The sequence below is a fragment of the Bos javanicus genome, chromosome 5 (genome assembly GCF_032452875.1).
Source record: "Bos javanicus breed banteng chromosome 5, ARS-OSU_banteng_1.0, whole genome shotgun sequence".
NCBI lineage: Eukaryota > Metazoa > Chordata > Mammalia > Artiodactyla > Bovidae > Bos > Bos javanicus.
Genome location: NC_083872.1, coordinates 119124134 through 119194315, shown reverse-complemented (window position 1 = coordinate 119194315; position 70182 = coordinate 119124134). Strand labels below are relative to the sequence as shown.

Genomic DNA, 70182 nt, shown 5'->3' with positions numbered 1-70182 from the left:
CCGCTCCGGGAACAGCGCGGTGGGGCGGTGGGCGCACACCCTGCGCTGGTCTCCGCAGCTCACGTGCGTGCCCGAGTGCTCTCGCTTTCAAGTTTAAAGGTAAAACGGTTAAGAATTCCTGGCCGACAGCAGAGCTCTGAACCAATGGGGGCCCTCTCGAGCGTGGCTCAAGTCCGCCTTTTGAAGATGGGCTGCAGGTTTGTGGTGCTGGGGACACTCTGCGCTGCCTCACCTCCTGAGCCGCCCGGGGAGGAGGGGTCAGGAGGGGTCAGGAGCCCTGCTTCCCACCGACGTCTCTGGTGCGGTCTGTTCAGTCTCCCCGCCCACCAGGCGCCAGATCTGGTGTGAGGCGGCCGCCTGGTGCACAGAGACGGGCTCCACCCTGGGCCAGCCCGGGGACGCAAAGTGCAGCACGGTCTCCTTCAGAAGCTTAGAGCCAAACCCAGTTCTGGCTGGAGGCGGAGGTCAGGGCTGGGGTGCCCTGCGTGTGGTGCAAGCTTCCCAGGGCAGGAAGGCTCAGCGTTGGGGCGCATGGGCTTAGGGGTCAGCCTGCCTGGGCCGAGACCTTGGTCCAGCCCCTCTGGCCGGGATGTCTTAGCCACCTGCCTCAGTGTCCCCAGCAGTGCCTGCCTCATGGATGGGGGCGTTCAGGACAGCACCAGGCACGCCAGGCAGGTGCGGGCCACGTGGACGGCCACAGTGATCCTGCTGACCATCCCACTTAAAGGGCCGCCGACCTGCCAACAGGCTCGGCGCCTTTGGCCACAAAGCTGGTCATCAGTTAAAGAGGTGTGATCTCCAGGCTCATCCTCCCAGACCCACAGAATAAGCAGAACCAGTGGAGACCCCCACCCTCGAACCAGGGAATCCGAGGCTGCCTTCGCGTCCCAGCCCCTCCACTTCAGTGGGGAGGACTGGCCTCCTGGACAGGCAGGTTGCCAGCTGGGTCCCACCTTCTCCCAGAGCTGCGCCTCCTGAAGACGAGATGAGACCTCCCTCCCGGGGGCTGGTAGGCATCAATACGGCCCCACCGATGGAGCTGCCCAAGAAGCAGAAATGGGCGAAACCCATCTTCCAGCCATGTGGCGCTTCCTCGGCCCAGTTTCTCGGCTCTGGGGACACCAGTGCCCATTACGATGAGGCTGGAGTGGGACGCGGGGCTGCTGGGCGGCGGGGCAGCCTCTCCGCTCCCCGGTGGGAGGCGGGCTCCATCAGTGACGTCCCCCTCCACAGAGCTGCACTTCCCAAGCTGGGCTGATGGCCTCACGCTCTGATTATCTAGGATTCCATTTAAAACGGGACTGGAGGAGGGAAGGGGGGAATTGGAGAGAGGCTGCCCAGGAGGGAGCCCCGTCTGAAAGCGAGGAAGGCACTTCCACTGGCATCCTTGCTGACCTCCAGCGAGGGTGCGGCAGTGTCCCCGGGGCCCTGGCAGAGCCCAGGCCCCGAGCAGCCTGGGGGTGGGCCCCGTAGGGTGAGCTTGGATGGCGCGGGGAGAGCTGCCCACGGCCACCCTCGAACGATCCAACACGCAGCAGCTCCCGCAGCGTACTTCCATCCTCTCCCATCCTGGAGGCCGGAGCCGGAGACGGATGGGCCGGCGGGGCCGGTCCCTGGAGGTGCGGAGGGGACTCTGCCCCAGGCCAGCCTCCCTGCCTGTCGGCCACCCGTGGAGCCCTGGCCAGCACAAGGACCCCTCCAAGCCCTGCCTGCGTTGATCCTGTCTTCCTTCCCCGAGCCCGTGTCCTCTCCCCTGTCTTGTGAGGACCCCATCACACCCGCCTGCCCCGTCCGTGGAAACCGTCTAAATGGTACATCTGCCACGACCCCGTTTCAAATGGGCTCCCAGGTGGGGTTCTGGGAGGTGGGACCTCAGCACAGGCTTCGCACGATTCCTCCCACGCAGGCACCTCCCCCGGGGCCACAAGGGTGGGGCCGCAGAGCTGGGCAAGCTGGAGCCCAGGGGGCGTGCTGCCCTCTGGGCAGCTGCGGGAAGGGGTGTTGGGGACACCTCCCTCCGCCCGGGGAATCAGGACTTGAGAGCTTGGATATCAGGCCCTCAGTGCTGGGTGGCCTGTTCACCCCACCGGTGCTGCCTCGCCTTCTCCAGGGGTGGACACGCCGAGGGCCTCGTCCGGCCGGACCCAGACGCCTTCCCCCTCGCTTACCGGCTTGGTGACTAGGAGGCTGTGCCTTGTTCTGGAGCTCGCCCTGCTCTCAGTGCCTGGTAACCCTGGTCCCACAGACAGCTGCGTTTTTAGGGTAGATTTTCCCAGTCATGGTGTTTTCAGACGCAAGTGACCACAGAGGAGGGACACATTCTGGAGCGTGTGGCCTTACTGGTACCTCTGAAATCACACCTCGTTTGACCGGTGAGAAATAGCAGAGGTCAGATGCCCAGGTCTGGTTTGGTGAGATTAGAACCTCTGGCTGTTGACAGGGCTGCCCTGGTGGCTCAGTAGGTAAAGCGTCTGCCTGCAATGCAGGAGACCTGGGTTCGATCCCTGGGTTGGGAAGATTCCCTGGAGAAGGAAATGGCAACTTACTCCAGTACTCTTGCCTGGAGAATCTGATGGACAGAGGAGCCTGGCGGGCCACAGTTCATGGGGTCGCAGAGTCGGACAAGACTGAGCAACTAGGACTTTCACTTTCACCTGTTGATCGGGACTGTTACTGGGCGTGGCCTCGTCAACCCCTGGTTCAGCTACTCATCCATCCATCCATCTGCTCACTCTTCCTTTTGTTCAAGCAGAAGTACTGACCACAGCTGACCGCACGCTGGCCCCAGGCTAGGCACAGTGATTCCTCCGCGCCTAAGCCACAGAGCCCCAACCCCAGGTGCTATGGCCTCCCGGATGATGGGCTCTGGTGTCTTCCTGCCCAGAAGTCAGTGTCAGGTGACCAGCAGGGGCTCTCCTGAGCCCCTGGCTCCTCCTGGATCCATGGAGACACAGGGCTGGGGCAGGGCTGTGCTGGGTGTTTATCTTCACATCTCTCATCATCACGTATCACCAAGCAGTTTGAGTGTCCTGAAAAGTATGAGAAAAGCAATTAATTAATTAACCAGGGATGACAGAGGAGACAAGAGATGGCATTAGGAGGGCTGAAGACAGTCCCTGTGATGGAGGTGGGGGTGGAAAGGAGCAGGGGAGAGAGAGAGAGATGGGGGAGAGGGCAGGGCTCAGAGCGCGAGGGCAGCACCCAAGCGGCAGGACTGAACCCCGGCCAGTACTGGCACCAGCTCGCTCGTTCGTCCCAAACCTGGGTGACCATTCCACCCACACAGGCTTCAAGGAGGCCTAGGGGGTGCCTGAGGGAGCCCCGCACGGGTGGGGGGACTGCTGTGTCCAGGAAGCGGAGCCACAGAGAGAGGAGGGAGGGGCAGGGGGACCCTGCTTGGATTCTGCATGTCCAGAGTTTCTGGGGCCCAGACCTCCTGTCTGCAGCCAGGCCTGGCTTGTCCGCAAACCTCAGGGAGGAAGAGAAGCTAAGCAGGGGTCAACCTACCTGTGATCCTGGATCAGAGAGGCCTGGGGAGCTGGGGGAGGGGCCTGGGGAGTTGGGGGAGGGGCCTGGGAGATGTGGGAGGGGCCTGGGGACCTGAAGGAGGAGCCTGGGAGATGTGGGAGGGGCCTGGGGAGCTGGGGGCCTGAGATCCAGGCAGGACTCTGAGTCTCCCGACCCAAGAGAGGCCCGACTGAGTCTCCCTAAATGACTCCCTGGCTTCCCTGGACGACTGCAGGGCTGTCTCTCTCATCCCTTAGGTGCAAACCAGAATCCCCCGCCGCCTGCAGGGCCCTGGTGTTGCTGCTGCCCCAGTACCTGGGTGCCCTAGGACTCTGAGTCCTTCCTGCTCTGAGAGCTGCTGTGTGACCTTGGACAAGCTCCTCAGCCTCTCTGAGCCTCGGTTTCCCCACCAGTGAAAGGATAGCCTGACATCCTCCTGTCAGGCTCTGCCCAGGGGTCACAGTGGCTGCACCCGATGGTGAGCTGCGGTGGGGACACCCCAGGGTGGGTGGGCATCCCCGCCTGGTCCTCGACCTTGGATGCGGGCCTGCTGCACAGCAGGGGGGCGGGCCCAGGGTGCAGGGGCCTGGCATCTGGAGGAGGGCGGGCTGCTCCCCAGCCAGGACTCCCGGGGTGTGTGTGTGCGCTTGTGTGTGGGTGCGTGGGTGTGTGGCCGGGGCTGGCCAGCTGGGAGCCTCCTGCCCTAGGACTCTCTGGATGCTGGGGGGTGGAAGAGCTGGTCCCCCTCCCAGGCAGGCATGGGATAAGACCCAGAGAGCACACCCCTGCTCAGGGCACCCCTCACCCCTCCAGGCTGGGATCAGACTGGAAGGCACTGCAGGGGCCACCGAGACCCCCTCGCAGGGCCCCCTAGTGCAGGGACTCCAGTGTTCCAGGACCCCAGGGCAGCCTCGGCCCAGCCAGGGAAGAGCGCCTCACCCTAAGAGGCTCCTCCTCCTTCAGCTTTGTGTCCTGGCTTCCAGCAGGGGGGTGGAGGTGGGTGGGGGGTGCTGATTTGGCTAAAAGGTCCTGCAGTTTGAAGGAAGCATCAGAAATTTACCATCCTGATGGCCCCCTCTGATCAGTGGCCAGGCCGTGTCCACCCTCTGACCTCTACAGGCCTGGCTGCTGCCTCCCTGCTCTCCACAGCTCATCCCTGGAGGGCCTCGTCCCCAGCTAAGCTGCCACCTCCTCCAGGCAGGCTTCCCTGACCTCCCTCCCACAGGCTGGGTTTCTTTCACTGGATCAGGGCCACACTGACCAGGTTTTCCTGATCAGGGCCCAGCAGTGAGCAGGGTGCTGTGTCTGTAGGAAGCACTGGAGAATTGGGAGGGGATGAATGAATGAATGAACAGCTGCCAGGAGAGACAGCAGAGCGTTGGAGGGGAGATCTAGAATCGGGGGGTGTCCGGGGAGGCCCTCTGACCCTGGTGTGGGAATGAGAGCCCCTTCCTCAGGACGGGCAGTGCATCTACCTGGGCCGAGGGCCAGAGCTGGGGTGGGGTGGGCCCTGGGCCCTTCCCAAGCTGAACACTCTCTTCCTCTCTCTGTCCAACAAGCAAGATATTTGCTTTGCACCTGGAATGCTGCATCCTGGCATGATTCATGGCCTTATTACAGAGCCCTCCCAGAGGGATGGATATTTTTAATACAATTTGCATTTGGGAAAAATTCATGACCGTCTGCCCTGAATCTGAATTAGAGCTGCCCGCTGGTTACCAGGGATCTCCAAGTCACCCCCAGCAATGGTCAGTCTTAGCTGGGCACCTGGGCTAACAGGGCAGGTGGCCCGTTGGCTGGACACCAGGGCCATCGTGGCTACCCAACTCCTGCCCTGTGGACAAAGCCAGCCCCAGCTCCCCTGGCCACCGGCCCTTGACCTGACTTGGGCTGGACTTCCTCCCTCAGGCGGGACAGGAACCAGGAGCCGCCTGGGGCCTGATTTCCCCGCTGGAGTCCCGTCAGTCCTGGGCCGTGAACCTCATCACCGCCCAAGAGATGCCGGGCAGTACTGATCCCGACTGGCTGATAGAAGATGCTGCTCAGAGGTGCCAGGTTATTTGCCAAGGCCCCGGGCTCCTAGGCGCAGCATCACCAAGGCCCAGAGAAGGAAGCTGGCACGAGGTCCTGGGGCGAAGTGGCCACACAACCCAAAGTCCCTCACCGGTATTTGCTTTTTATTATTTGTATGAATATACAAGATCCTGAAATAAGACCTTTGTAAATGAAGTGCTTAATTTCAGGGTTACCTATAAATATCCCTGATAATAAGCGGAACCCCGAGGGGCTGTAAGCACAGCAACGCCGGGGCAGGCCTTGGGCACTAGGGCCCGAGTCCCTCCGGGGCCGTCCCCAGCTCCTGTCCTGGCCCTGGGCCCTGGCTGGGCTGCATGCTCCAGCTCCCCTTCAGTTCTTGGCCGGTGAGTGAGGACAAAGGGGGACGCCGCCAGACTGGCCCTGAGCCCCCCAGGTGGGCAGCTCTGGCCTCTCCCTGCCCCCAGCTGAGTGTAGGGAGCCCCTGGGCCCAGGAGGGCAGGTGGTACCGCGCCCGTGCGAGGAGGGACCACCTGTCCACGTCAGCATCTCCACTGGCACTTTGTCCCAGTTTTTAACAAAGCCCAGGTTTCCTTTCTGTCCTGGGCCCAGCTGGGGAGGCGTCTGGTGAGGACATTACCAGGAGTTTTCAGGGTGTCACTAACCCCAAATCAGGGGGGAGCTGGAGAGGCCAGGAGGGGTCATGGACATCAGCGGTGCTGGCCGGTCTTGCGAGTCACAAACGTGAAGGAAGAAGGGAGGGCCGGTCGGCCCAGAAAGGAAAGAGTGAGGTCACCAAGGATGGGGGAGCAGACTGGCTCTGGACTCAGAAGAAGCGGAGAAGGGAACGCCTGGAGGGAAAAGACCAGGGAAGCGTTCCGTGGATGGAATGATTCAGGTGCAGTGAGGGGGCTTTCCCGGCTTCCCAGAGGAGGCAACGGAGACAGGAGGGCATGGATGCGGAGGAGGGTGAGGGAGACCAGGGCGGAGGCAGAGCCTCGAGAGCCAGTCTGGGTAGGATCTCAGGTGGCCCTGGGTTCCTGGGACCGAAGCGAAGCAGGTGAGTGGGTGCTCCCTGGTTTCTAAAAGGCGTCGGTGGCTGAAGCCCCCACAGGGCTGATCAAAAGCCTCCTGTCTGATAGGATTGAAAGTACCCAGGGCTCCCAAACTTGCACAGAGATGGGGGTGAATGCATAGCCACTCAGCCCGAGTGAGCAAGTGGCGGGGATAAGGGGGGATCTGCTGAGGGTGAGTCTGGACCCAGAAGATGTCCAGCAGGCGGCTCCCTCCCGAGGGTCGGCCGGGCTGTTCTCATTACCCAGTCCAAGCTCCCTGCGCTCGCCGCACCATAGACCAACGAATCCAAGAGACAGGTGTTGGGGCAAGGAAGAGACTTTGATCGCGGAGCCGGCAGGGCCCCAGATCGTGCTAAAGAACCTGCCTGCTAATGCTGCAGATGCAAGAAACATAGGTTCGGTCCCTGGGTTGGGAGGATCCCGGGGAGGAGGGCACAGCAACCCACTCTGGTATTCTTGCCTGGAGAATCCCATGGACGGGGAGCCTAGTGGGCTACAGCCCATAGGGCCGCTAAGAGTCGAACACAACTGAAGCGACTTTGCACGCATGGCAGACGAAGAAGATGGCAGGTAACCGTCTTGCTGGGGCCTGGACGCCAGGTTCTTTCATGGATCAGAGGGAAAGAAGCGATGAGGAACTACAGTCGCCAGGCAGAGCAGAGAGGGAGGGACAGTGGGGAAGAAAGCGTCTCCACGGGGATGGCCAGCCTTGGGAAGGGGTGTGTTAATCTCTCCTATTCACAGGTGGGCAGGGACAAGCTACCTCTCCAGGAGCTAAACAAAGGCACTTTCCTTCACAGTGAAGCAGGGGGCAGGGTCCTCCAGGCAAGCCATTGAGGATGATTATAACAACGAAAGCAAGTCAAAGGAACAGTTTCCAGCGTGGAGTCGGAATTGGCTTCCTCCCTGCAACAATCCCAGAACTCCCTTCCCCCCACCCCCCGGACCTTCTGGACTCGTCTGGCAGGTTCTGGAGCGGCTCTGGGCCACTGTCCGCTTTCTCACCGCCCCTCCCCCAGTCAGCGGTGCCCGTTCCTGTGTGTTTTGATCGGTCATACCTAGGTGTTTCTGTTGCTGCCGAAAGTGATGTGCGTGCTTCATCAAGACCCCCATTCACAGCACGCTACTGGGGGCTCAAGTTTGTTTTCCCATTTAAAATAGAGACTTTTTAATCCTTACTGTCTTGGACTTGAAAACCAAGAGTGAAAAATGCCCAGTGCACGGTCCCCGAGAGCCAGGGGAGAAGGGAGGCGCTCTGAGAGTCAGGGGAGAAGGGGGAGGCGCTCCGAGAGCCAGGGGAGAAGGGAGGAGAGCCAGGGGAGAAGGGGGGCGCTCCGAGAGTCAGGGGAGAAGGGGGAGGCGCTCCGAGAGCCAGGGGAGAAGGGGGGCGCTCCGAGAGCCAGGGGAGAAGGGGGGCGCTCCGAGAGCCAGGGGAGAAGGGGGAGGCGCTCCGAGAGCCAGGGGAGAAGGGAGGAGAGCCAGGGGAGAAGGGGGGCGCTCAGCCTCCCCATCTCAGACCAAGCCTGTCTCCTCTGCCCTGCCCCTCCCCTCCTCACACCACAACACTATTGCCTTGAAAAATTCCTCTTCCTCTTTGTAAAGACAGATGAGAGTGTACTTGAGCTGTAACACAATGGAACAGAGAGTTTCCATTCAACTGCTAATGAAAGCCAGCTACAAAGAGCAAAAGGAATGAAACAAAAAGGAAAAAGAACCATCTTTAGTGAGACCAGAAAAAAACACAGCCATCAGCCTTGGGTTTTGTGGGAAGATGTGGGCAAGCCCAGAAACAGCCACAGAAAGGTGTAGGTGTCAGCAAAGCCCAACTTCTCCAGACAGATAGCCTAGTGCGAAGAGCTGGTCCTGAAAGGCGGGTTCCTGATGCACACAGGTGACGGAGGGTCGGCGTGGGACAGACACGTGGTCTCTGGGGAGGAGAGGACGGAGGGGGTGCGCAGGGGCTGCACCGGCTCTGCCCCAGTGCAGGAGGGGAGGGACACAGGAGCCAGACCTACAGAGGTGTCATCCCCCACCACCCCGCACTCACCTGGCTGCACCCTGGGGGTTGCGTCTGAGATGAAGCCCCTCCTCTGGCCACCTGCCCACCTGCCCACCTGCACACCTGCCCATCTGCCCACCTCCACACCTGCCCATCTGCATACCTGCCTACCTGCACACTTGCACACCTGCCCATTTGCACATCTGCCCACCTCCACACCTGCCCACCCGCCCACCTGCACAGCAGTGTCTTCTCCCAGGAGGATGGATGCCATGAGAAACTCAATCCATCAGGGCTTTGCTGAAGCTGAAGGTGGGATCAGATTCTTATCAAGAACAAGGGAGCTTGGGTGGGTAGATTCCATCCCCCCACACACACACAGATCAGTGAATTGGAGTGGAGTGAGTGGAATGGCAGAGTGAGAACCCCCTAATCTGTTCCTCCATCACAGTGATGAGAGCGCTGGCAGCGCTTGTCATTATCAACAGAAATCTGGATGTTAGTGAGTGTTACCCACTCAGTCCTGGCTGACTCTGTGAGCCCATGTATTGTAGCCCACCAGACTCCTCTGTTCGTGGAATTCCCTGGACAAGAACGTGGGAGTGGGTGGCCATTCCCTTCTCCAAGGGATCTGCCCGACCCGGGGATTGAACCCGAGTCCCTGCATTGCTCCTGCATTAAAAGATGCTTGTTCCTTGGAAGAAAAGCTATGAAAAACCTAGATAGTGTATTAAAAAGCAGAGACATTACTTTGTCAACAAAGGTCCACATAGTCAAAGCTATGGTTTTCCAGTAGTCGTGTATGGATGTGAGAGTTGGACCATAAAGAAGGCTGAGTGCTGAAGAATTATGCTTTTGAATTGTGTTGGAGAAGACTCTTGAGAGTCCCTTGGACTGCAAGGAGATCCAACCAGTCCATCCTAAAGGAGGTCAGTCCCGGGTGTTCATTGAAAGGACTGATGTTGAAGCTGAAACTCCAATACTTTGGCCACCTGATGCGAAGAGCTGACTCACTGGAAAAGATCCTGAAGCTGGGAAAGGTTGAAGGCAGGAGGAGAAGGGGACGACAGAGGATGAGATGGTTGGATGGCATCACCGACTCGATGGACATGGGTTTGAGCAAATTCTGGGAGATGGTGAAGGACAGGGAAGCCTGCAGTCTATGGGGTCGCAAAGAGTCGGACACGAATGAGCGACTGAACAACAACTCCTGCATTGCAGGCAGACTCTCTACCGTGTGAGCCACCAGGGAATCCCATATGTTAATGAAGAGCTTGCGATAACCAACAAGAGTTGACTCACGATAAAATGACGAGTCCTGCGAAGAGAAGGAGCCGTGCGTGTGCCCCTACCTCCCCCCTCACAGCCCTGCCGCCGCCTTGAGCACCAGCAGCCTGGCAGCCCTGGAGAGAGCGGGTCAGGCTGGCAGCTCCTGAGAAGCCCAGTCCTCGAAGGCCTCACTAGCTGTCTTGTCTCCAGCTCCCAGCACGCCCCCTTCTCATGATTTGACCTGACTCGGGGCCCTTGGTGAAGACCGTCTGTGAAAGTTGTAAATGCACTGGATTGAGAAGCATCTTGAGAGTGGAGAGCGAAGCACTCGCTCTGTCTGATCAGCGGATCTGTTTGTTATCAGGTAACTTCCTCTCAAGGTGGGATGGGGGTCAGGCAGAGAGGGACCTGGGAGGATTCCTGGCTGCTCTGTGCACCCCGGGGCCACGGAAACACGCTTACAGTGGACCTGGGGCAACTTGACCGCCACGTGGGTGATCTTCGTCAAAGACAGGCACGTGTATACAGATAGAGGGCAAGTGGGTAGGAAGAAGTGTCTTTGCCCTGATTTATTTCAAGTATGTCATGGTCCGGGTGTGGGTTGGAAAACAATTGCCAGACATGAGACAGAAAGAGAGGGAAATAAAGTTTATTAGAGTGGGAGATGCTGTTAAAAGAAATAAAGTTTATTAGAGTGGGAGACGCTGTTAGAAGAGCGGGCCCCCTCAAGGGAGAACCGACGCTGAACAGGGGTCCTTAGTCCACTTTTATGCCCAGGGTTCGAGGAGTGGGACGGGGTCTTGCGGGTCACGTGCTGAGTGGATGAGGCATGTAGACTGGGTGGGGTGAGAGGAGGGCAGACGCCTCCTCCCTGGGGGTAGGAGGGGAGCCGGGTTATACTGCTCCGTTAATAGTTGCAGCGTGGGGAGGGGAGGGCGATCAGGGTCTGGGTTTTCTGTTCCTGCATTCCGAGACCCTCCTTGGTTTTATCTGCTCTTTAGTCCTTGGGTCACCACAGTTTACAAGCACTTTTAAGTACTCCTTAAAGGCAACAGACCAGATTTCAGATTTTTACAGTTTCCATAAATAAATAGAAAATAATGCAAATAAATAAGTAGAGAGATCGGAAGACGGTGACAATATCTGGGATACATGTCTGAGAATTAACTTTATTTACATAGAGGGGGGCTAGTGGACTATCAGAAGTAAATGAGTCTAGAAACAAGGGTTTTAAATGCTATTAAAAGTTACAAAGGCAACAACAGAAAAAGCAGATGGATTAGCTTTCCAACTTATCAGAGGGAAACACACACAGAGAAGCTGCGATCCGAGCAGTGAGCGACGGAAAGCAACGGAAGCGTGAGAATAGAGATACAATAGAGGAAGTCAGTAATCAAGCATGTATCACAGCAGAAAATACATTTTCTGCATAAGATACATTTGCTAACTAAGAGGAGATGCTCAGATCAAAGATTGAAACCCAGTATGTGCGTCGTTTACAAGGTATGTCCAGCATAAGGCAATCGAGATACTCGGGGCAAAGGGGCGCAGACAAAGGTAAACGGAAAGAGGGAGCGGGAAACGGCCATGTGAGCGCCGACAGGCTTGTGATCAGCACGGAGCTACTCCAGGAGGCCACGGCCGCGTGAGCACCGACAGGCTTGTGATCAGCACGGAGCTACTCCAGGAGGCCACGGGAGCCGCGTGGCAGAGACGATGGGCACAGGGCAAGCATCTGTCACTTGTGTGTCTGTAACCAACACAGAGTGAAACCCACAGCAGGTGGCAAGAAGGGCCAGGTGCACAGAACTAAAAGTAGCTTAATTTGGGTCCTAGGACTGCAGGGCCCAGAACAAGGCTTTGGATGAGGAGAGTCTGAGGGTGAGCCAGGAGGTGGGGAGCCCGGTGCGGGGGCCAGCTACAGGATTGTCTCAGCATCAGCCACCTATGGGCCTCGGACCTGCCCTCCAGCACCCCCAGGGACCCCTGCTGGCTGTCCCCTCTGGGCTGGAGGCTGAGGCAGTGTCTGTCAGTGTCCCCCCACCACAACTGGAGGTTTGCTTACCCCACAAACGCTCCGGGCCTCCCCACAATGCTGAGGAAGCCTGGGGTCAGACGGGGTGGGGTGCGGGGCCATCTCAGTGCAGCAGCCTCGGTGACTGCGCCTGGAGGGGAGATGTCCTAGGACTACAGAAGGCCTCTGCCCCAAAGAAGACGTTGGCCTCACCTGGCTCATCCCCAAGGCCAAGTAGGGCTTCCTGGGTGGTGCTGGTGGTGAAGAGCCCACCTGCCAGTGCAGGAGACATAGGTTCCATCCCTGGGTCGGGAAGACCCCCTGGAGGAGGGCACGGCACCCACTCCAGTGTTCTTGCCTGGAGAATCCCATGGACAGAGGGGCCTGGCGGGCTGCAGTCCGTGGGTCACAAAGAGTCGGACACGACTGAGCAACTTAGCACACTCGCAAGCTCAAGTAGACAAAATGCTCGTGAGCCTCGTGCATGAGGCAAGGGGCCCACACAACTACATGTCCCAGCTCCAGGCTGAGGACCCGGAGCGCCGCTCCTTGGCATAGAAAACAGCCGTGTGCGTGGACACAAGAAATGCTTGCTGCTTCCTCAGGAAGCACCCGGAACCACTGAGTGCTGGAGGAAACCACAGTGAGACGTGATGCAGTTCAAGCACCGAGTGACTCGGCATGAATACTTCAAGTTCTGAATTAAAGAGATGATTAGATAAATTGGCCACTCAACCAAAAGTAGGAAAATAATGAAAGGCAAAACAGAGGATTTTATAAAAGAAAAGACGTGAACGATGCATCAGAGAGAAAAGAGTGTAATTAGTAAATAATTTCAAAAGTAGCTTCTTTACAAAAAACCCTACGAAATTTAAAATATTAAACCTAATTGCAAAAGGGAGATGAAGAGGAAGAGACACAAAATAAGAGATTAGGGTAGGAAATAGCCAAAAATGAAGGCAGGTTATATTTATATTTTTTCCTCAGCTACATATAATTTGAAAAGGCTAGAATAAATAAGTGGTTATGCAAGAATAAACAGATCTAGAAATATAGTATCTATCTATCCATCCATCCATCTATCCATCAGTTTATCTATATATAGAGTCAGAGTCCAAAATTTACCTGTAGATGAGTCTATCTACATTGACCAATTATCATATACAAAATTGGGAAAGTTGTCCCCTTAAATCACCCATGCTAAGACAGTTCTTTATTGAATTCTATCAAAATGTCAGAGAATAAATAATGGAGAAGTTATTTAAATTTTTGGAGACCTTTCTCTTTTAGCTGTTTGCTGCTGCTGCTGCTGCTAAGTTGCTTCAGTCATGTCTGACTCTGTGCGACCCCATAGACCGCAGCCCACCAGGCTTCCCGTCCCTGGGATCCTTCAGGCAAGAACACTGGAGTGGGTTGCCATTTCCTTCTCCAATGCATGAAAGCGAAAAGTGAAAGTGAAGTCGCTCAGTCGTGTCCGACTCTAGCAACCCCATGGACTGCAGCCTACCAGGCTCCTCTGTCCATGGGATTTTCCAGGCATGAGTACTGGAGTGGGGTGCCATTGCCTTCTCCGTTTAGCTGTTTAGTAGAACCCAAAACGTTATTCGCACGTGCGCCCACACACACACACACACGCATGCGTGCACACACACTTGTGCGCAGCTAGAAATGTATCTAGTCTGTAGACATAGGTGCAAAAACTCTACGAACTATATTAACAAGTAGAATCAAGCGAGTCTCAAAAAGAAAAATATGGTATGATTGATGTAGTTCTTTCCAGGAACTAGAAATGGTTCCGTATTTGGAACTGAATTACAGATTAGATTCAAAACATACCCAATAGAAATGGTTAATGATTTAAAAAGTATTCTTGAAAAAACTGTTTAAAATATTTAAGGATCAGAATTCCTTTCCTCCAAAAAGCAGTTGAAGAACATAGATGGGAATGTTCTTTAAACATTTTCAGTAAAAGAAACACAAGTAGCCAATCCACATAATACAAAATTTTCAGGTTACATGAAGTTAAAAAAAAGAAAGCCAACGAATAAGCCAGTGATCCAGTGTTCTCTTGGTAAGGTCTGCCCTGTCGAGGTGTGAGGGGCCCTGGATTGACAGGGACGCGCAGGACAAGCCCTCATCCACTTGGCGGCCAGATGACCTCTGCACTGTCTCTTGGCTCAAGTCCCAGCATCTTGAAAGTAGCAAAACGCACTTTCCGCCTGTCCCGGCGCCTCTGCGTTTAGAGTGCAACCTGCCCGAGTGCTTGCGCGTAAAAGCAAAGATGTATTACAAAGATTTCCATTTTTTTAATAATTATAAGTGCCTGGAACCAATGTAAGTGCCTCTCATTATGGGAATGAGGAAATAATTTATGGAATATCATGGAGCTATTTTAAAAATGGATTAGAATATCTCCAAACTACATTGCTAAATGAGAAAAAGCAAAATGCAAAACAGGCTGTACATAATGCTCCTATTAGTGTTTTAAAGAGGGTGATTTATGGACAAACACACTCCCAGTAATACGGCACATCCCGCAGCCCAGGGCGGGTGAGGGGTGCCTGGGAGAATCCGCAGGACTGTGAGCAGGCATGGCCTCGGGGAAGCGGAAGGACACCTCAGGCCCAAAACCAGGGGCTTCTATTTGCACGGCCTTTGAACTGGTTTGATGTATTAACCGCGATGCAGTATTGCTTTTCCAGTGAAACGTGGAAAAGCACGCATGCTCAGTCCCTACCATCATGCCCAGCTCTTTGCAACTCTATGGACTGTAATCTGCCAGGCTCCTCTGTCCATGGGATTCTCCAGGCAAGAATACTGGAGTGGGTTGCCATGCCCTCTTCCAGGGGATCTTCCTGACCCAGGGATCGAACCCATGTCTTCTGTGTCTCCTGCATTGCAGGCAGATTCTTTACCTACTGAGCCACCTGGGAAGCCCTAAGACATACGCACTTATGCATAAAGCATATGCATATGCATGTATATTCATATATATATGGGCTTCCCTGGTGGCTCAGCAGTTAAAGCATCTGCCTGCAATGCTGGAGACCCGGGTTCGATCCCTGGGTTGGGAAGATCCCCTGGAGAAGGAAATGGCAATCCACTCCAGTATTCTTGCCTGGAGAATCCCGTGGACGGAGGAGCCTGGTGGGCTACAGTCCACGAGGTCACAAAGAGTCAGAAACGACTGAGCGACTTCACTTTCTTTCATATATTCATATGCATACATGAGTGTATAATACTCACACATATACATACAGGTATGGGTCTCCGGGAGTGACATTTAAGAGCAGGGAGCAGGGAGTCCAGCCCAGATGTGGTCCCCATGGGCTCACCTCTGAGCCCTGTGTCCGAGTTTCTCATCGTGAGAGTGAGTGTATAATACTCACACATATACACACAGGTATGGGTCTCCGGGAGTGTCATTTAAGAGTGGGGAGCAGGGAGTCCAGCCCAGATGTGGTCCCCATGGACTCACCTCTGAGCCCTGTGTCTGAGTTTCTTATCGCGAGAGTGAGAATGATACACAGCCCTGCCTCAGAGGCTCTGGTGAGGACGGGCTGACACATGCCAGGCGATGCCCACAGTGGCTTCTACCAGGGTGTCAGGGACTGCCATCTGGGCCCATTTCTTACCCTTCTTAGCATTGTCTGCCATGTCCTGCTCTTGGGCACTGCATCCTGAGTCCCGAGTGTGTGGCCAGAGATGGACACGTGCCGTGTCCAGTAAGTGCTGCTGTGGTAGGACTGTGGGGCTCCAGACCCAGGCTGGAGGAGGTTGGAAAGCCTGATGAAAGAGGCATTCACCTCTCAAGATGTAGGAAATCATTCTGGCTTATACCCGACTTAACTTGAATTTGATGCTGACTAAAATAGTCTGTTTATGGCCCAGCAGACATATATTGTCCATCTGTTGTCATTACTAGAGAAAAGGCCACACTGGCCGAAAGTAAAGAATGTCCAAGTTACAAATAAAGACTCAAGGCCTCCGTCCCTGGGACACCAATGCTGGCCTTCCCTCAGTGATAAGACTTGCGTCCCGGGTGCAGTCCATGGGATCACAGTCAGACACGACTGCACGACTGAACTGAGCTGCTCAAGAAGAGAAGACTCAGCGTTACTGCTCAGTCATGTCAGCTCTTTGCGACCCCGTGGACTGCAGCCCGCCAGGCTCTTCTGTCCTGGGATTCTCCAGGCAAGAACACTGGAGTGGGTTGCCATGCCCTTCTCCAGGGGATCTTGCTGACCCAGGGATCAAGGCCAGGTCTCCTGCACTGCAGGTGGATTCTTCACCCTGAGCCACATTTGTTGATTATTTCGTTGACGAGCCTTATAGTACTAGAAAGAGAGAAAGGATAAAAGAAATCAAACAAATAAAACAAAGGCACGTTCACGGCCAGGTTAGGCCTGCCGCTTCAGGGATATAAAAATGATAGAAAGCATTGAACAACCTTGTACCTTGGGGCAAGTTTATTCATAATAAATACATGGTGAGATAGAGAGAGGGTCCGCGGACATTTCCACTCTTATATGCACCTCGAATTATGACTAAGATGCCCCTACAAATAGGTGAGGAGCGGGTGGGCATTTCAATAAGCCAGGCAGGGACAACTGCATAGCCATATGGGAAGATAAAATTTTATCTCTCTCCCAAGCCACACACAAAAATGAATTCCAGATGGCATAAAGACCTAAACTTTAAAATCCTAGAAGAAAATGTGTTTTCTTATTCTTATTCAGATTCTTATTTCTTAAATAAGACACAAAAGCAAAAAATCTAGAAGAAATGAATAATGTATTTCATGACATCAAAATTTAAAACTTTATACAGCAAAATCACGATAAATAATAAAGAAGGAGGAGGTTTTTATCCAATAAAATCAATAACAATTTTTATCGGGAATACACAAACAACTCATACAAAGCATCAGGGGGGAAAAGTAATAAAAAATAAAAAGGAAGATATAAATATGCAGTTCAGAGAGGGCGGACTCTAATGCCCAACAAACATGTGAGGAGGATTTAATGTCATTCATATTTAAAATGGCTAGATAACCTTGGAGACTTCAGATTTATAACCAGACAGTCGCAGGCACGGGCGAGGATGTGCTCCCGGTGGAGGCTCAGGGGCCAGCTGAGGACCGCTGACGAGCGACACAGAAGCTGGGAGGCACCTCCACCGCCACCTCTAAGGCAGCTCACTCACGTGCCGGGGAGACAGGGACGTTCAGGCAGCATCATTAATACAGCAAATCTGCAGAAACAACCAACGTGCCCATCGACAGGAGAATGGACACATAAGCTGGAACATAACAAAATGGAAAAGTTTGCAGTTGTTTAATTGAATAAACTGTGCGTGGGTACCTCGAGGAGAAAAGATCTCACAACACTGTGAGAACTGAAGACGCAAACTGCAAAATCCTACGTGTATAGCGCATGGCAGGCGTGCGTGCTAAGTCGCTTCCGTCATGCCTGACTCTATGTGATCCTATGCACTGTAGTCCGCCAGGCTCCTCTGTCAGTGGGATTCTCCAAGCAGGAAAACTGGAGTGGGTTACCATGCCCTCCTCCAGGGCACCCTCCCTACACAGGGGTCGAACCCACGTCCCGTAGGTCTCTTGCCTTGACGGGCGAGCTCTTTAGCACTGCCGCCACCCGGGAAGCCCTTATGGCGTGTTACGCTCTGCATAAACGGCAAAACAAAAGCTGTGTGTGCCTCTGTTCACAGCCACAGGTGTGTGTAGAAAAACTGCAGAAAAAAAGAGGAAAAACACAAGGTTCACTTTAGGGAAAAGTCCTGGAGGCGTCCAAAGATGAGACCGGGACCATCCAAATCCCGCTGCTCACCTAGGAGAGCTCACTTCCTATTTTCATCCTGATTTTCTGTGTTTAGGGCATTTTAGATTTACAGAAAAACTGAGCAAATGCTACCGCGGGTTCCGCATACCCACCCCTCTCCCACCGTCAGGGGACAGTGCCCTGCATTTGTTAAGTTGATGAGCCAGGACGGACAGCCCCCTGTTAGCGCGAGTCCACAGCTGACGCGCAGGGGATCACCCTCGGTGTATCTTCCATGGGTTTGGACAAGTGGACAATGCCGTGTACCCACCATTATCAGTGTCCTACAGAGAAGCTTTACTGCCCTAAAAGTCCTCTAATCTCCTCCCATTAACTGCTCCCCTGCTTGCCTGAAACCTCTTATAAACGCTGATCCTTCTACTGTCTCCACAGCGGTGCCTTTTCTGGAACGCCAGAGAGTTAGAATCGCACCATCTGTAGCCTTGTCAGACTGCCTTCTTTCACTTCAGTGCAGTCTCTCAGTCGTGTCTGACTCTTTGCGACCCCATGGACTGCAGCACGCCAGGCCTCCCTGTCCACCACCAACTCCCAAAGTTCACTCAAACTCATGTCCGTCGAGTCGGTGATGCCATCCAGCCATCTCATCCTGTCTCACTCTTGCACTTACTGATATGCATTTAAGGCTCCTCCGTATCTTTTCATGGCTTAGTAGCTCATTTCTCTTCAGGGCTTAATAATATTCTACCGTCTGGCTAAACCACCGTTTTTTATCCATCACCCACTGCAGGACACCTTGGTTGCTCCCAGTTCCGGGTCATGATGCACAGGCTGCTGTCCATGGTCGCCTCCAAGAACTTGTCCAAGCGACCGTGGATGGGTTCCGCCAGTGTGCGGCCCTGGAAGCCGCCGTCCAGGCAAGCAGAGCTCTGGATTCACCCGCATACCTGAGGTCAGCTGTGAGCTCCCTGCCACCTCAATTCTCAGATGGCCCAAGAAGTCGCTGACTGTCAGTTTGCCCAGCACTCCTCTTGCAGGGATGGAAGTGAGGGCTTCTGAGTTGTTTACAGGGTCCAGCTCCGCCCACAGGTCCTTGTCAGTTCCTCCCTTACTTCCGTGCTCAGTCTCCGCTGTAGGACGAGACCTGCTGACCTGAGATGCTTCATGCTCAAAGGTCCTCCGGGGAGTTCAGCGGTCGGCAGACTTCCCGCATGCCTGCCCGACACCCCCACGAGTGAAACGCAGCAGCTCAGTCTCCTCTTCCCCAGCATCTCAGAGCTCCTCCTGGCCCGGCTACAGAGCTCGCGGCTCAGGAGGGCCGGCTCTGCCTGGGGCGCCCGGCATCCTCTGGGGCACTTCCGCAGACTCCGGGCGCGGGGCTGCGCACAAGCGTGCCCTGTATTTGAACCTGACTGTCTTTGTCTCTCCTCTTCACATGAATATTTATCGCGAGGAAGGCCCAGCCAGCAGGCCAGCGGCCCCATTCACGGAATCCATCAACAACTCCTTTGTGAAACCTGACCTGGGGACGGAGGATTGAGAGGGAATGAATGTGTTTCGTTTTCTGAATCACAAGGACTGTGATCAACAATATTCAATGGGCTTTTGTTCTTCTATTTCTGTGGGACCCAGAACTTTGGGAGGGCAAAGTGATGGTGAATTGGTTGCAAGATTAAATGGAATCTTTTCCAATAGGAAGGGGGGCCCGGGCTCTGCTCCTGGGACTCAGGCACTGCAGCCTTGCAGGAGAAGCCTACCTGTGCAAAGCTGGGGCTCCATGGTCCCCCTTCCATAGCACAGCCTTAGGGTCAGCGCACCTGCCCCTGACCCCGGGGCCTTAGGGAGGGCCCGAGTGCCAGAGACCCTTCCAGCCTGGACTCAGGACTCGTGTCCAAGCCTCCATCTGTTCACTGTCCAAACAAGTGCTCAGCCAGCCAGTCTGGGGGGAGAGGCATTTCAGACAGTCCGCGGAAGTCCTGCAAAGCAGCAGGGGAGCTGCGAACCCCGCTTTCAGCTGGGCCCCCAACGTCACACATGGCTCCCCAACCTCTGCGGTCCCAGCATCCACACGCAGCAGGGTCCAGAGCCCCCAGACCCTATCCTCCAGGGGCCAGGTATTTCCCCTCCAGCCTCTTCATCCAGCCAGCAGGAGGGAGGCCCCCACCGGCTCATGGCTCAGGGCTATGCCTTCTTTCCCAGGAAGCTCACCTCCTTGGGAGCTCCTTCCCCAGCTCCACTGTGCTTCCTCTTCCACAGCCCTTCAGAGAGATTTCCAGCAGGGACCCTGTGTGTGGGTGTGTGTGTGAGTGTGTCTGTCTGTCACACACACACACACAAGCACACAAATAACCCACTCCTCCTATAACACACACCAGCTTCAAAGCCTCTTTCCCGGAAGGGTCCCAGGTGCCCTGGGCCGGGTCTTTCTCCCCAGGAGGTGAGAGCACCTCCCCAGGGACCGAAGCCCTGGGCCGTGAGGCTGCACGCAGGGCTGGGAGGCTGGGCTCCGGCCAGAACATGCGGTAGCCACCGTGGCATCTGTGGGGCCCTGGGGCACAGCTGGGCATGGATGTCTAGCCGGCTCCGGGAGCCCCGGCACCCTGAGGAAGCAGACACATGTGTGATGAGCCGTGTCTCTGCGAGAGCGGAGCCACTGCGGCCGGGAGAGCTGTGGGCAGAAGCCTCCACCCCCGGTCCTCCCTGAACCTTCCAAGATGGCCATCAGGGCTGGCTCCATGCCACGGCGCTGAACCGTATCCACCTTGAGGAGGAGTTTATGGGGACTTAAATCCCGTGGGGTGAAGAAGTGGATTTTTGTCATCAACTGCACAGGAAGTTAGATCACAGCTTAAACATCCCGCAGGGCCCGGGAGTGGGTCTCCAGGCAGACGGCACATGGGCTTCCCCAGTGTGACTGCAGCTGTGGTCCACACGGCTCCGGAGACGGCTTTAGGGCAAGATGGACGCTTCGACAGGACAGGTCCTGACGGCAAGGTGGCCGTCGGGAAACAGCTCCTCTCAGGACACCCGTGACCCCTCCACGTCCGGTTCTGACGGCCTCTGCACCAGCACCCTCCGATGTCACCTGACCAGAGCTGCCCCCTCCCGGCCGCCACGGCCAGAGGGCCCTTCCCTGGTGGGAGACCGGAGAGGCCTGGGGGCGTCGCCCACACCCGCCTCCAGGGCCATCCGCACCAGGGGCTTTGAGGCACGATTCAGGCTCCAAAGTCCTCTGTAGGGTCAGGCTGGGGCCAGGCTGCCCCCCAGCCACGCCCGGACACGCGTGAGGGGCCCGGCCAGCATCCTCACGGGAATATCCAGACCCTCCGAGTCCACCCATCCAAGCTGAAGTCTCATCTCCCCTCACACCGGAGCGTCTCTGACGCCTCCCATCTGAGAAACCGCACGGCTCACTCGGGCGCCCTGACTCGGCGCGATCACTGCTCCCATCTCTAGCTGTGGTTTCGTCAGTGAGTGCACAGCCCTAGACGTGGAAGGCCTGCCTTTTCTTTTCCTTGGCATCCTTCACACCTCTTCCAATCCACAGCTGACCCAGCCTCTTCCTTCTCCTTACCACCGTCAGCTGGAGAAGCCACAGCCCCATCGGCGGGCTTTCTGTCTTCCGTGCTTTGCTGGTGGGCCCTCGGGTGCAGGGCTGCGTGTGCCTCTGTCCTCTAGGCCTCCGGGGAGTCTCAGAGTCGGCGGCATCCCTGGGCTCAGGGGCCAGCACCTGGGCAGGACCACAGGAGTTTCTCGGGTAAGGAGGCACCTGCTATCCTGTCTTCACTCTTTCTTTGATGTCAGTGTTACTGATGCTCAGCACTGAGAGGCACTGGTTCCCTGGGAGACGACAGTGGTACCTGTCTTTCTGTTAGCCGGACACACTTTGTAAGGAGGGCTGTCCTCATGTTCACACGTGTGACGCCGGCTCAGGTAAGGGTTTACTCTCGAGGGATCGAGGCCGGACTCTTCCACAGGATGTACCTAATCTTCAAGAAAATGGCTTTCTCTCTGCTGTCCACTGAGTGTTCTTTCCACACCGTCACCGGCTGTGTGGGAGGGGCCTCGATCGATTGCAGGTCTTAGCACCTGGATGCACAGGCTGTGTCGTCTGGGGTCAGCGGTGGCCTCGTCCAGCCCCGGCGGCCCCTGAGTCCTGCAGACGTGGGCTCCTTCTGTCTGAATGTCCAAAGGCCCTGGGTCAGCCTCAGCCTGGGGAGCCAGGCTCACCTTGCAGGCTGCCCCCAAAGGCTCTGACTCCTCCCGGCAGGGCCTCGGGTCCCAGCTGCCAGGAGCGCCTTCTGTCTGTACACTCCTCCGATGTCCTTTACGTGAACTGGGGGAAATGCAGAATCTCTGCTGCTACCTGACGCCTCCAGCCCCCAGAGTGCAGCTTCACTTCTTTTCCATCACTCGACATCAACGGCAAAAGCCACTGCTGCGTCCTGAGCATTCCCTCCTCAGGAGAAAAGTGTCCTGTGAGTGAGGACTCGGCCCTGTTCAGTGTGAGCTTCCGATCTGGGCATGGAGCGCATCCAGTGCCATTTACTAACTGAGCAAGAGAGCATTTACTGGGTATTTACTCTGTCTAAGCTATGCACACACACACACTCGCATTTACAATTCCCAGCAATATTATAAGTTAGGTCTTGTTATTTAACCCCATTTTAGAAAGGAGGACACCACTGCCTAAAGAGATAGCAATTTGCCCAAGATCAAATTTCCAGCCGTGCTGCCAGTCGCTGGCTCCAGGCTGCATCCCACGGACATGCTGAACCACAGGGGCACCAGGTCACCCCTCAGAGCCCAGGGTCGTCCTCACAGTGGCACTTCAAGAGGGAGGCGGGATGGATGTCGCAGGCAGGGGGCCAGCCCGCTTCTGTGGACGCCTCTATCGCACACTGAAGGAAGGTGGGAGGGGCCGCAGGGAAACGCATGGAAATGAACAGGTGATTCTTGTCTGGGGTGACCGACGATGTGTGAGTTTTATCATCATTCGTTTGTTTTGAAATGGAAACATCAGATAAAAATAATTTAGGCAGATACCTCAGCGTCAAAAGCCATCCGCCCTGTGTCTCCACACTGGCGGGGTGGGGGGGTTAGCGTCCATGGGCCCCTGTTGTAGCTCAAGGGCAGGAAAGAGGCCCTTCTGCCCATTTCTAGAATAGCCTTGACTCACGGCTGTCATTTCCCGTGGGTTCAACGTGGCGTTCCTGGGCACCTGTTGTGAGCATAAAGCCCGCCGGTGAGGAAGCCCAGCCTCCTTTGTCAGACACGGGCCTCGGAACCTAATCGACTGTTGTTGGGCACCATGAGAAATGCAAGCTAGAAAGACAGAACCCTAGTCTCAGCTATTTGAGCTGAAACAAGAGACAGGAGCACATTGGGGATGCACCTCACTGATTGTTCCTCCGTGTTTCGTACCCAGGAGCCCAGCAACGAGCCCACCCTGAGGGTGGTGACCAGTATGAGGAAGGGCTCAGGACTCCAACGTGAGGAGCTGGACACAGCTGCAGAATCTGGTAGCGCCTGGTCGACCAGCAGTTCTCAGGGAATGTTGACTCAGTCGAGTGCACGTCTCTGTGACCCACAGATGCCCAGGCCAGCAGGTCAGAGGGGAGAGTCCAGCAGCCCTTAACGAAGGACACTCCCGGTTGACTGCTGCCTCTGCGTGCCCAGCAGCAGGGAGGAAAAGGGGTAGCAGAGGAGCCTTAACTGCTGGTGGGGTCAGTGAAATGTATTGGCCCAGAAGCTGAAAATCTGAATTCCAGAGAAAAACCTGTCTCCGTGGATGACAAGGTATCTATGTCAGCCTCTGTCCAGGGAAGAGGAACCCGGTCTGGGTTTTACAACAGAACTAAAGGAGTTAAAAATCACTTTGAAAAAGAAGAGCAGATTTTCAGGACACATACCACCTGTTCTCAAGACTTGCCGAAACGCAGCAAACAGAGCCAACATGGTGAGCGCAGACACATAGATCAAGGGAGCTGAGCGGACTGTCCAGGAACTGACCCACAGAAATATGGCAGATCGATTTTTTGACAAGGATGCTAAGAAAATTTGTTGGGAAAGGACATTATTTTCAACAAAGGGTCACCAAGAATATATTGTTCTTGTTGTTCAGTCACTAAGTCATGTCCGACTCTTTGTGACCCATGGACTGCAGCACGCCAGGCTTCCCTGTCTTCACTGTCTCATGGAATTTGCTCAAGCTCATGTCCATTAAGTCAGTGATGCCATCCAACCATCTGTCGTCCCCTTCTCCTCCCGCCTTTAATCTTTCCCAGCATCAAGGTCTTTTCCAACGAGTGGGCTCTTCGCATCAGGTGGTCAAACTATTGGAGTTTCCGCTTCAGCATCAGTCCTTCCAATGAATAGTCAGGACTGATTTCCTTTAGGATGGACTGGTTGGATCTCCTTGCAGTCCAAGGGACTCTCAAGAGTCTTCTCCAGGACCATAATTCCACCATAGTTCGACCATAATTTCGACCATAGTTCGAAAGCATCAATACATATCATATCCGTATGAATAAGTGATGAAGCTGCATCTCTCACACCACATAGAGAAGGTAACTTGAAATAGATAGAAGGACTAGGCTGAAGTGATAAAACTGTGGACTATTTGAAAAAATAAAGATAAAAACATGTACTGACCTTGTGTTAAGATTTCTTATTAAGGTAGTAAACATGTGAATTATAAAAATTTCTTTTATTGTAAATGAGGCTTTGTCAAAATTAGAAGAAGACAATGAGGAGGTAAACCATGAACCGGAAGAAAAGAAAAAGTGGCAAAACAAAGACAAACGGCTTCTGCCGTGAATACATGCAGAATTCTCACCACTCAATAATATGATGATGAACAAAACAGTGAAGAAACAGGCAAATATGTGAACAGATGCTTTACCAGAGAGGATAAACATGTGGCTAATAAGCACGTGAAAAAATGCTCAACATCATTAGCCTTCAGAAGAACGCAAATTAAAACCATGATGAGATACCACTTCACGCCCGCTGGGAGGGTGCAAATGTAAATGACTGAGAATACCCAGCGTTGCTGAGGGTGCGGAGCAGGTGGGATCTCCACGTGTTGCTGACGCGGATGGAGCAGGCCGGGCGTTTGGAAAACGGTTCAGCAGGGTTTGCGAAGAAACTCGATGTGCCATTACTGCTGGATGCGAGAATTCCAATCCCAGGTATTTTTTTGAAGCAAAGTGAAAACATATGCCTACTCAAAGACTTGTGCATGACTATTCATGCAGCTCAGCTTTATCTGACTAGCTAGGAACTGCAAAGAACCCAAGTGCCCATCGAGCGGTGCCTGAATGAACGCATCTTGGTGTGTCTATATTAAGGAAGAACACTCAGCGGTAAAACAGAATAAAATAATGATATTTACTGATGCCGCAGAGCAACATGACTGAGTCTCATCAGCATTATGCTAAATGAAGGAAGCCAGATGTGAAATCCCAGTGCTGTATGAGTCAAATCATATAAAAGTCTAGAAACACTGAACTGCGTTGGTAGAAAGCAGATCAGCGCTCGAGACGGGCTGGGGTGAAAGGCTGACTTGATGGCCAAGGGCACAGCAGAACTTGGGGTTGATAGAAATGTTATACATCTTGTTATGCTGGTTGTGGTCGTGGCAAAACCCACAAGACTTTATAGTTTAAATTGGTACATCTTATCATACGTAAAACATAATGAGGTAAAACAAAAATAAGCCATTAGAAGAGGAAAGCAATAACAACCTATACTCATTAATCCAAAACAAGACAGGAGTGAGGAGCAAAGAATAAGTGGGACAAACTGAAAGCAAATAGGAAGATTTGTTGGTGTTGTTCAGTCTCAGTCGGGTCTGGCTCTTTGCAACCCCGTGGACCTCAGCACGCCAGGCTCCTCTGTCCTCCACTGTCTCCTGGAGTTTGCTCAGATTCATGTCCACCGACTCTATCAAGGGTGGTTCTATCTAACCATCTCATCCTCTGCCCCTCCTTCTCCTTTTGCAGTCCACTCGAAACAAATCAGATCAAATATCCCTTCACCTATAAGTGATCCGAAGGCCCCAAATAAACGTCAGAGAGGGTTGGAGTGGATGAAAGCACAACTCAGTTATGTGCTGCTTATAAAAGATGCAATTTAAATGCAAATAAGCAGGGGAGTTACAAGGAGAGCAAGTGAATAAGCGGCAAAGATCTCCTGTGGCGCACAGGGACAGGGAGATGTGGCCCTTGTTTTGCAACAACTTTAAACGGAGTCTAACCAATAAAAAGAGTCTAATCAATAAAAATATTGAATCACTAGGTTGTATACCTGAAACTAATTTTACATTGTAAATCAGTTGTATTTCAATTAAAATAAACTTTTAAAAAAGTAAAGGAGGCATACAGTGGAAGCCCTGTCGACCATCCGATATCAGACCCAGATGGCTGGGACAAGAAAGGGGAACGGGTAAAGGGAGGGCATGATGCGATTTAAGGAAGAAGAATTCATTAAAAAAAAAAAATGACAGTCTTTGACGTGTGTGCTCACACACGAAAACGCGCTTCAAGCACCTGAAGCACAAACCCACAGAACTGAAAGAGGAAACAGATGAGCAACTGAGGGGGAGCTGTGACCGATCCTGTCTCAGTAAGTAACAGATCGTGCAGGGTAAACACAGCAGCAGTACCGCTAGTGAGGCAGAGAGGATGCGACCACAGCTCCACCCACTCAGACTGAAGTCTAGAAAACTACCAAACAAACGAGTCCACATTCTCCTTTAACGTTCACAGAATTGTCACGGAAGCATGCCATAAACTGAGCCTTACAGTAAATCTCAGTAAAGTACAAAGGACTGAAATCATACAAATTATACAGGTTTTTACTTTTTGATCATTTTTTTGATGCTTATTTATGTTGGCCGTGCTGACCCTTCCTCGCTGTGCGGCCTTCTCCAATTGCGGGGCCTTCTCTCACCGCAGGACTCGGGCTTAGTTGCCTCACGCCGTGTGGGATCTAAGTTTTCCGATCAGGGGTCAAACCCGTGTCCCCTGCGTTGGCAGGTCCATTCTTAACCACTGGACAGCCAGGGAAGTCCCCCAGTTATATTTGCTAAGCACAGAAGAATTAAACTTAAAATTAATTATAAGATTGCTATATATAAATAGCCATATATGTGGAAGGCAAATAACTCACCTCGACATAATTCATGAGTCAGAGAGGAAAATCCAAAGGAATACTAAAGGAAATTAAGCCCAGTAGTAATGAGCATAAAGCGTAAACAAATCAGGGAGGAGGGATGTTAACTCTGTGAAAGAGTTAGTCACTCAGCTGTGTCTGACTCTTTGCGACCGCGTGGACTGTAGCCCGCCAGACTCCTCCATCGTCCATGGAGTTCTCCAGCCAAGAATACTGGAGTGGGTTGCCCTTCCCTTCTCCAGGAGATCTTTCAGACCAAGAGATTGAACCTGGGTCTCCCGCATTCCAGGCAGATTCTTTATGTCTGTACTTAGAGGGAATTCTATAGATTTAAAGTGCAACTTCTAAAAATCGCATTAAAAAATAAAAGGTGTGTAGTGAAACAAGACAGAATAACAAGAAAAAAAATTTTCAATTTATAAAGAAGAAATGCTGAATTCAATTATATGTAATTTTATTTAAAGGAATTACAGAATACAGCTGGAGAAGGAAATGGCAACCCACTTCAGTATTCTTGCCTGGAGAATCCCATGGACAGAGGAGCCTGGTGGGCTACAGTCCATGGGGTCACAAACAGCTGGACACGACTGAGCGACTAACACACAACACACACAGAGTAAAGCAAATTAAACCAAAGAACAGCAGAAAGAAAATATTCAAGATCGCAGTAGCAATGGATGAAATTAAAAAAAAAAAAAACAAAAAGCAGACACTAGAGAAAATGGACAGAGTCAGAAGGTTATTTGAAAAGATAAGTATAATTGATAAACTCCTAGATAAGTTAATGAATTAAAATGTTACAAAACACAAATTACCCATCAAGAATGAAAGGACTTAGCCACTCAATAAAAGTATAATAGAAAGATATCATGAACAACTTTTGCCAATACATTGTACAACTTAGCTAAGGTGGAAAAAATATGTGAAAAGCACAATTTATCAAAACTAACAAATGAAATAAAAAATGTGAATAAAAAACATTTCCAACAACAAAAAAGTGTCTAGAAACTCATGCTGTATTAGAGCCTTCGAACATCCATTTAAGAAATAACACCAATTGTGTAGAAACTCTTCAAAAGAATAAAGAAGGAAACTCTCCCCCACTCAATCTACAAGTCTAGTGTTGGTCTGATACTAAAACCCGACACAGATATTTCAAGGAAATAGAATTAGAGACCTCTATCCCCAGTGAAAGCGGAGCAGAAAATTCCAAACAAAATACTAGCAAGTAAAATCCTCCAGTATATCTGGCAATAATACATCATTACCAAGAATTTAAAAATCCATCACAATACTCATAGCTTTAAGAAGAAAAATAAAGGAGTTCAACTTTGTAAGATGTATTAGTTACAAATTTCAATTACAGTTCTATACATTAGAAACAAAGAAAGGAAAAGGAAAAATTTTAAATACTATTTCTATTTGAAATTTCATTAAATACATAGCATGAAAAAGTGAAAAAGTGTTAGTCACTCAGTTGTGCCCATCTCTTGGTGACCCATGGACTGTAGCCCGCCAGACTCCTCTGTCCATGGGACTCTCCAGGCAAGAACACCAGGGTGGGTAGCCATTCCTTTCTCCAGGGGAATCTTTGTGATCCAGGAATTGAACCCGAGTCTCTGGCATTGCAGGCAGATTCTCTCCAGTGTGAACCAAACTTTTATTACATTCGTAGCATGGAGGAATAAATCTGAGGAGAGACGTGCAGGTCTCTATGATAGAAACTGTAAAAGGTGATTGACAATGAAGAAGACGTAAATGCAGACAGATTTATCTTGTTGAGACTGGAAGATGACATTTATAAGATGCGAATTTCCTCCCCAATTTATCTGTGTTTGTGTCTTAGGGCTGTCGTAACGAAGGCCGAAGACTGAGGGGCTTTAACAGCAGAATCGAGTTCCCCCGCCGTCTGGAGGCTGGCTGTCCAGAACCCGGTGTGGGCAGGGCGGGTCCCTCGGGCTGTGGGAGGTCCGGCCCGTCCCCACTCCCACTTCTGCACAGGCACTTCCTGACACATGGATGGTCTTCCTCCCAGCTCCACACATCCTGCCTTTGCGTGTGTCTGTCTCTGGGTCTAAACTTCCCCTTTGTACAAGGACATCGGCCTACTGGGCTAGCGGAACCCTCGCTTCCCCTTAGCGAATTTTTCTGCCAAGACTTTCTTTCCAAATGAGTTTGCCTCCACAGGGCAGGACGGGAAGATCCCGGCAGAGGGCAGGCGGGAGGGATCGGCCCACAGGGCCACTGCAGCGGAGCAGGGTCGGCCGTGGCTGCAATCCACCGTCCTCCCCGTATTCCATGCGGCTGCGGCTCATCAGGGACCACAGACGAGGTGCTGCCCCGGCCCCCCGGCCTGATGGCCCAGGGAGGGACGCAGGCCGGGGACCCTGCCCGGCCCGGAGTGAGGGCCCCGGTGCCCCCACACGGGACCCCCGACAGCTGCCCGCTCTGATTGCCTTTCTCTGCCCCAGGACCCTCGTTACAGAAGCCGCCCACCTTCACGCCTCTCCTGCCCACTCACCTCGCCTGGAAACAGCCCCACTGCTGAGAGAGCCTCTGCTCTCAGACTCCAGCCCTGGCGCCCCAAGGACGGGACTTACAGCAGCCTCCTGGACCCTCAGCCCAGCCCCAGGCCCGTGCTTCCGCCAGCACCTCAGTCCGCACTGCCCTTGGAGTTCTGGCCCCGGCTCTGCAATGCCCCCCACCCCCGGGGGGGCCCCCACTCCCGGCCACTCAGCCCAGGCGTTAGGAGGGGAGACGGGCTCCTTCAGATTCTCTGGGGGGCCAATTCCTGAAGGAAGAATGCAAGTGGTCCCTGGTGGGTCCAGACCCAGGGCCCTGTAGGTCCCAGCAACGCTGTGCCGTTACCACGGAGTCCTAACCAGTCTGTGCAGGACACAGGCTGCCGTGGGCTCTGGACAAGTGGACGAGAGGAGTGGGGAGGACACTGGGCTTAGGGTCCACCTGGGCACGGGCGTGGACGGGCTGTGACCGGCCCAGCAGCGTCATCCTGGCCCAGCAGCGTCCTCGCCACGGCAAGCACACCGCACACCGAGGCACTGGGTCACCGCAGGGGTCACTGTGGCCACGGCTGGTCCTCAGAGGTTCTGCCTGGACGTGGTGGGTGCTCTGTGAGCTCAGCAGGGCCGGGAGCCTGGGGTCAGGTGCAGGGCTGGCCTCCCAGGCCCTCCCCTGAGGCCTGTCTGCCTCCAGACCGTGGTGAGGAAATGAGGCTGTGCCCTTGACTGTCTCCGTCGTGCGTTTGGTCCCCAGTCCTGGTGGAGGGCCAGAGTCCCACCCATATGGAGGTGATATCACTTCACAAAGAGTTGGCCCGTGTTCCCTGGAGCCCAAGGCCTGTTCTCCAAAGGGGGCTGGACTGCGGCCACCCACCCCCACCCCAGGGTCCCCAGTCTCAGGCTTTCCGCCTAAAACACGTGTCATCTTATGCACATCTCTGAGCTCCTGAGAGCTTCAGAAACACACAGGGTGGTGGGCTTCCTGGGCTCAGCCTCCCGCGGCCCGGGTGCCCTGGACACCGCCGTGTGTCCTGAGACACCCGGGCACGGGATCCGGGGTCTGATGCTGAGTTCTGCTCAGTCACCACGAAGAGAGCCCTGTCTTCCTCTCACGCAGAGAATGAGGGGTCTCCCAGGCGGGCAGGAAGCTGCCCTATGCGTCCGCAACAGTCGTGCCCCCGCTGCCCTCTGCCCCCAGATGGGCTCCATTCCAGAGCATAATGGGCAGAAGGTGTTTCATTTTCCAATAAGCAATTAAAAAAATGGAACACTGAAGCTGCGCTGGAACGGGGTTAAGCGAGAGAGCCCGGGTCACCAAGGAATTCTGGGTTTTATTTTATTTCCATGTAAGCATCCTAATCGTCTGCCAACTGGATCCGTCTCTTCATTGGAGGAGTTGGAGGGACGGTGTGCTCTCCCCCGAGTCTCATGGTTCTCCTTAACGGCTTACGCTCTCCCATCGGCCGGAGCCACGCGGCTCTGGTCAGGGCAGTTGGGGGGCGGTGGGAAGGACAGAGTGGGGGCCTTTCCGCCTGCGGAGACGACGCCGCACACACCCATCGTCTGCCTCCCCTGACGCCGTCACCCCATCCGTCTCCTGTCGCCACCAAGACGGCCAGTCTCAGGCAGGGGGCGCCCGTGACCCTGCCTCTGTGCTGGGCATACAAAGGGCGTCTCTGACCTCTCAGGGCCCGACTTGAAGAAGCTGGAGCGCCTCCCTGTCAGGGACTTCACAGGCTCCCGCCAAGACCCCACCTGTGTCTAGATGTGCGCTGGGCCTCGGGTGTCCTATCAGCTGTGTGGAGGCCCAGACAGAAAGTACAGCAAATTCCAGGGGGTGGGGTGTGCACGTGTGCTAGTCGTGAACAACTCTTTGCAACTCCGACTGCAGCCCGCCAGGCTCCTCCATCCATGGGATTTCCCAGGCGAGGACACTGGAGTGGGCTGCCATTTCCTCCTCCAGGGGATCTTCCTGAGTCAAGGATCGAGCCTGAGTCTCCTGCTTTGCGGACGGGTTCTTTACCCTTGAGCCGCTCCCCAGGGAAGCCGAGACTACCTGGGAAGGGAGGATTAGCAGTGAGCAGGTGGCCCGGGGTGGCCAGCGGGGCGTCCTCACCGGGGGCTGAGAGCCGGGCAGAGCCAGGCAGAGCCTTCTCCCCACCCCCACCCTGCTGCCAGGTGCGCTGGCTGCAGTGGCTCCCGTCCAAAGAGTGCAGTCAGGAAAGGGGAGGAGCAGGCGGCCTGGCACTCAGAGACATGCGCCAGGGCCTGGATCCCAGGCGGCTCGTCCCGGAGGCCAGACGCCCCCAAGGGTAGCCCCCGTGGCTGAGCTCATCGGTGGCCCCTGTCCCCAGAGCTGGGTCCGCGAGTCTGTGTGATACTGTCCTTGGCCCATCTGGCGAGACGGGGGCCAGCCCGGTGCCACCAGGAGGCCCTGGCCGCCCAGTGAGGAGCCCTTTGTCACCTGTGCATGGAGCTGCCTCAGAAAACTCCGAGTTCTCTGGAACAGAGACTGAGCTGCCGAGGGCGAATTCATGTGTGTTTCTCATCATCATGTTTCTCAGAATATGAAGGATTAGAATTTTAAAACTGCCTGGGGGAAGGAGCGCATATCTCCAGTGAGAAAACAGCATCTCACCCTGCAGACTTCCCCACCCCGTCCTGCCCCGCCCACGCCCCTCCCTTCCCTCGCCCACGCCCGCCCCCGCCCATGCCTCACCCACGCCCCACCCACGACTGCCCGCCCCGCCCATGCCCCACCCCACCCAGATGCTGCGACATTAACAGGAAAGGATGCAAACTGAATTCACGGTCGTCCTCTCTCTCAGGGTGGGCTGCAAGTCACGATTTTGAAAGCCGCTGCGCTCCCCCCTCTTGCCTTGAGAACCCCATGAACAGTATGAAAAGGCAAAATGATAGGATACAGAAAGAGGAACTCCCCAGGTCAGTAGGTGCCCAATATGCTGCTGGAGATCAGTGGAGAAATAACTCCAGAAAGAATGAAGGGATGGAGCCAAAGCAAAAACAATACCCAGCTGTGGATGTGACTGGTGATAGAAGCAAGGTCTGATGCTGTAAAGAGCAATATTGCATAGGAACCTGGAATGTCAGGTCCATGAATCAAGGCAAACTGGAAGTGATCAAACAAGAGATGGCAAGAGTGAATGTCAACATTCTAGGAATCAGCAAACTAAAATGGACTGGAATGGGTGAATTTAACTCAGATGACCACTATATCTACTACTGTGGGCAGGAATCCCTCAGAAGAAATGGAGTAGCCATCATGGTCAACAAAAGAGTCCGAAATGCAGTACTTGGATGCAATCTCAAAAATGACAGAATGATCTCTATTTGTTTCCAAGGCAAACCATTCAATATCACAGTAATCCAAGTCTATGCCCCAACCAGTAATGCTGAAGAAGCTGAAGTTGAACGGTTCTATGGAGACCTACAAGACCTTTTAGAACTAACACCCAAAAAAGATGTCTTTTTCATTATAGGGGACTGGAATGCAAAAGTAGGAAGTCAAGAAACACCTGGAGTAACAGGCAAATTTGGCCTTGGAATATGGAATGAAGTAGGGCAAAGACTAATAGAGTTTTGCCAAGAAAATGCACTGGTCATAACAAACACCCTCTTCCAACAACACAAGAGAAGCCTCTATACATGGACATCACCAGATGGGCAACACCAAAATCAGATTGATTATATTCTTTGCAGCCAAAGAGGGAGAAGCTCTATATAGTCAGTAAAAACAAGACTGGGAGCTGACTGTGGCTCAGATCATGAACTCCTTATTGCCAAATTCAGACTTAAATTGAAGAAAGTAGGGAAAACCACTAGACCATTCAGGTATGACCTTAATCAAATCCCTTATGATTATACAGTGGAAGTGAGAAATAGATTTAAGGACCTAGATCTGATAGATAGAGTACCTGATGAACTATTGACGGAGGTTCGTGACATTGTACAGGAGACAGGGATCAAGACCATCCCCATGGAAAAGAAATGCAAAAAAGCAAAATGGCTGTCTGGGGAGGCCTTACAAATAGCTGTGAAAAGAAGAGAAGCAAAAAGCAAAGGGGAAAAGGAAAGATATAAACATCTGAATGCAGAGTTCCAAAGAATAGCAAGAAGAGATAAGAAAGCCTTCTTCAGCGATCAATGCAAAGAAATAGAGGAAAACAACAGAATGGGAAAGACTAGGGATCTCTTCAAGAAAATCAGAGATACCAAAGGAACATTTCATGCAAAGATTGGCTCGATAAAGGACAGAAATGGTGTGGACCTAACAGAAGCAGAAGATATTAAGAAGAGATGGCAAGAATACACAGAAGAACTGTACAAATAAGATCTTCATGACCCAGATAATCATGATGGTGTGATGACTGACCTAGAGCCAGACATCCTGGAATGTGAAGTCAAATGGGCCTTAGAAAGCATCACCACAATCAAAGCTAGTGGAGGTGATGGAATTCCAGTTGAGCTATTCCAAATCCTGAAAGATGATGCTGTGAAAGTGCTGCACTCAATATGCCAGCAAATTTGGAAAACTCAGCAGTGGCCAGAGGACTGGAAAAGGTCAGTTTTCATTCCAATCCCAAAGAAAGGCAATGCCAAAGAATGCTCAAACTATCGCACAATTGCACTCATCTCACACACTAGTAAACTAATGCTTAAAATTCTCCAAGCCAGGCTTCAGCAGTATGTGAACCGTGAACTTCCAGATGTTCAAGCTGCTTTTAGAAAAGGCAGAGGAACCAGAGATCAAATTGCCAACATCTGCTGGATCATGGAAAAAGCAAGAGAGTTCCAGAAAAACATCTATTTCTGCTTTATTGACTGTGGTGGATCACAATAAACTGTGGAAAATTCTGAAAGAGATGGAAATACCAAACCACCTGACCTGCTTCTTGAGAAACCTGTATGCAGGTCAGGAAGCAACAGTTAGAACTGGACATGGAACAATAGACTGGTTCCAAATAGGAAAAGGAGTACGTCAAGGCCGTATATCGTCACCCTGCTTATTTAACTTATATGCAGAGTACATCATGAGAAACGCTGGACTGGAAGAAACACAAGCTGGAATCAAGATTGCCGGGAGAAATATCAATAACCTCAGATATGCAGATGACACCACCCTTATGGCAGAAAGTGAAGAGGAACTAAAAAGCCTCTTGATGAAAGTGAAAGTGGAGAGTGAAAAAGTTGGCTTAAAGCTCAACATTCAGAAAACGAAGATCATGGCATCTGGTCCCATCACTTCATGGCAAATAGATGGGGAAACAGTGCAAACCATATCAGACTTTATTTTTTTGGGCTCCAAAATCACTGCAGGTGGTGACTACAGCCATGAAATTAAAAGACGCTTACTCCTTGGAAGGAAAGTTATGACCAACCTAGATAGCATATTCAAAAGCAGAGACATTACTTTGCCAACAAAGGTCCGTCTAGTCAAGGCTATGGTTTTTCCTGTGGTCATGTATGGATGTGAGAGTTGGATGTGAAGAAGGCTGAGCGCCGAAGAATTGATGCTTTTGAACTGTGGTGTTGGAGAAGACTCTTGAGAGTCCCTTGGACTGCAAGGAGATCCAACCAGTCCATTCGGAAGGAGATCAGCCCTGGGATTTCTTTGGAAGGAATGATGCTAAAGCTGAAACTCCAGTACTTTGGCCACCTCATGGCAAGAGTTGACTCACTGGAAAAGACTCTGATGCTGGGAGGGATTGGGGGCAAGAGGAGAAGGGGACGACAGAGGATGAGATGGCTGGATGGCATCACTGACTCGATGGACGTGAGTCTGGGTGAACTCCGGCGGTTGGTGGTGGACAGGGAGGCCTGGTGTGCTGCGATTCATGGGGTCGCAAAGAGTCGGACACGACTGAGCGACTGAACTGAACTGAACTGTGCCCCCCTCTCCTGGGAAGTGGGGCAGACAGGATGATGGGGGTTACGGATGGTCAAGTTTGGTCCTGGAGGGAGCACAGGCCAACGCTTTGCTAACAGAAGGAAGGGACGAGACAGATGGGGGAATCAGAGAGACAAACAGATGGCCCCTGTCGGCAGGGACCAGCCCCCACCTCCAGGGCCTGGCAGAAGCAGCGGGCTTGGGGCACCGGGGAGATGGAAGGGGTGCGGGGAGGCCCAGCCTGCTCTCTGAGCGGGGTCCCAGGGGCCCTGCCCCACCACGTGTCTGCTTCAGGAGAGGCTTCCGGGAGGCGCATCCCAGGCTGGATTCACACAGGAGGCCCGAAGCCCGTCTTCCGGCCATGTGTATGGAGAGGAAAGGGCTCGAGGCCCTCTGAGGCCCAGGATACTCACCCCCCAGACCTCTGGCCGCCGGACCCTTGAGAAGGGAAGCCCCCTGGGTTTGCGGGGCTGGTGGAGAGAGAAAAGGGCTTCAAACAAAACCATCACAGCAAGAAGGCTTACAGCCCTCTGTTACCCTGGCCCCAGATCTGGGTACAAAACCCTACAAAACCATTCTGCAAGAATGCTGCACCCTCCCTGGGGGTCAGCACCTCCTGGGCACAGAGTCAGGTGGGGGACTCAGTCTCCTTTGAACCAGGCACCACATGAAGGGTCCTGGGAAGGCTAGGCCAGTTCCCAGGCAGCCGCCTCCAGGAACTGCATCCAGACCTTCTCCAGAAGGACCCCCGGGACCCCGCAGGAGCCCCAGCATTGCCAGGCACAGGGCAGGACGCCCCAGAACCTTCTAGACTCCACTCAGCCCCGCTGCCCGCCTTGGGCCTGGCGGGAAAGGCCATGCATGTGTCTCCCTCCCAGCTCCATCCTGGACAAGCCCGGTTGTCCACGTTTAAATCCATGCAAAGGCGGCTGTCAGCCTCAGGGGCCGGGAGGCCGGGCTGGGGCCGCCTGCTGCCATGATGGATTTTACCCCTCCACCTTTCATGCTGCGGCAGACGCCGCCCATTTGTTCTGCCTGAGGTGCATCCACAGGTCTGCGAATATAATAACTTCAGAGGAAATTGAAGTAGTTAGTGTGAAGTGATGGGCATTTGAAGGAGACTCTCACTTGACCTGTGGGACTAATTTTTCAAACGCCATTTATTGTCTGACTTGAGCAAGTCAGACCCCCTCTGCGTGGGGCCGCCTCGCAGGCTCCATCGGGAGACAGCCAAGGATTTGGGGGTTTGCAACCTCCCATTCAGCTGGGGACCCCCTCCCCACTGTGTGACGCCTGCAGCCGGAGTGTCTCTTTTGGGTGGGGGAATCGGGGACTGGCTGTCGCCTTGCGTCTGGGCGCTGCCTCCCGGGGTGCAGGACCACGCGAGCCGCGGGTTGAACGTCTCTGTTACGAGGACCTTTCAAGATGGCATTGCTTGTTAGGCAGACAGGCGCTGAAGCCCCAGGCAGCCTCAGGTGGGGACATTCATCTTGGAAAGAGTGGAAAACTGACGCTTTCCCATTTCACTGCCGAGAAGAAAAGTGAGCTTGTCGTCCGCCCCCGGACGGAAACCTCTGCCCCCGCCAGCATCCGCATCTTCATTAGATGGAGCGGGTGCTGGCGGCTCCTGGACACCGGGCAGTCGGGGTGTGGGCGAAGTCATCGCCTCCTTTAGGGCCTGGAGCACGTATTTCACCCGCAGCTGTTCGGAGGTCTCGCAGAGCCCATCCCCGCCATTCTGGCTCCTGGCTCCTAATCCTGCCCATCTCTTGTCATAACCCGTCGTTTCAGGGTCTGCCCGACGTCCCTCCCACCAGGCCAGCCGCTTGCGCCTTGAGGGCCGTCTCTCCCAGGATCACGTCCACCCGCCCTCGTCTGTCCTGGGGGCGGGGCCCCGCTTCTCCCGCCCCGCACCCCATCGCTCTGTCCCTCTCTCCTGTGTGGGCTCCTCAGCGCCTGGACCGCCCCCACCCCCACGCCCCCTAACCCCCCTTGGACCGCCTGTCCTGTGCTCATCCTCAACCTGTCCCTCCCGAGCCCCTTCTCCAAGGGGCTGTCCTGAGTGCACAGGTGACCTCACCGTGGGCCGGGGCTGCACGCACCCTTCTCAATCAGTGGACTTAACTGGAACCAACCAGCTGGGCTGGTCTGGGTTGTGGCTTCCGAGGGCCGCGCGCCCTCCTGCGTGGTCTAAGGTTGAGATTGTATATCTGCGTGCATCCCTGACTATGACTCCACCCACGTGGCGCTTACCTGTTAGGTTCTAAAGCTCTTTCTAGTAGGAGGATCCTATCAGTGACGTCCACGACAGCCCAGCGGGGCTCACAGGAGGCGCCCACAGGTCTCTGAGCCCCCGAGGATCCCTGCACACCTGGCGTCTGACACTGCCCTCCTGCCCCCTCCTGACCTCAGCGCCTCCCACGTCCTATCCCACCGGCCCCCTCCCAGGTCCTAAAAATGCCCAGAAGCCCCTGCTGTCCTCCCACCCCTCCCAGAACCCTGTCCCTCTGGGCCCTTCCTGGACTCGTGTGGGTGCAGCCGGGAGGGGTCTCCTCATCCACCTGGACCCCCAGGTTCCCAGCGGGCATTTCCTACATCACTGAAGGATGGGTCTATGTGATGCAGGACAAAGCCACTGAGTTTTGGTCCAAACCAAATGGCTCAGAATCAGGCCTTCCTGACTAGCTGTGAGATCGGGCATCATCTCTAGCTTCCCATCCCCTTTATGTGAAAACTGGGGTGTGGGGATGAGGTAAGGAGATGGATGCGCTCCAGGTTGGTCGTTTACAACTAGTCTCCTGTTTGCATTCCCTGAGGCAAGAGAGAGGTGGGCTCCAGTCAAGGAATTTACAGCCAGCCTCCTGTGTGCCCTCCAAAACCGAAGTAGCAACAAAAACAGGGTTAATACTGAGTCTTCGCCTCTTGTAAGCTTCCCAAGGTAACAATCATGGTAAGGGCAAAGAGAGGCAAAACCCTGTCCGAGTGAAGGGTTAAGAGATCTCCGCTGCCCGGCTTTCTTTTAGAGCAAGAGAGACAGCACACACGTGCAGAAAGGGTCCTTGAAGTCAAAAGTCGGAGGATAATTCCAGGCCATCAGGACTCTTGCTCCTCCCAGAAGCCTTTACTTCGAGACCCGTCTTGGCTGAGGGATGGGTGTGCACCCCTGGGGTGGGTCCTGAGACAAAGTAACCAACAAGGCCGCAAAGCAAGATGATTGGCTTGAGGGAAGACAGTGACTCGACAAGCTGCCCTCTTAAAAAGGATTTAAACTTCCCAAAGGCGCAACTCTCTCTCTGAGCTTGCCAGTGCATCTTTCCGCATGTAATTTTATTTTCAATAAACTTCTTACTTTACTCTGTACCTTCTGCCTCCTTGCCTGAATTTGTTCTTGACTAGGCAAGCGAGGACCCAGGACCTCAGCCCTAACTGCTGGTCCCTGCGGTCTAGTGTTTAGGACTCCCAGTCCTGGAAACTAAGACCCTGCTTCCAGCTGCTGCTTGCTGCAAGCTGCCGTTTACTGCTGAGTGCATCCGAAATCAGGGAGATCCATCTTAGTAATTCAGAGAAGCCACTTAGGGTCAGTGGAGCTGGGAGGTGTGAAGGTCTTTCTGGACAGCAGAGGTATGGCACTGCCCCAGGGTGAAGCACAGCTGACAGAGCACAGATGGCGGTGAGTGAGTGTCTGATGGATGAGTGGATGGATGGATGGATGGATGGGTGGATGGGTGGGTGGATGGATGGATGGATGGGTGGGTGGATGGATGGATGGGTGGGTGGGTGGGTGGATGGATGGATGGGTGGATGGGTGGGTGGATGGATGGGTAGATGGGTGGGTGGATGGATGGATGGATGGGTGGGTGGATGGGTGGGTGGATGGATGGATGGATGGATGGGTAGGTGGATGGGTGGATGGATGGATGGGTGGGTGGATGGGTGGGTGGGTGGATGGATGGGTGGGTGGATGGATGGGTGGATGGATGGATGGGTGGGTGGATGGGTGGGTGGATGGATGGATGGGTGGTGGGTGGATGGATGGGTGGGTGGATGGATGGATGGATGGGTGGATGGGTGGGTAGGTGGGTGGATGGGTGGGTGGGTGGGTGGATGGATGGATGGATGGATGGGTGGGTGGATGGGTGGGTGGGTGGATGGATGGGTGGGTGGGTGGGTGGGTGGATGGGTGGGTGGGTGGGTGGATGGATGGGTGGGTGGATGGATGGATGGATGGGTGGGTGGATGGATGGGTGGGTGGATGGGTGGGTGGGTTGGTGGGTGGGTGGGTGGGTGGGTGGATGGATGGGTGGATGGGTGGATGGGTGGGTGGGTGGGTGGGTGGATGGATGGGTGGATGGGTGGGTGGGTGGGTGGGTGGATGGATGGGTGGGTGGATGGATGGGTAGATGGGTGGATGGGTGGGTGGATGGATGGGTGGGTGGATGGATGGGTGGGTGGATGCGTGGGTGGATGGATGGGTGGATGGGTGGGTGGGTGGGTGGGTGGATGGATGGGTGGGTGGGTGGATGGGTGGGTGGGTGGATGGATGGGTGGATGGATGGGTGGTTGGATGGATGGGTGGATGGGTGGGTGGATGGATGGGTGGATGGGTAGGTGGGTGGGTGGATGGATGGATGGATGGATGGGTGGGTGGATGGATGGGTGGGTGGGTGGATGGATGGGTGGTTGGATGGATGGGTGGGTGGATGCGTGGGTGGATGGATGGGTGGGTGGGTGGGTGGATGGGTGGGTGGATGGATGGGTGGGTGGATGGATGGGTGGGTGGATGCGTGGGTGGATGGATGGGTGGGTGGGTGGGTGGGTGGGTGGGTGGATGGATGGGTGGGTGGGTGGATGGGTGGGTGGATGGATGGGTGGGTGGATGGATGGGTAGATGGGTGGATGGGTGGGTGGGTGGGTTGGTGGATGGATGGATGGATGGATGGATGGATGGATGGATGAATGGGTGGATGGGTGGGTAGGTGGGTGGATGGGTGGGTGGATGGATGGGTGGGTGGATGGGTGGGTGGGTGGGTGGGTGGGTGGATGGGTGGGTGGGTGGGTGGATGGATGGATGGGTGGGTGGGTGGGTGGGTGGATGGATGGGTGGGTGGGTGGGTGGATGGATGGGTAGATGGGTGGATGGGTGGGTGGATGGGTGGATGGGTGGATGGGTGGGTGGATGGGTGGATGGGTGGATGGGTGGGTGGATGGGTGGGTGGGTGGGTGGATGGATGGATGGGTGGGTGGATGGATGGATGGATGGATGGGTGGGTGGATGGGTGGGTGGATGGATGGATGGGTGGGTGGATGGATGGATGGGTGGGTGGGTGGGTGGGTGGGTGGATGGATGGGTGGGTGTATGGATGGATGGATGGGTGGGTCATGGATGGATGGATGGGTGGGTCATGGATGGATGGATGGATGGATGGGTGGATGGGTGGGTGGGTGGTTGGATGGGTGGGTGGATGAATGAATGGATAGATGGATTGATGGATAGATGGATGGATGGTGGGTAGATAGAATGATGGATGAATGATGGATGGATGGATGAACAGAATGAATGATGGATGGACAGATAGACATGCTTTGTGGCGTCCCCACCCAGAACCGGGTCTGGCCCCTCAGTGACCGCAGAAGCTGCCCTGGAGGAAGTGCTCAGGGACACTAAGGGTGGCCCCCTCCCAGCCTGACCTGCCGCCTGAGGCCCAGTTCCCGGAGGTCAGTTCAGGGACAGCTCGGGGAGTGTCTCCTCTCCCAGAGGCCCAGACCGGGTGGCCAGAAACCCGCTCACCTCCTCTCTATCCAGGGAGTGGATCGCTCGCTGCAGGGTGGGTGTGCCACACCTCCAGGGCCACCTGCGGGTCCCTCGTCACTTGGAGCAGAAGGAATCTCAGAACTGGACGGGAACTTGGCCTCGGGGACGCGCATTTCTGTCCCTGGGTAATTCTGGGCCTGCTGCGCTGTCCTGGGGGATCTTTGTTAGCAAAAGCAGTGTGACAGGATCAGCTGCAGGCAGCTGTGAGCCCTAAAGACAGGATTTCAGTGGTGTTTGGAGTACAAGGAGGCTGGGTCCTCCACCAGCCTACTTCCCACAGGAGATGCAGCCCCCAAGGCTCCGGTTCCTGTGCACGTGGCCTTCAGGTGCCTGGGGTGCAGTGGGTGCATGTGCTCACCGCATCTGGGCAGCCACGTCTGTGTCCCTCTCCTGATGTCACCGAGGAAGCAGCGGGGTGCAGGCTTTCCTCTCGATGCCACCCCCCTTAATGCCCCTTGTGATGAAAGAGAGCATGACCCCCAGAGAATCAGATGCAGCAGTAGGACAGGAGCCCACGCGAGGCAGCGTGGACAGCGACGGAGACGCACAGGCCAGGCCAGGCCTCTTCGCAGGGACGGCTGCGGGCACAGGGGGGCCCAGGCAGAGGGCTGGTGAAGGGCGTGACCTCCAGTGACGGGGGCCCGACGCCACAGGGGCTGTGGCCACACGAAGGCAGGAGCAGATCTCACGCCCGTCTCTCCAGCACGCCCGCCTGGGGCTCACTGGCAGGTTGTGGTTCCCTTCTGTGCCTTTGACCCTGTGAACGGTCAGTGCACTTGACCTTGTGTGAGGGCCGATGGGAAGGCGGCCAACCCAGCGAGCTGGCTCCACCAACCAGGCACACGTGGGTGATGCAACACTCTTACAGCAAAGACTCAAAACAAGTGGATCTGCGTCAGAGCAGCACCAGGGCGAGTCCGTGCAGCGCTTGGTATTTTGTCCATAAATAGATATAAGCACACAGGGGGCTTCCCATGTGGCACTGGTGACCTGCCTGCCAATGCAGGGGACATAAGAGACCTGGGCTCCATCCTGGGCCACAAAGATCCCCTGGACGAGGGCACGGCAACCCACTCCAGTGTTCTTACCTGGAGAATCCCATGGACAGAGGAGCCTGGCAGATTACGGCCCATAGCATCCCAGAGTCAGACACGGCTGAAGTGACTTAGCATGCATGCACGTGGACACGGATACCTTTGTGCATCCTTAACAGGAAACAATAATTATAATTAGCACCGTGGGTTTATTTTTAATATAACCCAGGGACTTTATATGACTTACCTTATACCTCAAACTCTAAAATGTTTATTTTAGCTGAAATAAGGAGAAACTTTCAGGTTTTCATCTTTCTGTATTTTTTTGTTGTTTTGGTTTGAAACAGAAGTGAGATCTCCCAGCGGTGTCTCCTTAGGGGGTGGGAAAGAGGCCATCCGCTCTCCAAAGCCCCACCCCCACCCCAGCGTCTAGGAGGCCCCCCCAGCGGCATCCTGGGCGCTGGGGGAGGGGTCAATGCCAGCGTCCTGGGTCGAGGGCAGTGTCCTCTGCTGGCGATGAAACAGAGGGGCCGGTGGGGTGACTGCCTGGGGAGAGGGACTCCAAACGTTGCCCGGGCCCAGCTGCCTCCGAGCTGCTCATGATTGGGCCTGGGGAGGGCCAGGGAGGGCTGACCCCACCCACACTCTCCACTAATCTGCGCTAATCTGCGGCATGTGAAGTCAAGGGGTTGTTTTTGTTTGTTTAACAACATCAGCTGTTTCAATATACAGTCACCAGGATACCTGCTTCCAGCTCTGCTGGGAGGAGAGACAGACTCTGCAAAACAAAGCAGGAGGCTGAACCATGGAAGAGGGGAGACGGGCCCAGCGCCTCTCGGCAAACAGGCGGGCTGCCCGGGAGCCACCCCTCCTCCCGGGGCCCCTGCATCTGGAGCCCCCAGGCCGGCCCTGCAGCACCGCGGAGCGGACCTGATGAGGGTGACCATGCGCTTTGTCGTGCAAACCCAGACGCTTGGCCCGGGGTAGACGTGTCTGGTGAGACGCAGGGGCAGCAGGAGAGGACCAACCAAAGCCACTCCGTGTCCCCCCCACTTACAGGCTGGCCCCTGGAAATAATGCCCACACTGAGAAGTGCAAACAAGTTCACCCTGGTGCTCACCCTGCCCTCCAGCTCCCCAGGACAGACCACCCATGCCCATGGAGGGGGAACACAGAGCAGTGGCTGCTGGCTCACCACCAACCCACAGTCTCCCACTTCCCCTCCATCTAGTGGACGCTCCCAAGTTTACCTGGGCACACGGCTGCCTAGCAAGGGATGACCCAGGTGTGGCCATGCGACTGTCTGGGCCCCCATGAGCAGAAGGGATGCACACCCCTTTGGGGTGATGATCTTCAAAACAGTGGGCATGTAGTCCCTTTGCCCTGTTCATCCTTCCAGTCAAATGAATTGCAGTTATGATGGCAGGAGCCGGAGCAGCCACTCCAGGCCCAGAGTCAGAAGCTACCTGTTGAGATGGCAGTCACCCCACCAGCCCATCACTTCCTACCTTCTAACTGCTTAGTGAGGGCTATTTGTTACCCCTATTTAGATGGTATAAGTCATATAGGTTGAAGGAACATGGATCCCTAACAAGTTGGCGGGAACTCAGGTTTCCACGCTGACATGTACCAGGGCCGGTGCAGACAGCACCCTCAGGTGGGAGTGCAAAACCGTGTTCACCAGTCCCTGCTCTTTGCTCTCAAGAAGTTTGGTGACCCCAGCCCTTCAGCCCTGAGGAAAGTCAGCTGACTACCCTGGGCATATTTCCTCCCAGTGGTGATGCAGGAACCAGCTGCTCCTCCTTCACAGCCCCAGGGTCTCAGAGCCCTTCGTTCCAGCCCAGCTCAGGGCACAGCTGGGGAGAGACTGTAGGAACCAGAGCACAACTAGCTTGGACCAGAGTGCCCTGTCCTTCTGATGCCCTTCATTTGGTAAGAATTGGCCCCGCGCCCCAGTGCCCTGGGGGTGTGGGAGCCCATGGGCACTTGGGGAACCTTCTAGTCATGGTTTTATCAGGAGAAAGAGGCTCCTCTGCATCCATGTCAGAACCATCGCTATGCCTCCTAAGACACCACTCGAGAGAAAGTGAGCAGAGCAAATGAAGGGTCACGTGTGCTTAACCCCTCGGTCGTGTCCTGACTCTCTGTGACCCCACGGACTGCGCCCACCTGGTTCCTGTGCCCACGGGATTTGTGACCCCATGAACTGTAGCCCGCCAGGCCCCTCTGTCCATGGGATTCTCCAGCAAGATACTGGAGTGTGTTGCCATTTCCTCCTCCAGGGGGGTCTTCCCGACTCAGAGATCAGACCCACGTCTCCTGGCTCTCCTGCATTGGCAGGCAGGTCCTTTACCAGCTGAGCCACCAGGGAAGCTGAAGGATCATAAACTTTTCCTAAAATGACAAAGGAAAAAAAAAAAAAACCTTGCAGATACAAGAACTGGACAAGAGGAGAGAACTTTCAGATACAAACGAGACAGTTCCCAGGGTGTACGTGTGTCCGTGCACCTGTGGGGGGTGGTGACCACCCACGCGGAGTCATGGGAACAGCGGAATCAAAGAGAGCCACGAAATGGGAAAATATTGGCACTTCTGGTCATGTGAAATCTAAAAAAAAAATTCTTGACTTTGAACAAAAGAGAAAATTACATAATGGTTATTATTAGATTGATGGCTGTTCCCACACCCAATTAGTACATGTTGAACACACATTTAAAAAGCAATCAGCAGGATCCCCATGATACTGTGTCTGGCTCTGCCCAGGTGACAAAGTTGAGCCCGGGGGCCCGCAGCCCACGCCCTTCCCCGTCCTGACCCACTGCTCCGCAGGGACCACCTTCAGAGCCCCCACAGCAGAAGAGGGCTGCCCCACCCGGCTGCCCTGTCCTCCCTCCACCACTCGTCCCCCCACCAGATCAGCCCCTGCACTCCCCCCAGGGGCCTTCAGCGCTCCTGTGTCCTCCTCACCGCCCCGTGCTCGTGGGGCTCCGGCCACGCTCAGCTCCGCCCCCACTGCTGGCCCCGCCCCTACCTCTGACCTTGGGTAGATCATCTCAAGGACAACATGGGACCCACTCAGCGCTCCAGCTTGGTAAGTGAACACTCCATAAACGGGAGCCTAAGGGCTGCACATCCTTCCTTCCCACCTGGCCTTGGGCCTTGGCGATTCTAAGTCTCAGCGTAGCTCTGGGGCCGGGGGACAACTCAGGCTGACCCGAGGTGACGCCTGTGGGGCGGGGAGCCCACGCCTGGTGATGACTGAGCTTCCGTGTCGGAGCTCCTCCAGCTGACACACAAAGTCCGTGAACTGGGGGCTTTCGGGGTCCATCCTCTCACGGTCAGGGGTCCAGAGTCTGGAAGCAACGTGCCCACAGGGTCGTGCTCCCTCCTGGCCCTGGGCCAGGACCCTTCCTTGTTGATTTAAACAACAGTCACAACATGAAGGTTGAGAGTTGTGTTTTATTTGGTGGGAATTTTTGGACTCAAGCCCGGAGAGTAATCTCAAAGTAAGCTTGAGAAGTTGCTCTTAGGAGACTGGGGGGTGGCGGGGGAAGAGTGGGTCACAGAGAAGTTATACACAGAGGGCAGGTAGTCTGAACATCGAGGGATTACTGTTAGTTAGAGGAAACCACGAACTTCAAGTTAAGGAGTGTAGCCCTTCTCTTTGAATGGGGGACATGAGGGTCTGGGCGCCCTGAAACCAGCGCTTTCCCACGCACCTCCGCTCTCGGAGCCAGCATCCTGGGTTTGTTTCACATCCCAGGCGCCCTTGGGCTCACCGTAAGGAGTGGGTGCCAACCCGTGGCTGTTAGAGCACAGGTAACTTTCTCCTTCCTGAGCGCCCTGAAGGGCAGGAATCACCGATGACTGTGACATCCTTGTTTACTGATACGACGGAAATGCTCATTTCTCACCGGGTTCTCTCGAGGCTGCTGGCAGCTCCAGGGGCCCCGGACTTGCGGCCGCCTCGCCTGTCTCTTCCTCTGTCTTCATGTGGCCCCCTCCCTGCTGCGTGTCTGAGTCTCAAAATCTCCCTTTTTTGCCCCTTATAAAGACGCCTCTCATTGGATTTAGGGCCTACCCTAAATCCCGGGTGATCTCAGCCTGATGCTTAATTACACCTGTGAAGACCCTTTACCCAAATCACATCACATTCAACGTTCTCGAGGGCTAGGACCTGGGCATATCTTCTGGGGCCACCACCGAGCCCACCTTACCAGCAGGTGTGGGCCCCTACAAGCAGATGTGCGCCCAGCCTCTGTTTTGAGAGTAGAAAATGCCCCTTCCTTTCTCCCCTTCCCTCTCTGTCCCAACAATGGAGGCCACCCCTCACCCCAGAAAACCGCCTGAGCCCCCAGATCTTTTCTCTCGTCTCAGAGCTCCCCGCGGCCATGCCTGCCGCTGCACCGGCTGCCCCATGCCTCCTCCCTGGCAGGTCTGCACTCCTCAACCTGGATCAGAGGCCCCGCTGCACAGGATATCTAGCCTCAAGGCTCAGAAGCACAAGCGGCGTCAAAGCCAGACCCGCAAAGGAGCAGGGTGTAAAGACAGCGGTGCAGAGTCTGCAACAGGAAGGGGAGGCACGGGCAGTCCGTGGCCTCCACGGGGCGCAAACCACAGCTGGGGGCATTGGGGGAGAGACTGACCAGGGCCCATTAGCCCGCTCTGCTCCGAGAGCTTGATTGAATGAGGTTTTTGGTTTGGCTTCGCTGGTTATTGTAGTTTTTTCCATTATTTCATTGTGCAAATTCCTCGTAGAGTCAGCAGAATCTGGAGGCAAACTGAGCAGCTACTGTGAAGTGTGAAAAATTACCCTCAATGAACTCAAGCAAACTATTTGCTTATGGGATCAGCGCGTGGAAATGAGGCCTCGGGGCTGGCAGGCCGGCCAGGAGCGGTCACCTTCCCGGAGTCGAGTCGCGGCTCCCTGACTCCAGCGGCGGGCGGGATGTCCTGCTTCCCTCAGGGCCAGCACCGTATCATTCACTCGGTACTGCCAGCACCATTCACCGTGCCAACGACAACAGCTCCCGGGGGCGGGCAGGGCAAGAGGGGGCGGGAAATACATCCATCGTATGTATTCATTCACCGGGCAATTGCTGATTCCCACCCCACTCACTGGGCTGCCCCCACATGGGGCCTTAAATCCGGACAGGCTGAGAACAGAAGCAGGCCTCTGGGGGCCATGTTTGCTGTGCTGAGTGGACGCTCAGGCGCCAGCCGGACCTGCTCTGGATGACCTCAGCGCAGAGTCCCCGGTCCTCCCTGGGTCAGTGGTCCTCCCACTGGCTACGTGGCAGGATCCCCCAAGGGCTGTGACTGACATCATCACTGACTGATGTCAGGACGGGCAGGTGGAGCCTGGGTGTCCACCTCCTTCCCACACGCATGGGGCTTCAGGAGCAGCCACAGCTGAGAGCCGTCCTGCTGGCCAGAGTGCTGGTTCAGCCTTAGAGGAGGCTGGAGGGGCCTTCATCATTAGAGCACGTGCCTGGATGGGGAGAGGAAGGCCTTACACACACAGAGGCTTCCTCTGACTGGCATGGGGGCTGCGTGGACATGCAGATGTCCCTTCAGTAGAGTCAGTGCTGGAAGAGGGAGGGGTGAGTTGGTAGAAGGAAGGATGGACAGATGACAGATGAGTGGATGGACAGGTGAGTGGACAGAAGATGGATGAGTGGATGGGTAGGTGGATGGATGAGTGAATGGATGGATGAGTGGGTGGATAGAAGATGGATGAGTGGATGGATGGGTTGATGAATGGATGAGTGGATGGATGGGAGGATGGATGGGAGGATGGATGGAGAGATGATGGATGAGTGGATGGATAAGTGGATGTGTGGGTGGAGGGATGGATGGGTGGATAGATGGATGGATGATTGGATGGATGAAGAGATGATGGATAATGGATGGATGGGTTGATGAATGGATGAGTGGATGGATGGGAGGATGGACAGGTGTATGGGTGAATTGGTGGATGGATGGATAGATGATGGATGAGTGGATGGACAAGTGGATGTGTGGGTGGGCTGATGGATGGATGAGTGGGAGGATGGGTGGACAGGTGGATGGTTGGGTGAATGGCTGGCTGGATGGATGGATGATGGATGGATGGATGGATGGGTGGATAGATGGGTGAATGGATAGGCAGATGGACGGATGGATGGAAGATGGAGGATAGGAAATAAATGATCATCACCCTTTGCTAGAAGATTGTTGAGAAGCGTAAGACAGAATCCCTTACCTTACAATACATTATAAAACCTTAACTTTTAAGAATCTGTAAAATCTATGGCTTACAGAGGCAGCAGGGGACACGGCGGTCGGTTTGGGGAGCGGGGAGGCCGATAACCCCCACTGAGCAGGTGTGTGCTGCTGGCCTGGGACCTGGACCGACCCACAGAAGCCCCCTCCCATCTCCCTCATCCTGACCCTGTCCTCACCCTGCCTCCACTGTCCTGAGGAACAGCCCGCACTCACAGATGCTTGACTGCTGCTCCAGCTTGTGCAGCCAGGAGATGGAGGGGCTGGACCCGAGCTCATCCGTGTCTGGGTGCAGGACCAGCGTTCCGAACACAGGGGACAAGGGCCCAGGGCTTGGCGGGCGTGAGGAGGCAGAGAGAAGGTGAGACCCTTCCGGGCCCCGCGAGCTCTAGGGGCGGTGGCGCCCGGTGGGAACGAGAACACATCCTGAGAAAGGAGACAGAGGCCGGCAGGCGCCGCGCCGCGCCCCGCCGCGCCGCGCCGCGCCCCGCCCCGCCGCGCCGCGCCCCGCCGCGCCGCGCCCCGCCGCGCCGCGCCCCGCCGCGCCGCGCCCCGCCGCGCCGCGCCCCCGAGTCCCGCCCCCGCCCCCCGAGTCCCGCCCCGCCCCCGAGTCCCGCCCCCGCTCCTCGGGGCCTTCCAGACGGAGCTGGAGCCCGTGGGGCTTCTTGAATAAATGTGCTTACGTTATACATCATTTGAATACGCATTTCTCGCCTTATGCTTTTTCGCTAGTGACTTATTACTTACTGTGTGTATTTATTTTAGACCATGGAAAAGATGTTAGACCAAAAGCAAATTTGAGCAATTTTCTTATTCAGGTTCAAAATGGGTTGTAGAGCAGAAGAGAGAACTCGCAACATCAGCAACGCGCTTGGCCCAGGAGCTGCCAGTGCAGGGGTGGGTCAGGAAGTTTGGCGAAGGAGATGAGAGTCTCGGCAAGGAGCGCGGTGGCTGGCCGTCGGAAGCGGACAACCGCCGACTGAGAGCCAACGTCGAGGCTGATTCTCCTACAACCGCACGAGAAGCTGGCCACTCTGGTCTCCGGGCATTTGAAGCACGTTGAAAAGGTGAGAAAGCAAAGTGGGTGCCTCGTGAGCCGACCGAAAACCAAAACATCATCGTTTTGAAGTGTCGTCTTCTCTTACTCTACAAAACACCAGAAAAACATTGCTCGATCAGATCCTGGTGTGACATCATCGTTTTGAAGTATCGTCTTCTCTTACTCTACAAAACACCAAAAAACATTGCTCGATCGGATCCTGGTGTGACATCATCGTTTTGAAGTATCGTCTTCTCTTACTCTACAAAACACCAGAAAAACATTGCTTGATTGGCTCCTGATGTGCAACAAAATGTGGATTTTATGGCAACTGGTGGCAACCAGCTCAGCGGTTGGATGGAGAAGAAGCTCCAAAGCGCTTCCCAAAGCCAAACTTGCACCAAAAAAGGTCATGGTCACCGTTTGGTGGTCTGCTGCCCATCTGATCCCCTACAGCTCTCTGAATCCCAGGGAAACATTACATCTGAGAAGTGCGCTCAGTAAACCAAGGAGATGCACTGAAACCTGCGATGCCTGCAGCAGGCATTCGTCAGCAGCGGGGCGCAGTCCTTTCCCACGACAGTGCCTGCCCCACGTGGCACAGCCAACGCTTCAGAAGCTGAGCGAATCGGGCTGCGAAGTTCTGCCTCATCCACCATATTCACATGACCTCCCGCCAACCGACTACCACTTCTTCAAGCACCGCAACCACTTTTTGCAGGGAAAACACTTCTGCGACCAGCAGGAGGCAGACGATGCTTTCCTAGAGTTCATCAGGTCTCCAGGCACGGATTTGTACACTACAGGAATAAACAAACTTACTTCTTCTTGGCAAGAATGTGTTGATTATAACGGTTCCTATTTTGATTAATAAAGGTATGTTTGGGCCTAATTACAGTGATTTAAAATTCACGGTCTGAAACCACAGGTAGGCTTGAACCAACCTGGACAGAAGAGCTGCCAGACCAAGTCCAGGCTCCACTCTGACCCCCAGTCTCGTCGTCTGCAAAGCAGAGAAGACACTGACTCTCCATGCAGCAACCCCCTCGGAAAGCGGACCCCTTCCTGGAAGGGGTCGGGACACACACTCCTTCTCCTCCCAGGACCCCCAGCTTGCTCCTGGACCAGCACTAGAGAGGAAGGGAGGGTTTAGAGCAAGGAGACTGCTTGTAGGTTACAGTTCTGCATAATGTCGGTATGCATTCGTCCAAATCCACAGGACGTCCAACACCAGGAGTGAACTGTGATGTAAGCCATGGGCTTTGGGTGGTGAAGACATGTCAGTGGAGGTTCACCAGTTGTAAGAAATATCCCATCTGGAGGCGGATGTTAGTGGGATAGTGGGGGAGGCTGGGCATGCAGGTGGAGGCGTACATGGGAATTGTGTGCACCTTCCACTCGATTTTGTCTTAAACCTAAAATTGCTCTAAAAAGTAAAGTCTTAATTACAAAAAAGAGGATGAAGGGGAGGAGGAGGAGGGAGACTGGCAGGGCAGGTGGGTGCACCATCCCCAGCCTCTCCCCGCCCAGGAGGCAGTGAAGCGAGTTGCCAGCAGGGGCGAAGCCGCAGCAGGGACCCAGCCCAGGGAGCCAGGAGGGGACACACACTGGGCTCCTGTCCCCCCAGCCAGCCATGCCAGCTGGTCCCTGAGACCACCAGCTACATTTCCAGGCTGAGATGATCAAATAAGCTCCTGGTGTTTGTACGTGAATCTCCAGGCTGAGAATGCCAACGTGGGTTTGATTCTGAGTGTGGTTTCCGCAGCATTGACAATGACTCTGTAAATCTGCAAAGTATGTATCTTTAATCTGGCATAATTAAATGCGGAGTTATTTGCAAATGAAATGTTTAAAACCAGCAGACCTGCTGCAGTGTCCCAAGGCTGAATCTCTGGAAGCAGGTCTTGGCTGAGCACCTTCTCCACTTGCCCCTTCTCCGTGACGGCTGGTGGAGGAACAGGAGCGCGGATGGGAGCCCCGAGGCCCCGCTCTGGGGGGGTGTCACCCCCAGCTTTGGCAAGGGAGCTTGCTCTGGTGGGGGCGGCGGCAGGCGGCTCAGCTGGCTCCCCAGCAATGCTCCAGGCAGGCAGGTGCTCAGGGGGTGGGAGCTGAAGTTTCCCGTAAGTTGATCCTTGGAGCACCCTTGCTGGGATGAAGGGTTGACAGCAGAGGATAAGTAAGTGATGGGCTCCTTACAATCCTTCCTCCTCCTGTCCCTTCCCCAGAGGGGGGCCGGGAGCAGGCAGAGCCCGAAAGAAGCGCAAGGCGGAGCTGGCGTCAGCGGGGAACATGCTGGGTCAGGGTCCGTGCCCATCCGCACGTCTCCCTGGACAGTGTTTGCGGATGGAGGGTGCGTACGTGTGTGTGTGTGTGTGTCTGTGAGAGACATGCTGTCGGTGCAGGTTTTGTGTGAATCTGTGCAGACGTGTGTACTTGTGTGCAGGTGAGTGTGTCTGTGTGCAGGTGTGTGTCACTGTGTACAGATGTGTGCAGGTGTGTGTGTCTGTGGATCTGCATGCAGGTGGGTGTGTGTCTGTGAGCAGCTGAGTGTGTGTTCAGGGAACTGGCCCCAGGAAGCCTGATCGCACCGGTCCAGGTGACACATTATTAGCTCCATCGTCCAGCAGTCACTCACGTGAGCGCGAGCTCCCAGGCAGACTGTGCCAGGCAGAGCCCACAGGTGCCAAGAGTCAGTGCAGGCCGACTGTGGGCTGTCGTGGTGTGACAGGGCTGTGTCGGTGACAGAGGTCCTCCTCCAGCGACATCACTGGGGCATTTCAGGTGAAAAATTATGGTCCCGATACTGGCCTTAAAAGCCGTATTAATAATAAAAACAGTAACTGCAGCAGAGTTCACTACAACGAGATAACAGTAACGCAGCCCCTGGCAAATCCAGGTAAATGGTATATGTGTATTGATTGTACTGTTCTTGCAACCTTTCACTAAGTGTGGAGCATTTTCAATATAATACAGTAAGCGGTGAAAGTGATTTCACAGAGAAACAAAACAGGTGAAAGCTGGACATGGTCTGCACGGCAGGGCCACGTTTGTGACCACACAGAACAGAACAGGAGACTCAGAATCCATAAACGACAAGAGACTGGCCCAGTAATTGATACAACCAGTAGAAAGACACTACTGAGTACACAGAGGATTTAAATGATCCAGTTAGAGGGCGCACAGTGGAAGACACACGTACCATTTTACACCAAGACACGCAGATGACAGATCCCTCTGGACACACCAGAAACAGCACGTGTGCAAGCATTAGCAACGATCAGACCACAGAACTGCCCAGATGCCAAAGAACCCGTACTGTGCAGATTATCCTTTTGGCCAAAGAATAATAAAATCAGAAACTATTGATTTTGAAGTATCATTGAAACCTAAACAACATGGAACTCTGTGTGTGTGTGTGTGTGTGAGTGTGTGTGTGCGTGAGTGTGTGTGAGTGTGAATGTGTAAGAGAGTGTGTGAGAGTGTGAGTGTGTGTGTGTGTGAGTGTGATTGTGAGTGTGAGAGTGTGAGTGTGTGTGTGTATGTGAGTGTGAGTATGTGAGTGTGTGAGGGTAAGTGTGTGTGAGTGTGTGTGTGTGAGAGAGTACGTGAGTGTGTGAGTGTGTGAGTGTGTGAGTGTGTGAGAGTATGTGAGTGTGAGAGTGTGTGTGAGTGTGTGAGTGTGTGAGTGTGTGTGTGTGTGAGAGTATGTGAGTGTGAGTGTGTGAGTGTGTGAGAGTACGTGAGTGTGTGTGAGTGTGTGAGTGTGTGTGAGTGTGAGTGTGTGAGTGTGTGATAGTATGTGAGTGTGTGTGAGTGTGTGTGTGTGTGTGTCAGTCACTCAGCTGTTTCCGGCTCTCTGCGGCCCCATGGACTGCAGCTCGTCAGGCTCCTCTGTCCATGGAACTCTCCAGCCGAGAAGACTGACGGGGTTGCGAGCTCTTTCTCCAATGTGAATTTTAGTAGTGGTAGTTTTTAGTCACAAAGCTGTGTCTGAGTCTTGAGACCCCACAGACTGTAGCCCTCCGGGTTCCTCTGTCCATGGGATTCTCCAGGCAAGAACACTGGAGTGGGGTGCCATTTCTTTCTCCATGGAACTCAGTAAATGTGGGTAAAAACACAATCAGGTTGAAATTACAAAGAATTTCTAATGAAACTTTGCATTCCCTTCTGGGGCATGGCTAAAGCATAATTAGGAATTTGATTTTAAATATAGCTATCAAGGGGCTTCCTGGTGGCTCCATGATGAAGAATCTGCCTGCCAATGCAGGAGACACAGGTTCAGCCCCTGATTCAGGAGGATCCCACGTGCTGTGGAGCAGCTGAGCCCGTGGACACAAGTACAGAGCCTGCGTTCTGGAGCCTGGGGGCTGAAACGACTGGAGCCCGGTGCCCTAGAGCCGTGCTCCTCAGCAAGAGACGCCCCGCAGTGAGATGCCCACTTGCTGCAACTCGAGAGCGGCCCCTGCTCGCCGTAACTCGAGAAAGGACAAGGGCAGCAACAAAGACCCAGCTCAACCAAAAATAAACAAATAAAATTAAAACAAATAAGTTAATATGCAGACCGGGGGAACAGAAGCTAAGTCTTCAAGTCAGGAGGTTAGGAGAAAACAAAGCAAGTGTCCCTCCCTTCCTTTGCCTTAAAGGAAAGAAGGGAATAATAAGACAAAGCCCAGCCAGCAGCAGCACTGAGCCCAGTAAGAGGAAAAAGCAAAGGCTGGATGTCTGCAGGTACTTATAAAGCAGGAAACTTTGGTCAAGACTAAGGTGAGAAAAAGGAGAGAAGCAACAAAATTCAGAAGAAGAGGCGGTGACTACGAACATCACAAGGAGCTTTTCCGTTCTCGCTTCTCGCTGCTTGAAGTTCCTGCTCGCCGCACCTTGTCACCACGCCACGCAAAACTGAGGAAATCAAGAGCCTTCTGCTCACAGCCGGGCGAAAGCATGCCAGATCTGTCAAGATCAAGAAAAGTAAGGATGATGTGAAGTTTAAAGCTCGATGCAGCAGATGCCTTTACACCTTGGTCATCACAGACAAAGAGAAGGCGGAGACGTGGACGCGGTCCCTGCCGCCCGGTTTGGCAGAGAAGGAGCTGAAATGAACCATGCTCACTGATTTGAACTGTATTAAAATATTTTAAATTCTCAAAAAAAAAAAAAGCACAAAGCAGGTAACATGCTATTTCTCCAAAAAGCTCTGTGTTAATGAGTTGGAAAACATAGACAAAATATATATATTTTTGGAAAATCTGAAAATGCCAAACTTGAACAAGGAGAAAGGAAGATTTGACTAGGAGAGGGGTCACTAAAGTCACCCCAAGGGGAGGCTCCAGGCCTGCGTGGCAGTCAGTGGTAACAGCCGCGGTGAAGGGCATCGTCACCCTTCCCAGGAAAATAAGCTAATAACCAGCTTTGGAGCTTCACTTGGTTTCCAGACTGGACAATTGCATTGTGAGGTAATACAATTTTAAGCCTGTTTTATTTATAACCATAGATGCAAAAGTCATAAACAAGTTGTTACTGAAATTCATGTCCATGTTGGAAAAAACTATCCAATATGATTATGATTTTCCCTTGAATGTGAGCATGTCTCAAGACTAGAAAATCTAACCATGAGATTCCACAATTAAATGGATTAAAAGGTAATATTTATGTGACTACAAGGAGAGATGTAGAAAAATGTTTAGGGTAAGAAAACCCAACACTGCTCAGATTAAAAAAAAAAAAAATCTATCAGAAGATTATCAGAAAAACTAAATCTATCAGAAGATCAGTAACTAAAGGGAATTCTCTTGGTTAAGACTGTATAATAAAAACCTGTGGTAAATACTATGCTTAAAAGAAATTGAAAATGGATTTCCAGTTAAATCAGACTAAAGAGAAAGTTTGCTCATTAGCATAACCACTGCTTGTGGCATCAGAGAATTTGGCCGTGGACAGATGGGTGTGAAGTAACGTGCTTCTTATAAAGAGATGATCATATACATAGAAATCCAAACAGAAACAGAGATGAAAGCCTGGCACTAATCAAAGGACTTGGAAGGCTTCTCAGATGCAAGGTCAACTTAGCATCACTTAGCTGTGGACCTCAGTGGGAGCAATACCCAACTACAATGTTGATCCTAAAAAGAAGTATAATTTACTAAAATGACAACCCATTTTAGATAAACTAGTCCAACAAAGAACACACAAGATCTTTTGAAGGTTTTTTAAAAATTTCATTAAAGTGTATAAAACACATCCAACATGGTCTCATTCAAAATTTCATGTGGCTTATTTGGAGATGAGATTCTACAAAATGGTTCAAAATCATTCCAAAATACACATGAAATCGGCACAACTCTTATAAACTCTAGTCAACTCTAATAAATGAACTGCCAGCACAGGCAACTTGCCTCGGGGGTGTTATGACTCATGAAAAAGTTACACAAATAATTTAATGGACAAAAGCCGAGTGGCTGGACAGAGGAATGGGCAGCTGAGGCAGGAAGAGAGGACAGATCAGTCAGGTCTGGATGTGGATGGGCCCCCGGCATAAGGTAGAAGTGGGGACTGATGGCTGATGACCACTCGAAAAGTTCTCAGCCACAGGAAATGTCCAGCAGGTGCTGAAATGAGAAAGACAGAAAATGCTGAGTAAAGCTAAGCAGCAAAGAGACCTTTCCTACAGGATCAACGAGATTGCAAATTGGGACAAAGACCTTAAAAATAAATAATAAAGCCTACAAAGGCTACAGTTAAGGCCAGCCCATGACTCAGCAATTTTAGACCTAGAGATACAGCCGGCAGAAATGCATGCACTGGGAGCAGGAAAAGATGCTGATCCTTATATTTGCCTCAGGGTCCAATATGGCTGCTGGTGCTCCACCCATCACATTAACTTTCCCAGAAGAAAGGGACTTTCCATAATCCTACACTACACTCCTGTTACCACTTTATTGGCCAGAACCCAGTCACCTGGCCTTGACTATCTGCAAAGTAGGCTGGAGTGTAGCCCCATAAAGAAGTGCAGGGCAATCCTACATAAAACCTCAGATCTATGGAAGGTTGTCCAGTTGCTCAGTCATGTCATTCTCTTTGTGAACCCATGGACTGCAGAACGCCAGGTTTTCCTGTTCTTCACCATCTCCCGGAGTTTGTTCAGCTTCAGCATCGGTCATTCCAATAAATATTCACGACTGATTTCCTTTAGGATGGCCTGGTTGTATTTCCTTGCAGTCCAAGGGACTTTCAAGAGTCTTCTCCAACACCACAGTTTGAAAGCATTAATTCTTAGGTGCCTTCTCCCTCCAGCCCTTCCTTCCTGCCTCCCAGGAACACTTATGTCCACTTGTCCAAAATGTTCTGTCCTTTCAATGCCCTTGAAGTTGCAAGTTGATCCTGCTTCCTGGCAAGACTTATTGCCCAACATTCCTTTTGTGAACTCCTACTTTATCCTCAACACCCACCTCACAGAGTCCTTAATTATTCCTCTGCATACACAGCTGTCCCCCAAGTAGAATGGGAACTTCTCAAGGGCAGGTACCAGTCTCATTGGGTCTGAATCTCTTCTGTGGGGCACACGTGGATACAGTCTGATAGTGGTTGAACTAATAAATGTTTACTTTCTAAAGTTTAAGCCTTCCCTTTTTGCCAGGGAAGTTCTGGCTTCGACGTCAGTGGGATGAAATGCAGTTGCCGTTTCCTGTGAGTTGGTTCCTGTGGTCTCAGCAAGTCCCCACTCCTTTCCAGGATGCCCCCATCCACTCTGCTTTCTGTGTCCTGGTGGGGCTTCCCGGGGCAGGGCTGGTCTCCTGGGAGGGAGGACAAACCCGCCTGCTTCCTAATGGGGCGCCCACGCCTCCCAAGCATCTTCCAGGGAAATTACCCCTGGTCTCAGAATCAAAGTCCAGTGCTGCTGACCTGGGGGGTTGGCTGCCAGGGGCTGCTGGGCAGCTCTCTCTCTCCCGAGACCCCGGGCACATCCCGGCCAGGCTGCCTCTGCAGGGGATGCAGCTTGTGCACCTAGACCCAGGAGAGTCTAGATCGAGGCGTGTGCTCCAAAGGGGAAACGCACCCCGAGTTCAGAGACACTGCAAAAAGGCTGGACTAGACCATGCATCAGTTTTTAAATTGGGTACATACTGAAATGATAATATTGGATAATTGGAGTTGAAATGATAATAATTGGATAATTAGATTAAATGAAAGAGATGATTAAAATATAAATATTTCACCTGTTTTCCCTCGCTGAGTGTGACCAGCAGAAAATTTTAAATTATACAGTTGGCTGGTAGCCCGGTCCCCTCAGACAGCGTGGGTCTCCCGGGCGGGGCAGGGCCCGTGGCGTCAGATTCACAGGGGCCCTCAGCTCTCACATTCAGACCCCACAGCTTCTGACGCACCCAGGTGACAAAGGGACGGGTGACCTGTCCCAATCGTCTCCCGTCTCCGGGAAGGACGCGGAGGGAGCTTCCTTTAAGGCCTTGGACGCAGAGGAGCAGGCACCCCAGACAGTCTGCAAGCCGACCCTGCAGGTGCTGTCTGAGCCCCGGGAATGTCAGACAGGGGGCTCCTCCAGGAGGAGGGCCCCACACAACTGCAAATCCAGCTTGGGCTGCCTCCACGATGGAAGCTTTGTGCTCCAACCTCGTGGCACCGGCATCGAAGCTCATGGTCAGCTGGATGGAAGGAATAGGAGGACACGTGCCTCACAGACCCTGGTGCCCGCCGTGACTGCCCGCCGCGACGTGCACCTGCAGAGCTAGGCTCAGGGGTGCCGCCATGACTGCCCACTGCGACCTGGGCCTGCAGAGCCAGGTTCAGGGGTGCCCGCTGTGACTGCCCGCTGTGACCTGGGCCTGCGGAGCCACAGTTTTGGGGGTGAACATGCTGCCCCCGCACTTACGCAGCCTTGGCCTTCCCAGGGTCTTGTCTGCACACCCGGGCCCCACTTTCCTGGCCTCAGATAAGGTCTGCCTATTGCTGCTCTGCACACCAGCTCTTACAAGCTCCAACCCAGAAAGGACCCCATGCTCTGCCCGTCTCAGCCCACGGAAGGAAGTAGAAGTCGCAGCCCGTGGAAGAGGGAAGGAACTCCTCTTCCTCAGAGCTGGCCAAGTGATCTGGGGTGAGTAGAGAACCACCAGGGGCTCAGGGAGCAGGACGTGTCCCTTCATAGTTGCGCAGGTCCTCCAGCCGGGGAGGCAGAAGGGCTGGGCCACGCCTGGCTCGCGGTTTGGGCTTAATTCAACTGCGGTGAGAGCCCAGGTCATACGCTGATGATCTTTACCTGACAGCGATTTCTCCAGCAGCTTCTATAAAATAGCCATGGTGGTTGTCTGAGTTTCTGCGTCCATCTCTGCAGAGTGGATTCTTGGTGTCTGGAGACTTAGATGGTTCTGACTTTTACAATGGACCTACTGGGTTTGGAGCTGGCATCCAGTAACTATGGGCTTCCCTGAAGGCTCAGGTGGTAAGGAATCCACCTGCAATGCAAGAGACCTGAGTTCAATCCCTGGGTCAGGAAGATCCCCTGGAGGAGGAAATGGCAACCCACTCCAGTATTCTTGCCTGGAAAATTCCATGGACAGAGAAGCCTGGTGGGCTAGTCCATGGGGTCCCAAAGAGTCAGACACAACTGAGCGATTAAACTTTCACTTTCCAGTAACCATGGAGACTTTTGTCTTGGGACCCCACTTCCTGTCGGTAGAATGGACTTCTAGCAGCATCTCCTAGCAGGGCTCGGAGGACTCAGCCACATGGTGCCCACAAGCCCCTGGGAACAGAGACAGACAGACAGAGGTTGGTTCTTCTTTCCACGGATGCTTTAGAAACAGACCCACATGGCCAGGCCTCCCACTCCTGATGTCAGGAATGACTGTGGGAAAGGCAGGCTGGTCATCTGCAGATCCTTCCAGACAGAGGATGGCATCTGAGCCCATGAAAGAAAATAAAGACCCCAAATCACCTCTGAAGTTAGGCGAACAGTAACAGAGAAAGCAAATTAATGGTTTAAGGAAATGTTTAAAAATAGAAAACTAATAACTATTAATTTTAAAATAAATTAATTAGGCAAGCTTGAAAGAATGCCATTTTTTCCTGAACTGTCAGCGATGAGGAACTAACAGTGCCTCACAGATGACACTATAAATTTCGCTTATATTCTAGTGATTAAGCCAAAGTGATTTATTGAAGTTTTATGAGGGCATTTTCCCTCTGTAACTTAAAACACAGACTGTACCAAAAGCGCCCACTTACTGCCGTTATTCCAACACTGGTTATATTCTGTTCTCTTATTTTGTGATTTATAACTTTGTTTTTCTCAAGATTCTAATCTTAACACTGTTGGTGTGCTGCGTGTGTTAAGTCGCCTCAGTCGTATCCAATTCTTCACGACTCCGTGGACTGTAGCCCGCCAGGCTCCTCTGCCCATGGGGTTCTCCAGGCAAGAATTCAGGAGCAGGTTGCCACGCCCTCCTCCAGGGTACACACAAAGGTCTTTTTTAGGGAAAAAAATTATTAATACGAGAAACAGTGACAGGTTGGAGAGGTGTTCTATTTGAGTGTGTGCGAGTGTGTGGGTGCGCACCTGGGTTAGATGCTCTCTGCTGGTGGGATCTGCCCGGAAGGTGCGGAAGTTAGCCCCGCCCTCCGTTAGCCCCGCCCTCCGTTAGCCCCGCCCCCGTCACCCCCAGCACCTCCCCCGCTCGTAGAGTCACGCCGCTGACACTTACTGTCGTAAGGTCCGTCATTGCCAAGTTTGTTTCACCGTCACTCTACACCAAGTATTCTTCCTCCATCGACTTGTTTGCTGTGGCCCAGCCATCATTAGGAGAAGGCAATGGCACCCCACTCCAGTACTTTCACCTGGAAAATCCCGTGGATGGAGGAGGAGCCTGGTGGGCTGCAGTCCAAGGCGTCGCTAAGAGTCGGACACGACTGAGCAACTTCACTTTCACTTTCCCTTTCATGCATTGGAGAAGGAAATGGCAACCTACTCCAGCGTTCTTGCCTGGAGAATCTCAGGGACGGGGGAGCCTGGTGGGCTGCCGTCTATGGGGTTGCACAGAGTCAGACACGACTGAAGCGACTTAGCAGCAGCAGCAGCAGCAGCAGCCATCAGCTGGACCAAATGCCTCCCCGAGACATTCATATCTCCCGAGCTTCTGTTTAGGTGGGACTTCATTCACTTTGAGCACACAGAATCCTTTCTCACATGTCCGTCTTCGTATATAAAGAAACTTGGTTTTAGATCGACTGTACCCCATTCCCCACTGACCCTCAGCAGGCTCGCTCCTGTGCCTACACGGGAGGGCACGGGGCAGGGGATGTGCCCAGCCCAGCAGACAGCGAGACCCAGAGTCTGAGCCGCAATCTCTCAGCTCGTCCATCCCTTGCGGTTGGAGCCCATCTCTCGCCTGGTGAGATTTCATCCCAAAGTATGTGTTTCCAGCAGAAAGCAGAATCCATTGTGTATTTCAGAATGACTGCGGTTGCCTTTACAGTTCTGGGAAGCTTTACTTTTCCGGCCAAGAACCGCACTGCCTTTTTCCTGGAAGGTGCCCCAAGCAGACAGAGAAACCACACCCTGTCCTTGGAGCTAACGTGCTCCCCCAGGAACTGGAATGTCCTCTCTCGCCCCGAGGGCGACGAGGTCACCAGGAGGCATCCTGTTCTCGGCTGATCTGGGTCAGCTCGCTGCGGCGCGCGCTCCCTTCTGATGGACGAGCCGGTTCTGTGCTTCAGGGGAAGATTTTTCTTCTGTTTTATTTTCGAGGGCATTTTTTTTCACGTCGGGTATTGCGGATGGCCCACATGTGTTCCCCGACCGCTAGCCTCTCCAGGCGCTCAGCCCCACCTAACTGCCCTTTCAGCACAGATCTCTCCAAACAGATCTCAGCCACGCCCTCTGTCAACAGCTTAATTTTCTCACGTCTTTTCTATTCATCGCAGTTCTAATGAATATTCTGGTTTGCAAATTGTGGCACTTCTGTCTCGGTTCTTCTTCCGAGCTCAGAAATCTTCATCATTTTCCTATAATTTTCTAATCATCTCATCTCGAGCTCATGTCCTGTGGAAACTGTTCTAATTAAGCCTTTAACTAATTCACAGAAAGCTTCCCTGCGTGGGCTCTTCTTTGCTCCAGTTCGCTTTTATAAGTGTTTCTATTGTATTTCTTTTCTCATGTTGCCAATTTCTTTCTCCTCCTTCTTCCTCTTTTGCCAGTAAGTTCAAGCAGTTGCCAGACCGTTTTTTTCTCCTCTGATCCTTCCTGAAAGTCAGGGCTCCCTGGACGATTTGTTCTCAGACAGTAAAGCAGGACTTTCCTTGACCCCAGCTCACCGGAAGCCATTTGCTTTTCCTTCTGGGAGATGGTTGGGCGGTTGGGTCCCTGCAGGTTTGTGCTGATGTTAGAGTAGACGGGGTTGGGAGGGAGGTGAAGGGTGATCCTCACACGAGCACCTGCACTCAGGTGGGGGTCCGCAATGCAGCCTTCCTCCTGTGAGATTTCTAACTAAACTTCAGCAGAGAAAGTGAGAGTGCTAGCCCTTCAGTCGTGTCCGACTCTGTGACTCTGTGGACTGTAGCCCGCCAGGCTCCTCTGTCTGCGGGATTCTCCAGGCAGGAATGCGGGAGTCAGTAGCCATACCCTTCTCCAGGGACGCTCCTGAGCCAGGGATGAAACCTGGGTCTCCTGCATCGCAGGCGGATTCTTTACCGTCTGAGCCACCAGGGAAGCCCCACTCCTCCAGTTACCTGGCATTTATTCTGTCTCTGAAGAAACCCCTCCCCTGTTCAGCTGCAACACTTGGAAAATGGTGAGTCCTCAGTGGCCCCTCTGCCTCCACTGGCATCCTCCACGGAAGCACAGCGTTTCTGTTCTCAATAGTTTTTAAAATTTACTTTTGATTGGAGGGTAGTTGCTTCACAATGTTGTGTTGGTTTCTGCCGTGCCCCAGCACCAATCAGCTGTGAGTGCACACGCACCCCTGCCTCCCAGCTCCCACCTCCCAGCTCCCACCTCCCAGCTCCCACCCCTCTAGGTTGTCACAGAGCTCCAGGTTTGAGCTCCTCGCCTCATAGCAGATTCCCTCTGGCTATCTGTTTTTCATGCCATAATCTATAGCTTTCCATGCTGCTCTCCTGATTCAGTCCACCCTCTCCTCCCCCCGCTGTGTCCACAGCTCTGTTCTCTGCATCTCCATTTGTTCTTGTTCAGTCACTCAGTCGTGTCCGACTCTCTGCGACCCCATGAACCACAGCACGCCAGGCCTCTCTGTCCATCACAAACTCCCGGAGCGTGCTCAAACTCATGTCCATTGAGTCGGTGATGCCATCCAACCATCTCATCCTCTGTCATCCCCTTCTCCTCCCACCTTCAATCTTTCCCAGCATCAGGGTCTTTTCCAACGAGTCAGTTCTTTGCATCAGGTGGCCAAAGTATTGGAGCGTCAGCATCAGTGCTTCCAGTAAATATTCAGGGTTGATCTCCTTTAGGATTGATTGGTTTGATCTCCTTGCAGTTCAAGGGACTCCCAAGAGTCTTCTCCAACACCACAGTTCAAAAGCATCAATTCTTCTGCGCTCAGCCTTCTTTATGATCCAACTCTCACATCCATACATGACCACTGGAAAAAACCATAGCTTTGACTAGATGGACCTTTGTCGGCAAAGTAATGTCTCTGCTTTTTAATATGCTGTCTAGGTTGGCTCAGACGGTAAAGCGTCTGAGCAGGACGCTGGTTCTGCAGGAGACCCAGGTTCGATCCCTGGGTTGTGAAGATCCCCTGGAGAAGGAAATGGCAATCTACTCCAGGACTATTGCCTGGAAAATCCCATGGACAGAGGAGCCTGGTAGGCTACAGTCCGTGGGGTTGCAAAGAGTTGGACATGAGTGAGGGACTTCACTTTTTCTTTCTTTCTTTCTAGGTTGGTCATAGCTTTTCTTCTAAGGAGCAAGTGTTTTTTAATTTATGGTGTCACCATCTCCAGTGACCATTTGCAGTAATTTTGAACCCCAAGAAAATAAAGTTTCTCACTGTTTCCACTGTTTCCCCATCTATTTGCCATGAAGTGATGGGACCGGATGCCATGATCTTAGTTTTTTGAATGCTGAGTTTTAAACCAGCTTTTTCTCTCCTCTTTCACTTTCATCAAGAGGCTCTTTTAGTTCTTCTTTGCTTTCAGCCATAAGGGTGGTGTCATCTGCATAATCTGAGGTTGTTAATATTCCTTCCAGCAATCTTGATTCCCGCTTGTGCTTCTTCCAGCCCGGCATTTCTTATGATGTACCCTGCACATAAGTTAAATAAGCAGGGTGACAATATACAGCCTTGACGTACTCCCTTTCCTATTTGGAACCAGTCTGTTGTTCCATGTCCAGTTCTAACTGTTGCTTCCTGACCTGCATACAGGTTTCTCAAGAGGCAGGTCAGGTGGTCTGGTATTCCCATCTCTTGAAGAATTTTCCACAGTTTGTTGTGATCCACACAGTATAAGACTTTGACATAGTCAACGAAGCAGAAGTAGAAGTTTTTTCTGGAACTCTCTTGCTTTTTCAATGATCTAACAGATGTTGGCAACTTTTCCCCTGGTTCCTCTGCCTTTTCTAAATCCAGCTTGGACATCTGGAAGTTCTCAGTTCATGTACTGTTGAAGCCTGACTTGGAGGATTTGGGGCCTGACTTGCCAGCATGTGAAATGAGTGCAATAACACCTCCATTGCTGCCCTGAAATCAGGTTCACCAGATCCATCTTTACAGATCCCATGTGTTGATAAACGGTATTTGTCTTTCTCTTTCTGACTTACTTGACTCTGTACAACAGGCTCCGGGTCATTGGGGGCGCACGTGACTTTTTCTCTAGTAGTTCCTGCCTTCACTTTCCTCGGGCTGTCTCTGCACTTCTGTCCACCTCTGTCCACATGTGGGAATGTTCTGGGGTCATGGACACTCTTTTCCCAGGACCGCGTCTGCTCGGTGGGACAGGGTGGGAAAGTGTCAGGAGATACATCAGAATCTGTTACTTTGGGGGAGCCACGGATTTTCAAAATTCATACAGTGCCTTGCGGGCCCCCTCTTCCCCTAATGCAGTGGCTACAGTTTTATAATAATTATATCATGCCAACCCTTCATTGCTTGGCTTTGCGCCCCTGGTAACAGGCGCAGCCCCGGCCCCACGACTGTGTGGTCCTCCTGGCTCAGCCCTCCCCTCCAGGCACCCTAGTAGAGCGCCATGAGCCGCCCACCCCTTCCTGACATTTGCCTCCGCCCCCGACACCCCCAAGCTGCCGTCCACATTCCTGGGCCAAACAGCCATGTCCTTTAATGGGCAGCAGCCGATCCTCTGTCTGCAACCTCAGATCCACTGCGACGCAGGCACTTTCAGGACCACGTGTTGAAACTTCCCCACCTCTGTTCCCAGGATCTGTTTTCGCCCCATGAGATGGTGCCTTGTGAGGCAGGGGAACTGGGCCCCGAGGCCAGCCGCTGCTGGCGGTGCCTCCTCTGTCCACCGACGCATTTGTGAAACATCTCCAGGCAGAACTGGGGAGGATTAAGTGAGACAGTAGGTTTCAAACACCCGGCACAAAGCAGGTGATGAAAGAACCGTGTCCTGACCTCTTCGGGCCCACAGCCCAGGAAGGCACCCCGCCTCTGCCAGCTCAGGAACAAGCGTTCCCCATGTTTGGAGCTGATGCAGGCTCTGCTCCACGGCCCCCGCCCTGCCTTCTAGTCCTGCTCTGTCTGATTCTCCCGGAGTCTCTTGTCCGCTCCCCGGTAGACTGATCTCCCTGGAGGAGAGGCCCATGTTACACCCCCAAACACCTCTCCTGACTTGCAATGGGCCCCAGGAGACATATAGGACACGAGAGCCCGCTCTGGTCACCTGACTCCCCTGCATACACGCCCCACATGCAACAGTCCCACCGGTGGGGCTCAGGAAGGCTGAGAGATGTACACGCTTGCAGAGGACAGCCAGCAGGTCAGGACGCCCCGCCATCCCCACCACAGCCGCTCGGCGACCGTGTGGCCAGGCGTCCCACCAGGTCTGAGACAGGAGCAGAGTCAGGACCCCGAGGGGCAGCCGCTGCAGTTCTTGTCAGGACAGACGCTGGGGCACGGCCCTCGGGGGAGAGAAGTCAGGATGCTTGGATGTGGGCCACCAGTTCAGAGAGGGCTTCCTGGGGAGGGAGGGGCTTCGGAGGTGACTTGGCTCAGCGGGTAAAGAATCTGCCTGCAACGCGGAGACCAGGGTTCCATCCCTGGGTTGAGAAGATTCCCTGGAGAAGGGAAAGGCTATCCATTCTATTCTGGCCTGGAGATTTCCATGGACTATACAGTCCATCGGGTTGCAAACAGTTGGACACGACTGAGTGCCTTTCACTTTCATACATATTTGGAGCTCCAGAGCATCTTGGTGGACCAGGTTCTCAACTTCCCCGACTCAGTGTGTTCCCCCGTGACAGGTTGGTGACAACCGGCATCACTCCCCTCGAAGTTCGTTGGGAGCGTCAGTTGAGGTAATCTAGGTAGAGCACCTGTGACTGGGGCACAGAACTCAATACCTGTGTCATCTGGATGGGTGACGGGCGATGCAGGAGAGAGAAATGATACAGGGGGAGAGCAGGACGAGAGGATGGATGGGTGGGTGGATTTCTAGTTTAGGCAGGTCCCATACCGGGCAACAAGGAAGCAGTAATGTGTAAAAACGGATGCAATCTCTATTCTCATGGAGTTTGCAGCATAGCAGGATGAGTAGACATTATTCAAATAACCACACAAGCAAATGTGGACATGAGGCTGTCCTGTCCGCAGGAGAAGCTTCACAGCTTTGTGAGGCTCCATTGAGGGGGACCTAACCTGGTCTGTGAGACCAGGAAGTGCCCCCAGACGGGATGATTTGAGCCCAAAGGCGTGTGGGCAGAGAGAAGGGTTAGCATTTCCAGCTTATGTGGGGCATCCCTGGGGTGGGTGCAGCGGGCAGAGCAAGGAGCGGGCTGAAGATGACTCCAGAGCTGCAGAGATGGGCGGACGCAGAACTGGCCAACCTGGTGCTCCAGGGACGCGGAGCGGGTGAGGGTCTGGCAGGAGTCGGGCCCGGTGCCCGGGTTGGTGCTCCAGGTACACGGAGCGGGTGAGGGTCTGGGAGGAGTCGGGCCCGGCGCCCAGGTTTCTGGCCTGGTCTATGGGGCGACCTCGCTGCTATTCCCTGGGAGAGGGGAGACTCAGGAGCTGGGTTTGGGTGTGAGAAGGCTGGGCACCGTGACACAGCCCCGAGGGGCTCTCGGGAAGGCGTGGAGCTCAGGGCAGGTGGGAAGGTCTGCACGTGGTCCACGCTCGAGGCTGCAGGGCCTGGTGAGGTCACTCAGGGAGGGCGTAGGAGACGGAAAGGACGAGGTGGTCTCGTCACCCTGGAGGGCCTCCGTCACCCAGGGGCTGGCAGGAGAGGCAGTGCAGCCAGGGGCAGAAGGAGCCCAAGGAGCCGTTGGGAGGGACGGCGAAAGTTGTGGGGGGAGGGAGCTGGGGATGGGGGGGGCAGGTGGGGCTGGGGTCGTGGCTGCGGACGGGGGAGCAGGCAGAGAGGGTCCCGTGTCCGCTGCTCACGGACACGGACATGCATCCGAGCCGAGGCACCTCCCCAGATGTGTGCTCTGGAACCTTCTAGAAGCTCTCCAGCCACCCCGGTCTGCTCACTGTCAGGAGCACTCAGAGGGGGGTTTTGCCCTGTGCAAAAACACTCTTTTCTTTGTGGCCCTTGAACCCTTCAGTCCTTGGGACACTTAGAGGATGCAACCTCAATGTCCTAGTGGTTGTGGAACCAATTAATACAGAATCCTGTGTCGTCTCTTGCTTACCGGCTCTTGGTCAAGGCTTCGAACGGGGGCTCTCGGTCAAGGCTTCGAACGGGGGTCTTGTTCATACATGCGCGGGCATGCGTGTGTTTTATTTCTCCTCTCAGCCAAATCACTCACTTAAAATCTGTATTTCAGTGACTTCCCTGGTGGCCCAGTGGCTAAGATGTTGTGCTCCCAATGCAGGGGGCCCAGGTTTGACCCCTGGTCAGTGAACTACATCCCCCGTGTGAAACTAAGACAGAGCAAGGAGCGGGCTGAAGTGCAGCAAAAAAAAAAAAAAAAAAAACTACTGTATTTCATTTCTCTTCCAATTGATGCATCACACACACACACAAATCCCCTAACGTACTATTACAGAATGCTGATTATAATCTCTGTAAGTCCTGATCTCGGAGAAGGCAATGGCAACCCACTCCAGTACTTTTGCCTGGAAAATCCCATGGATGGAGGAGCCTGGTAGGCTGCTGTCTATAGGGTCGCATAGAGTCGAACACGACTGAGCGACTTCACTTTCACTTTTCACTTTTCATGCATTGGAGAAGGAAATGGCAACCCATTCCAGTGTTCTTGCCTGGAGAATCCCAGGGAGGGCGGAGCCTGGTGGGCTGCTGTCTGTGAGGTCGCACAGAGTCGGACACGACTGAAGCGCCTTAGCAGCAGAAGCAGCAGCAAGTCCTGATCTTACAGCGATCACAGCAACCACAGCTGTAACCGCTGTCCTGTGGGGATGGAGGGCCCCGGTCCCTGCAGACGACTCGCTTGGGGCCTTGGGTCTGCCCGGAGCCCACAGGCTGTCCTCCAACCCCGGGGCCACCAGACGGAGACCAGCCACACCCACCCAGGTCTCAGCCTGCGCCTCCAGCCCCCTCCCGCCGACCCCACCCCCTCCCGCCGACCCCGCCCAGTCCAACGGCCGCGCCGGGCCCTCGTCCCACCTGGTCCTGGAGCGTCAGAAGGGCGCACTCTGTAAGCAGGGCAGGGGGCTGAGCACGCCACCTGTTCCTGCACGCCCCGCCCCCCCCAGCTTTCTCACTGACGGCTCTGCCTCTGAGGGCCTCTGTGCCTGGCCCGTCTCTACAGCAAGCGGGGTCCAAGGGGAATTTCACCCCCATTCAGCCAGAAGACCCTCTGAGTCTGAGTCTGAGCTGGAGGCCCAGCCCTCCTTCCATCTGGGAAGCTGCGGTGGGGTCCGTGTGGGGTCGGGACCAGCCCTAGGGGTGGGGGTAGGGAAAACAGCCCAGCCACGAGGCTGCAGGGATGTCACGGCCGGACGGCTCCAGGCCTTCTGTGGACTCCGTCGCAGGAGTGAATACACTTAATGGTCACCAAGCCTCTAATTCCGTTGTTTTATGATATTAAAACCTGTAATTTCATAGAACTTAGCCCAGCGAGAAGTGCCCACCTAACACCCACTGCAATTCTCGGTCACTTGCCGAGGCTGACGGGGCTGGGGTCACCGCCTTGAGGCTATGCAGCCCCCTCCTCCTGCTGAGGAGGTCCAGCCAGGAGCAGGGGATGTGCAGACGCGGAGGGGGCAGAGATGGGGGCTGCAGGGCGGCAAGGGGAGCTCCGTGGGGCCCTCAGGACCAGCTGCTGGGTCCTGCGGTGCCCACGTGGAGTTGCACCTCCCAGGAGCTGCTGAAAGCCCGCCTGATGCTGTGAGGGTCTTGGCACAAACCAGGCCTGTCCCTGGGGGTTGACACAGGCCCCCCGGGGGAGAAAGCAGTGGAGGATGAGGAGCCTCCAGGCTGAGCAGTGGCTCGAGAGGCCACCTTGCCTGCCTCCCTCCCCAGGGTCACCGGGAACCTCCCTCCCACGCACACCCTCTGCGGTTGCGGCCTCCCTGTCTCCCTGGTGCCCCGAGGGGCCGTGTGCCCTCGGGGATGACTACCGGGCCGTCGGCGAGAGCAGGCAGCTGCCGAGCACTAAACCCCATTTCTGGCCGTGAAGAGCAGGTCCTCGGAAGAACCTGGGTACGGTTCTCTCTGGGCTGACCCGAGTCCTGGTCCAGGGACCTGGGCTCCGCTGCGTGCTCAGAGCCCCCCATCCCACGGCCGTGACGGGAAGACGGGTACTTGGTGAGACCCCCAGGGCCCCTCCTGCCCCACAGGCTCTGGTGCCACACGGATGCCCTCGGGCTTCGGGGGCAGCCCTGGGGGAGGGCTGCTGCTGCAGTGAACACCTAACAGGAAGCTGCCCGGTCACGCCTTCTGGACCCCGTCTGGGGCGGGAGCAGGAAGGGAGGTGATCTCCGGTGTCAAGGTGCGCTGGGGCAGGAGCCCAGGCACCCAGCCACACAGGGCCTTTCACTGTGCGGGCCTGGGGTCAGCGCGCCCTCCACCCACAGCAGGGACCCAGCTCCACCAAATCCCCCTCCTCCCCCCTGCCTTCCCCAGGCCCCCGGGGCCACGAGGGTGGCGGGCTCCGTGGCTCAACAGGAGGTCATGAGCGGTGCTCCCACGTGGTCCGGGGCGCACTCCCGTGGCCAGGACCGGCCGTGGGGCACGTGGAGCCGTGGGGCACATGGAGCCGTGGGGCACGTGGAGCCGGGCTCTGCGGGCCCAGTGGGTATGCGTCCCGGAGGCGACTTCCTGCCCGGGCTCCTCTCCTCTGAGTTTCAGAGAAGCCACAGGACACCTGCCCAGCTGGCAGGAGGGTGCTGCCCAGGGTGGGTGACCTGGGGTGGAGTCTCTCCTGGTGCTGTCCCCCAGGGCAGGTGACCCGGGGTGTGTGATGAGGTGGATGACAGGGTGGGTGATGGGGTGGGTGATGTGGCTGACCCAGGGTGGGTGACCCAGGGGGGGTGATGGGGTGGGTGACCTGGGGTGGGTGATGGGGTGGGTGACGGGGTGGGTGACCCGGGGTGGGCGACCCGGGGTGGGTGACCCGGGGTGGGTGA

The 70182-nt window shown here is 54.2% G+C and overlaps 1 protein-coding gene and 3 long non-coding RNA genes across 5 annotated transcripts in view; 2 read left to right on the top strand and 2 right to left on the bottom strand.

The window, feature by feature from the left end:
- Positions 1 to 16676: 16676 nt before the first annotated feature.
- On the bottom strand, positions 16677 to 19275 carry LOC133248556 (uncharacterized). The gene is made up of 2 exons (XR_009736760.1): positions 18008 to 19275; positions 16677 to 17647 (listed from the first exon to the last, which is right to left on the bottom strand). It is a non-coding gene; the product is annotated as an uncharacterized LOC133248556 (long non-coding RNA).
- Positions 19276 to 36440: 17165 nt separating this feature from the next.
- LOC133248959 (uncharacterized) lies at positions 36441 to 37823 on the bottom strand. Its single transcript, XR_009736788.1, has 2 exons — positions 37401 to 37823; positions 36441 to 36824 (listed from the first exon to the last, which is right to left on the bottom strand). It is a non-coding gene; the product is annotated as an uncharacterized LOC133248959 (long non-coding RNA).
- A 12813-nt stretch (positions 37824 to 50636) lies between these two features.
- On the top strand, positions 50637 to 54794 carry LOC133248797 (large ribosomal subunit protein eL38-like). The gene is made up of 3 exons (XM_061419101.1): positions 50637 to 50642; positions 51673 to 51797; positions 54309 to 54794. Exons 1-3 carry the CDS (start codon positions 50637 to 50639, stop codon positions 54544 to 54546), a joined length of 369 nt encoding a protein of 122 aa, XP_061275085.1. The 3' UTR covers positions 54547 to 54794.
- A 13365-nt stretch (positions 54795 to 68159) lies between these two features.
- LOC133248555 (uncharacterized) overlaps positions 68160 to 70182 on the top strand; it is a 5719-nt gene continuing 3696 nt past the window's right edge. The window contains exons 1-2 of one of the 2 annotated variants that reach the window (XR_009736758.1): positions 68160 to 68249; positions 69077 to 69256. This is a non-coding gene — a long non-coding RNA (uncharacterized LOC133248555). The other variant, XR_009736759.1, reaches the window with a different exon arrangement.

Bases quoted from the DNA above. Each gene is read 5' to 3' on its own strand.
- LOC133248797 (XM_061419101.1), top strand. The intron at 51,798-54,308 runs GTGCGTACGTGT...CGCTGCTTGAAG, and splicing joins ACAGTGTTTGCGGATGGAGG to TTCCTGCTCGCCGCACCTTG.